Here is a 72089-nt window from a genome sequence, read left to right as displayed (position 1 = left end):
TGAGAGGTGGAAGCTCGTGAGAAAAGTATGAAACTAGCATTTGTAATAAAAGGAAATGATTGTTTGTGTACAGAGTGACCAGTAAGCCACTTGGCTTGCATTAGCACCTTCTTAACATTTGAAAATGCATTAAGAAATTCTAGAGATGAGATTATGGAGCTGAACATAGGTGAAGATATTGTCAACAGAGTGTGTGGGTGGGATGTAAACATATGGACTGTGCATAAATATAGGCCTTTGTTAGAACAGTCCTGGTTCTCTTTTTTCTTTACATATCAGGGATTTGAAATTCCTAGGTTTTTCTCCTTCCAGCTGGAGAAGGGAAGGAAGTTGTACAAAGCACATTGCACCTTGCAGATGGTTAAACCAAAGCACAAGCTGGCTGACAGAACCACAAAATGCCAGCACAAAGGGGACAGGTGTCACCATGATATTTTATGAAAAATCCTTTGCTAGCATTTTTCCCTCCTGAGGAGCTGAGGGCCCCAGGGAAGAAATGTAACCAATTCCTGTCTGCTGCTGTGGAATTCAACAGGTGCATCTGTGATTGGGGCATGTTGGTTGTTTCTAATTAAGAGCCAATCACAGATGCAGCTGGCTCGGACTCTGAGAGTCACAAGATTTTGTTATTCATTCTATTCTTGTTCTTTCAAGCCTTCTGATGATCTTTTCCTCTCTGTTCTTTTAGTATAGTTTTAATGTAGTATTTTAATATAATATATATCATAAAATAATAAATCAGCCTTCTGAAATGGAGTCAAGCCTCGTGTCTTCACACATGGGGAGTCCTCAACAGACAGGGACTTCCCAAGTGCCACAGAAAGCTGCCCAAAGGACCTCATGCAGTTTTGCCTTGAAAAGCAAAAAATTCTAGTGAGCTTTTGGGCAACAATATCAACCTAGGCAGTCAAAGCCAGCTCTCTGCCACCCTTGGCTGTGCTCATATAAGCATCAGTGCACAGTGGACTGGGTGGAGGAGCTGCAGTGCCAGAAAACAACTTTTGTCCCCTGTTTCCCTCTGTGTTTGCCTACTTAAAGCTGCTGAACAGCAAACCACCCATGGCCTCAGCATGGAAAAACTTCCTTAGGGCTTATGTGACCTGGGGAAAGTCATTCCGTGGCATGTGGCAGAGGGGACCTGAGGTAGGAGGGGAGGTCTCAGGATCTCCTCTGGTCTGGTCTGGTTGGTGTGATTGGGAAGATCCCGAGGTGTGTCTCTGTTAAAAGTCTCTTTTCTCCAACCCAGCAGCTGAAGAAGGAGTCGAAAAGTCTTCGGTTCCAGTTCTCAAGGTTGTTTATTATTTCTTTATCTCAACCATTTTCTGTCTGGCCTGCCAAGGTCTGTTCTGCAGGTCGGTCTGAGGCACACTCTCTGCCTCTCAGGCTGGTGCTATCTTTTATACTAAAAACTGCATATACTATGTTTACAATTATGTTCCAATCCCTATCACCTATGTTAGACAGTGACTTTCTACTCTAAACCAGTCTGTGAACGCCAGCATCATCCTGAACATGGATGCCAGGGAGAAGAAAGAAGAAGGACAGGACACACCCAAATCTCTCCATCTTAGAACCCCTGACCCCCATGTACAGAATCCCAAAATTTGACGAAATTACTGAAAGCTACCCTTGTGTTTGAAGGTGTTGGACAACCCACCACTGCCCATTGTGGCCCATTACACCAAATTCATTCTGTAGCCTCCAGACTTCCAAAAAATTATGAGGAAATGAAGAGACATTTTAGGAAGCCTGCCTTTTCCCTAAAAGTCTCCAAAGTTCCTGTTTGTGGAGCTGGAAGTTTGGAGCAGCTATTCCAGAATACAGCTTGAGGAGAGTGGCTAAAGTCATTAGAGCTGGCTACAGTTTCACCACTGTGTGCGAGGAGTTGTCCTAAGTGACTTTTCTCAGCCTGGACCTGTTTTAATAATTAAATTATAGCACAAGAAGGAGGATTTGGGGAAGGCTTTTTGTCCTGTAGCTCTGCTTTAAGAGGAATAGAGACCTTTTTCTCTTTCTTTGTAGAGGAAGGACGTATTCAAGTCCAGTGAGGAAGACGTAAGCTGTGCATCTCTCATTGGGTAAAGAAAACATCTGTTCTCCTCAGGCTCCTGTGAATTATGTTAGGCAGCCATCTGTGCAAGGCTCTGGCTGCTGTGAATCCCATTTTGAAGAATTCACCATTCTTCCCAAATGTTGCACAGGAAATTTAGACACAGCATTAACACTAGTTAAACTTTATGCCAAGGGATCAAATGTTTCAAGAGAGCTGATGAAATAGTAAAGGCAACAATATCCAACTCCTTTGGTTGGTCTAACTTACACCAAGATTGACTGGTTTCATTTTCATGTAGAAATGATCCCATTATTTAGTAAGCAAGTGATCAGTACAGCAGAAACCAAGAACCTGCTCAACTCCCCACATAACCAGGAATCCTGACAAGTTTAAGGAGGATATGAGGGCTCTGCAGAGGGATCTGGACAGGCTGGATCCATGGGCCCAGGCCAGTGGTCTGAGATTCCACAAGGCCAAGGGCCTGGTCCTGCCTTGGGTCACACCAGCCCCCTGCAGCTCCAGGCTGGGGCAGAAGGGCTGGAAAGCTGGGAAAGGCCCTGGGGGTGCTGGGGACAGCACTCAACAGGAGCCCAGGACAGGACAGGAAACACATTGAGGGGCTGGAGCGTGTCCAGAGAAGGGAATGGAGCTGGGGAAGGGTCTGGAGCACCAGGAGGGGCTGAGGGGGGCTCAGCCTGGAGAAAAGGAGGCTCGGGGGGACCTTCTGGCTCTGCACAACTCCCTGACAGGAGGGGACAGCTGGGGGGGGGTAGGGCTCTGCTCCCAGGGAACAAGGAACGGGGTGAGAGGAAATTGTCTCAAGCTGTGCTGGGGGGGGTGGTCAGGTTGGACATCAGGAGGAATTTTGTCATGGAAAGGGTGCTCAGGCACTGGAATGGGCTGCCCAGGGAGGTGGTTGAGTCCCCATCCAAGGAAAGACTGGATGTGCCTCTCAGTGCTCTGGGCTGGGTGACAAGGTGGGAATTGGTCACAGTCTCTATCTACTGGTATTAGCATTTAAAAATAACTTCCAGGTCCAGATCTTCAACTGCTGCAAATCATTGTATTCGCTTTTCAAATGTGCTGGTGAATTGGTTTTTGAAACCAGTGAATTGTTCTGCTTGAATAATACTTTTATTTGGAGGGGTTCCCTTTTACTTCAGCGATGTTTTCCAGTGAGAAAAACAGTACAAAATTCATACCAGAAATTGTACAGGAGTTCGACATCTTTCCCAGCTCTGCTCTGCTGGAAGATGAAGGACTTTTCACTTCCTGTTAGTTTGTGTTTCATCCCTTTTGTCCGTTGTCCTGCTCTCGATTGCTCTGCTCCTTCCTCCTCTGCTTCCATGTTTGTATGCTCCCTGTCTTCCCTTCCTTCTCCTGCCACTTCTCTGATTTTAGGCTTAGCCAACACTATTAGCTAACTTCAGAAAGACAGAAGTGAACAGTTAGCTGGGCTAGAAAGCTGAATTGGAGAGGGTAAGCAGGTACCAGAGGGAGGCTCTGCCTCCTTGGCATGAGCCAGCTGGTGGCCTTACAGCAAGGTCAGTGCAGGCTGAGACACATTTCCAAACATTTTGTGGCTTGTGGGCAGCCCCTGCTTCCCTCTCCTGGGTGTGCAAGGGAAAGGCCACAGCAGTGTGCCAGCTAAAGCTGGTTAGTGGGTCAGAGAGCTGGCTCTGGCATGGGGAGGGACTGACCTTCACCTCTGCCCTCTGCCAGAGCCTTTTGCAGTTTCTATCTGTGCTGTGACAAGAGTGACCAAGGCGTGGGGGCTTTTTGGCCTGTCCATTCTCATCCACCCAGTGAGCCCTCTGTATATCCCAGGCAGATGTCCCTGATGTGCTCCTGATGTCAGTACATGTGCCTTCTAATAAATGCTGCTGAGGACCATTCTGGTTACATTTTTAACTGTTTTAAATTGTGTACAAAACAGTAATTCTCATCTTCTCAGGCCTCAAGTTCTTGTCCACACACTGGAAAGGCACAAAATAATTTTGTCTCCTTCCCTAGCCCATTCTAATTTAGGAATCTAGGCCACCATGTCACACCACTTCCCTTTACTCCCCATTCCCCCCACTTCTTTCCCAGCTGCTGAATGTTGGCTTGCTGTAGGGAATTTGGCTGTGGCATGATGTCAGTTATGTTGTGAAACAGCCAGACTCTGATCTTAATTCCTAGCTGGTAAAGGCAGTGAAACTCATAACTTCAACTTTACCCTCAGTGATAGATCTGTTCTGACTTGTCCTGTGGAATGAATAATACTCCAAAAATAGGCGTAAATACAATGTCCTTTCCCTAACTAAATACTGACTTTGGTCAACCAAAGAAACAAGGTTGATTTCCTTCAGTCCACTTCAAAAGCAAAGCATGACGTTTGATCTCACTGAACAAGTTCTGTTTTTCAAGTTCTGAAAAAGAAAACTCACTAATTTGATTCACCCCTTTTCCAGAGAACACTGTCACTGCTGCCGACTGATTTCCACTGAGCCCTCCTAAATGTGCACACACCCAGACAAAGGGCAGTCCCTGTTAATTTAACTGAACTGTGCTTCTGCTTTCAGCAAAAGATCATGTTCTGACTGCCAGCAGATCAACCCCTCCTTTGCCACCTCAAAAAGGATAATTTGTATCCTGCTGCACAAAAGACCAGGCTAATACTGATTATTCCTAGGATTCACAGCAACATCAGAGGAAGCTCATGCAGACTGCAATATGTGCAGGCAGAGAATTCACTCTGCTGTAGCAAGTTCTTAGCTTTTATTCTCCAAACCCAAGAAACAGGCATTTTCCTAGCACAGCTGAAGTGTTTCATCATCTCTGGATGCTCTGTGGAAAGAAAGAGGTAATTTACACTGGTTCAGAAGAAACAAAACTGCTTTACTGTCCTGCCCCCTCAATGCTAGGCATGCAAATTATAAGTGAAGATTAAATGGGAGTCTAGGAGAAAGAAAGAATACAGGTACTTGAGATAAGCAATCTTTAGATGGCCTCTTTTAATCTTATTCGTTGCCAAGATCAGCATAAGCCCAAATTCTGCATACTCAGAAAACAAAAAGGCAACATACCTAGTAGTGTTAATTATGCATTATTTTGCATTAAATTTGCCAAGCAGAACTAGAAGCTTGGCTTGGTTTCCTGAGAGTATTTTTAAATACTCTAAGCTAAATAATCATGCCTTATAAACAGGAACTTTCAGTGTATCATCAGATAAACTGTTTCTCTAGCATAATTAAAGGAACATATTTTGATATTTCTCTACTGACAGATGTCCATGTGGCTTTGTCTACCTCCATTATACCAGAAAAAATAATACACAGATATCTATCTATCTATCTACACATATTGATACTCAGGAAATTGCTGAAAAATATAAGCAGACATCAAGGTTAGAAAAGTGTAATGCATAATGTAAAGCATTAATGTGTCTATGCAGTTAAATTATTGATGCTAAGTTTGTGACAAAATAAAACCTCAGTTTATAAACACCTATGATGCAATGACAGACTAAAAACTGTATTTTGGTGCTTGTGTTGTTAGTTTTTTTTGTATATATATATATGCTCATGGTTGCATTTCACAGTTCATGCTTACTGAAGCTCAGGTATGTTTAGTAACATAATGGAGATTACAATAAGGAACAAACTAACTAAAGCTTCCCCTTTCTATTTGCTAACCAGCCATGAGGAGGGGCTATTTCTTGAGGAGGTCCTTGACAGCTGTGTGCTGTGAAGTCCTTGAATGTCCCCCTTCTTCTTGCCTTTCCGTGCAGGCATTGCCCTTTTCCTTTGCACTTAGCCTCTGTAGGCAGCAGACTCCTTGCCCTGTTGCTTCAACACCAGGCAGCTCTCCAGCCCTCAGCCAGCACATATTGCAGCCGCGATCCCATTAATCTGGCCAAAAGGCTTTCAAAGTGGCAACATTGATAATCATGGGACTTTCTCCTGTTGTCACGGGCAAGCAATCTGTTAGCAATGGGTAAGTAGTGAAAGTAACAATATGCCAAGGGCTGTCTGATCCATGGAAAATTAAAAAACCAGAAAAATGCTTTGCATAGATGCCTTCTCAAAGAGGCTTTAAGAGGTTTATTTGGTTTACAGCTAAGAGTATTTTCATGTAGGTAACCACTGATGGGTCAAAAACATTAGTTACAATTCTATAATTCTTTTAAGGATTATGTAAAGGCAAATCACTCCTCCTGGATTAGTTTCTAAATTGGTGGGATAGGATTGTAATTAGTTAGAAAGAGTCTTCAGACAAGTCTGAAGTTAGCAGTCACTTTATAAAATATGATTTCATATAATCTACATTCAAATCTAATGTCCCACAGAAAGAGCATGTGGGAATTTTCCCCCATAGTTTTATGGAAAGGCCCAACTGTTAATCACTCGTCGATGAACCCTAGAAGTATAAGAGGTCTGATGTCAGATGTTGGCCTATCGTACAAACCCTTCCCACCACACATCCCAGACAGCTCACAAACATTTTATTCATCCTGAATTTTAGAGACCTCAATTCCCTCTCACAGCCCAAGACCTCAAAAAGCCTTTCAAAATGCAACTAAAACTTATAAAACATTCTTTCAACTCCCAGTCCTATGAATTCACTGTGATGTCCCCTGCTGAGGGGATGAATCCATTCCCTTGCTTGCTATCTATTGTATTGATGGCTTTAGTGAATCCAGAGCTTCAGTCTCAGTCCCTGCTTAAATCCACAACATAATTCCTTTTTCCTTCCTGAGAAATCAAACTAGACCAAAGCTGTCTTTAAAATTTACCTGATCTCTTGACTGAATCCACAACAGGCTGCTTCCTAATGAACCTTGGGATTTTGTGCAGTATTCTCATCCTGGTCACCATGTACTGCTAATTAAGTATTAGATTATAAAATTGTTTTACTTTCCCTGAATAGAATGGAGATGAAATTGTCTCCAAGAAAACCAGAGTTCTGTGGGTTTCCCTGTGCTGTGGCCACCAGTAGTGCACACAGTCTAGGTTAAAGAAACAGTGCCCTGCAGTTCTAACAGGGACCAGTTCTATGAGAGAATGTTCCTAATACAGATATTTTTCTGCTTTTCTTAAACCTTGGTCTGTATAAATTCTATATTACAGCCACTGATATTCTGCCTATCAGAAGCCTGACTCCCTAACAGAAAATCATTCTCATCTGAGCCCTTGCTTTCAACACCCTTTGTTTCCTCCTCCCAATAAAAGCTCTGAGCTGACAGGAGACTGCAGCTTATCCTCTGTCATCATGGTCTGTTTTGTGACATGGATGTGGAACCACAGAAGCAGCCAAAACAACACAGCTGAGAAGGCACAGAAACAACTTAGCAAGAATGAATTGAGGGTAGGGCAAAGAAGGAGATGGGGAGATAACTGACCAAGAGAAAGTATGGTGGAACAGCCATCTGCAACTGTTCTGCAGCTTTTTGTGGGATCTGGGATATGTGCTGTCACTGCTTCAGAACAGAAATGGTTAAAAGTTATTGTACGCAAAATGTCTGCTTTAATTGAGATTGAGAGTCCTAATTCTGTTCAATTTTTTTTTTTCAAAAAGCATTCCTGATGTCAAGTAAGTTTGATTAATTTCTAGTTTCCTGGAATGACAAAGTAAGCTACATCGTCAAAGGAATGCTGCAAAGCAGCAACCAGTGCAACTAAGCCTATCAAATGTGCATTTCACAATCAGAAAAGGGTACAATATTAAGAAAGACTGTATAAAATGACCTTCAAATTTTGAAACAGCTCTTAAAAATACCTGAAAACAAGCTATAGAGCAGAACATTGCATTAAATAATGCAATTTTCAGGAGTTCTTTGAGGTATGTATCTCAAGCATATTTGAATCTGCAAGTACAATCTACATACTAATTAAATAATCCTTGCTGCAGCTCATAAGATCTAGTTAAAATCTCAGAACATTTTTTGACTCATAGTCCATTTTCTGCATTTCAATATTTTGATTTTTCTATGTAACAGCAGATTCAAAGGACCACAGAATGTTGTCTCTGTATTCATTATTATTAGTGCAACATCGAAATATAGCTTCTATTTTTCTTATTCTCTTTTGCCTTCCTTTACCGAGGAGGAGCAAAAAGCAGACTAAGACCTGACTGCTCCTCCAGTTTATGCAAACCACAAGAAATTACACAAATAGATCTTTTTTGTTTGAGGCTTTGCACTTAAGTTTTGTCATGATCTAATGGGCAATCTGTCACTAGGCATTTACAGGAGGAAAAGCATGCTGCTCAAGTATTTAGCTGACATGAATTGTCATAGAGAAAAAAGTGTAGGGTGTTACAGTATTTACAATTAAAATGTGACAAGTACTCCAGTAAATATTGGTTTGCTTTTCCCCAGTTTTTTCCTTTGTGATGCCAACAGCAGCAGCAATCTGGAAAGCAGGTTTAGCACAGATTAATGCAGTCCTATTCCCAACAGAGAATTTATATTCTTAGTAGCTGGAAGGCACATACACAGGTAATGTGGGTACTGGTTTCTCAATTCAAAAGCCAGACCTATAAAACCAAATTGCACTAGCTTATTAATCTTTTTCCAGCTTCATTTACGTGTAACAGCATGGAATGTAGTGCTGGTATAAATTAAGTGAAATTAATGCCAGGTGTAAGAGAATTAGGAATGGACTTAGTTTGTTGGGCAAGAAGGAACACTCCCTTTCAGGTCAAATTTTCAAAATCTGGCAGGCTGAATTTCTTGCTAAATTCCCACAGTCCCATTTGACATGTGCCTGGCTTTTGTAAATGCAACAGTCTGATTAATAGATGGTTTAAGCAAGAGTTACAAAGGTGGGATCATGCAGCACCTAGAACACTGCCTTCTGGCTTACTTCATGTTGATTTCTCAAAGGTATTCAAAGAAATCTCCGTTGCTACCCATCTCAAACTATTGGCAAAGATTCAGTGAGAGCTGAATTTTTCATGATTTCTATCTATTTGATATTTTGCTTAATAGAACATCTTCAATTATGTGTAGCAGACCTTCATTTACAGCCCGAGCTGTATTTGTTATGAGTACTCAGTGCAATTCAAGAGACTTTGAGTAACTCTCTACCGTGGCTTTTTAAAAGAACAAGTAGGAGAGTGAAAACCACAAATTTAATTAAAAAAGCATTACCTGCAGGGCCCTAGAGCTGGATACCAAATACGGGGCTGATCACAACCATACCACTAAGCCAGCCAATGACCCCAGCACTCTGTGCAGCACCAGGGGGAAGAAGCCAAAGACTCCTGAGCTGCACTTCTGAATTTTCCTTACTCCAGGCCCCCAAATTTTCCAGCACAGAGGTTCCACAGGAAGCATGGGGCGGTCTTCATTCTCATCCAAGCCCACCCACTAAACCATGTCCATAAGCACATCTACATGGTTTTTAAAAAGACTCCAAGACACTAAGACTACTATTCACTATATTTCATAAGTACAGAAAGAGAAGGTTTAAGAACTTGAGTGGAAACATTGAATAAATTAGAGCAAAACTGGGATTAGAAACTAAGACTTCTGTTTTCCATTGCCATGCTTAAACTTCAGAACAATACTCCCTCTCCTGGAGTACCTCTGCTATGTGTTGGCCTTCTTTTTAGAGATTAACCTTCCATCCCTAATTCCCCTGATCAATCCCATGGAAATGAATGAGAAAAGGCTCAGGACTGAGCATTTAAATTGCAGTCTTAATGTTTTGTAGCCCTTTTTTTGGTTAACCCAGCACCTGTGCTCTCTTATCACCCAGTACTTAAACTGTGATTATAAAAGTAATTAGAAATAATTACAGGTACCTATATTCCAAAGGCTCCAAATTATATTTGGCAAACTGAAGTTATAATCTATGGTGTAAGAAAAACACACATAATTTGTCAGCCTAATTAATGAGTCTGGGTAAGGTATGTCATATTACACCTGAACATATGACATACTCTTGAAAGCCTGTAACCTCTCTCCTTATTATGGGCCCACCCACAGGAGATTACTGCAGCCTTTAGCAGAAGACACCTTATATCTGAACTATTTTTAGGTGCTTTCAGCTGATGATGTATCCAGAATAATCATGATACTACCACATGCCAGCAGATACTGTACCACAGTCCTTGTGACTGATTGTCTGAAGAACTATATTCCTAGCTATAAGTATTAGGATCAGGGTGGGGCTGGAGATGGTCTGGAACCAAGAATCTCTTAACTTTGCAACTGTCAGCTTCTGGATTTGGCAGCTGAAAGACGAACTGCCTAAATTCCAAACACAGCAAGTGCAAGTTAAAAAGCCTTCTCTTCCACTTGTGCATCACTTCAGAACTTGCAGGGCACAGTGGGCTTGAAGCCTGGCATGCAGAAATGTGAAGTAGAATGTGGTTTGTTAACCTCTTACAGATGCCTGGGCACAGTGAGGACACAGTGAAGTAACACTGCTCTCACAGAACCAGTTGTGGTGCCTTACACACAGGGAAGGTTCAGTGAGGTTCTTTTAGTGGCCACTCCTGGGTGACTGTTGTTCCCTCCATGCCTTCTGCAATCCTTAAGCAGGTGATGCTGTAGGCATTGCTCGCATCTCTTCCTGCTCCCTACTGAACAGACTTATTGTGATGATGTCATGGTTTGACCCCAGCCAGACCCAAGCCCCTGGCAGCTGCTCAGTCGCTCCCCTACCAGTGGGATTGTGGAGAGAATCAGAAGGGTAAAAGCTGGAAAATCCATGGGTTGACATAAAGACATCTTAATAGGCGAAACAAAGGCTGCACACACAAGCAAAGCAAAACAAGGAGTTAATCCCCTGCTTCCCATGGGCAGGCAGGTGTTCAGCACCTCCAGGAAAGCAGGGCCCTGTCCCGTGGAATAGTGACTTGGGAAGACAAACATCATCACTGCAAATGTCCCCGCCCTTCCTCCCTCTTCCTCCCCCTATACATACTAGGCATGATGTCACGGGGTCTGGAGCATCCCTTGGGTCAGTCAGGGTCACCTGTCCTGGTTGTGCCTCCTCCCAAACTCTCAGGCACTCCCAGCCCCTCCCCAGCGTGGCCTTTGTGTGGCAGGAAAGGCCTTGGCCCTGTGCAATTCCTGCTCAGCAATAACAACACCTCTTTGTTATCAGCCCTGTGTGCAGCACAGATCCAATCCACAGCCCCATTCCAACCCCTGGGAAGGAAACTAAAAATTAAAATTAAAGATTTGCCTGTTTTCTGAATAAAAGTTGCTCTTAAAAATAGCCACACCTCAGGAGTATGAAATGGAGACAGAAAAGTGCAGGTAGCTAAACCCCACTGGGGAAAATATTTATAGCTATGCTATATTAAGCTATGCAAGGTATCCCACACCATCTTGTCTAGTGGAATTGCCATTGCACATTTTGTGCTGGAGGTCTACAAAAACAGCAGTTTTGAACTTTCAGGAAAGCAGAGCAGAGCTGACATATTTGCTGCTCCTCTTGCCCTCATGTGATCTTTGTTTTGAGGCACTGAAAATATCGATGCATTCCCAGTGTTTTTCCCTTGAAGAAATCAACTTGCTGTGTATTTTCATTACTCATCTCTTTGTGTTCCTGCCCTCATTTCTTGCACAATGTACATAATGCAAAGGGATCACATGATTTTTTAATTCTGTTGAAGCTGGTGATACAGCAAGCTCATCTTGTCTGGATGTTTCTACCTGGCCTGTTGGGAAGGGTGGTATTAAGGGTAAAAATGATTCGTGATGTCTACATGTAGTCATGATCCAAGTCTGCTGAGTGTGAAATGATCTAGGATATAACTTTAGGAATGCTGTAAATTTGTGAAAGATATCCTCTGGTAAGGACCTGTCTCAGAGCTGGCACAGTGAGTGATTTGCATTGCTCCTGAATGTAACACTGTCTCCTACAGGCTGAGGCACTCAGTAGCTGGTTCTGTCAAGTCCCAGCTAAGAAAATTTCAGGGACAAATCCAAACCTTTGCATCCCAGTCACACTGATCAGGATCACATCAAAGAAATCATGATTGGCATCAATCTTGTCTCCTAGAAAGACCACATATCTTTTGATTAGGTAACGGGAGGCAAGAGATATATCTTCAAACAGCCTCCTGAGGTGGATTACAAACCTTGCACCATTTTGACAGTTGGAAAATAAAGCAAAGGGAGACTGAGTTAAGGTTACACAGAAATCAGAAAGAGAGCAGAAAAGAAATCATATTCCTTAACATCCTGGCTATAAGGCCAGAGCATTCATTCCTGGTTACAGGTACAAGAAACAGAAAAAAGATGGTGAGTGCTGACTAACAGCTTGATCTTCAGCCTCACAGGCAGCAGAATTAAATGCTGTGTTAGGATCATGTGCTCAAACCGCCCATGGTTGTAGCTCACATTTGCTGTGAGTCAGTGAGAAACATTTCTGAAAGTTTATGTGTCCTCAGTGAACAAATGCCAGTGGCCAGCAGGCAGCAGCATTTTGCAAACACCAAGCTGGTGCATTAATACATCATCATATGCTGTTATTAGGGTAACACTGCATCAGTGTAGTGTAATACCTACAGAAGCTTTCATGAAATGTCATGTCTAAAGATTAATTGCAGTTAGCTTTTATCTTCCTGTGCAGTTTATATTTCTGTGAACATGCCCCTCCAGCCCTGATGCAAGTTTCTATCACTGTGTTTTAATACAAAGATAAGGCAAAATATTGCCACGTTTAGCTTTGTTCATCAGATGCATTTCAAAAGCTGAAACTCCATTTTTGTATGAGGTGTGTGTGCACACACCTCAAGACAGAGATATTCTTTACAGTATCTTCAGCATTAGATAGGCACATCTGGCAGCAGCAGCAGCAAGGAGACACCTCCTGACTTTTCAGGAGTACGAAGCTGTCGGAGTGCTCTGTGCAGTGACAGAAATACAGACATAGCAAAGCTGCAGAGGAACAGACAGACTTTTTTTGCCAGGGTTAAATTCTGCTTTTACAAGTCTGACAACATTTTCCCAAGGCTGGTGTCTCATTCTTCTTCTAAGATCTACTCCTTAGTTTCCTCTTAGCCAAGTTTTATACAGAGATGGGTCTACTGAAGTTCGTCCCAGTTTACATCACTGTGAGAGAATCTCAAGTTTTTTCACCTCCATCACTTTGTAAGCTACATATACTGATTCACTCCACAAGTCCTGTTTAGCTTGAGGGTAAGTGAAACACTCCAGGATGGTTAATCTGCTACAGCATATTTGATTTTTATTTAGGTTTAATACTAGATCATCCTCAGGTCATTTGCATAAACTCTTGGGTACCTGAATGAGAGTCTGCCAGCCTCACCCCGTTTGTGAATGATGAATGTACTGACTGCAGCCTGTTTTAACAGGGAGTTCCTAAACACTTTCCATGCATTTTGTGGTGGTCTTGAAATACCCAGGAGATCTGATGTGACTCAGGTATGTCAGATCTGAGTAAGCACCAGGCCAGTGATCTCCACACAGGCATTAAACCCTGATATTTAATATCCACATGCATGCATCAGCTCTGCAATTTGTGCACTACAGGTCCCACATCCTCACTTACTGTACCTGCAACACAGAGACAGTCATCCCAAGTGTAGTTAGTCCAGGGGACTTGGTTTCTCAGCCACATTCCAATTGCTCTTTCGTGAAAAACATATTGCTGGGTTTTGAGGGTGGGTTTTTTTGTGTTGTTGTTGCTGCTGCTGTTGTTATTTTTTTCCTATCACATCCCTGTAAAGCATTTCCAGTCAATGAAATAATATTTTTGAGGTTAGATTTTGACATACTTTTCCTACCTGCCCTAACCATAGCTTTGACATCTCCAGTTTATTTTTAGTATGAACAGACATAAGTAAACTACAGTAAAAGCATTGATTTATGCATGCTGGTGGGTAGATCTACAAAGCCTGACAGCAGTTACTGCTCAGCCATTTGAGCTGCTACTTTTCCTGAGGTTGCTTCTGTAGAAGAGAAAGTTTGACAGAACACACAAACTCCACAGTTTAGAAAACTCAATTGAAATTAGCTGTTATAATTTACTTGCTAGTATTTAGACATGTATTTTCCAAGGAACTGTACCTTCTTCCCTTACCTTGCTTTTTCTTTATATGCTTATTTTATTTCTTTCAAATGTATGAATCTGTTAGAGATGGTTGGAAGCTTTTAAAGAATTTCTGTTGTGTTTTAGCACTATCACAGAAAGATACATAATTTAAAAATAAAGCAGCTGTTATAAGACAAGCAAGAGTAAACTAAACCAAAGTTCTTAACTGATGCTTCTAGAACTAAAGGAAGTCTTAATTCTGTTGAAATACTGCTGCCTTTTCATTCATGCCAGACCAGGCAGCCACACTGGCCTTTCTTTTGGTAGCACAAATATATTTTAAGGGAACTTAGGTGTATTGGGTACCGCTGAGTGCTGACGCCTGAGCCCCACCTGAAAAATGCCCCAGGCTGTAATGAAAGCTGTTACCCCCCTGAATTCACAGAGGTGGCATCCAAGAGATCGGGATGAGGGAGCCAGGATGAAGAGTATCCTGTGCGGAAAGCAGGTTCTGGCTTAAACGAGAGTAGTGCAAGGAGCAAATAATCTGTGTTGTTGAAAAAGCAGGTGCGCTCCCTTTTGTCACTGTCTTACCTGCCCCCGCCATGGATCATGCCTGATCTCGGTGCAAGGGCAGGGATGAGCCCCCGGTTCACTTGGCGGCTGCGGCTCATCCCTCTCCCCTGCACTCCCCAGCCTCCCACCTGCCCTCTCCGAGGCCTTGGCACTGCCACAGCGCCCGCACCGTCGCGTGGAAACGGGGATGGCGGCAGGTCCTTCCTCCACCGCTGCTGCCTCTGCCGCCACCGTGCCCGGAGAAGAGTGGGGAGGAGAGTGGGAAGTTGGGGCCGGCAGGGCATCCATCCATCCATCCATCCATCCATCCATCCATCCATCCATCCATCCATCCATCCATCCATCCCCTGCCGGCCCGGCCGCGGTTGCGGCTGGCCCGCAATGACATCACCGTGCGCGGAGTCTCCTCCCGCCGTGCGCGGTGCTGTGCCGGGGGCCAGGGCTGCCGCGCCCGCCGCTCGCCCGCCCCTTCCCTCCCCTCCTCTTTCCTTCCTCCCTCCCCACTTCCATCCCTCCCTCCCTCCCTGCCGCCGGAGCGCCCGCGGCCCGCGCACGTCGGCCTCCCCCGCGGCTCTCAGGGAGCAGGATGGCGGAAAGCGAGGCCGAGACCCCCAGCACGCCCTGCGAGTTCGAGAGCAAGTACTTCGAGTACAATGGGGTGCGGCTGCCGCCCTTCTGCCGCGGGAAGATGGAGGAGATCGCCAATTTCCCGGTGAGGGACAGCGACGTCTGGATTGTCACCTATCCCAAATCAGGTAGGCGGGCCGGGGCTGCCGCGGCTGGTGGGGCGGCTCCTCCTCCTCCTCCTCCTCTCCCCGCTGGCCGGGCAGCCGCGGCCGGGAGCGGGGGCTGGAGGTGCCCCGGCGGCCTCCGCGGGATGTGGGGTGAGGCCTGAGCCCGTTCTCCACCGCGGGTGTGCCCCGGAGATGGTGCCGCGTGTCCAAGGATGGTACCCTGTATCCGGGGATAGAGCCCTGGGGCTGAGGATGGTGCGGTGTCCTGTGTCCAAGGATGATACCCTGTGTCCGGGGATGGTGTCCTGGATCCAGACACTGTGTCCTGTATCCGGGGATGGTGTCCGGTGTCCGGAGATGGTGCCCTATGGCCAGGTGTGGTGCTCTGCGCACGGCAGCCCCCGCGGCTCTGCAGAGTTGAGAGCCTGTCCCGGACACGGAGCGGGGCCGGGGGCCCTGTGGGGGACCCACGGAGGGTGGGTACACGCGGGTGCCCGGCGCTGCCCCGGTGACCCCACCGGGGTGCTCCCGAACCGCTGGAGTATGACGGTGCTGCTCCGGGCAAGGGAAATCTCGCTCAGCAAAGATGTCGAATGGGGAAGGGCTATGGCATCACTGCTAATATCTGCGGTGGTGCACAGGTTCGGGGTCTGCTCCACAGCCTTCCCTCCGTGCTGCACTCCCGAGGCGGCTGCCCTGATCCTTCTGGGAGAACATGTGCTCCAAGTACGTTCTTGCTGCACTGTCTGAATCACCAGAAAGGCCTCCTGTTCACAGTACAAGTGAATGTTTTGTCCAGTAAATGCATCCTTTGACTGTTGCACACCATTTTGGTGTCTTCTTGTAATGTTGTATTTCTTGATTGTTTTTATCTTCTCTGTTTCCAAACAAAAATATTTAAAGAGAATTACCGTGGATGTAGTGCTGCCTGCAAAGAAACAGACAATATTGGAGCTTTGTACCCCACCTGACAAAATCAGATAAACTCTTTTGTGAGTGCATTCTGGAGTGACTTTTTTCCTGACAATGAGATGGCCTTTTTCTAGGAAATCCAAAGTCCACTGGAGATAACAGATGTCAGCTCTGTAAATGCCCTTGTAAAATGATGTTTCAGTATTGTAGGCTTCTGACTTACTTCATTGTTTGTTGTGTGAATGGCTAATACTTTTCAATTTCCTGGTATGCTGCTTCAAGCACATTTCTACAATGTAGCATCTATTATGTTTTTATTATTTCTCAAGCAGTTTCAAACATTTGTCTTTACATTTTTTTTTGTATTTTGTTACTAACTATGCTCTTAAAGACTGGCAAGAGCTTTATAGATAATCCATTAGATAAGGGAAATAGGTAGATGGATGGCTCTCAAAATACTGGGATTAGGAGTAGACAGCTACATTTAAATTTTTCTTTTAAATTGTCTTTTTCAAGATTTATATGGTGCATGCAGCACCAACACTGTTAAATTCTTTGTAGTTTAAGATTTCAGTTTTGAGAATCTGAGGCTACAATGTTCCTGTGTTAGAACTGCACTCCAATTTCATAGTGGCATCTTGTTAAATATCTTCAGCCAGTCTCAGCCAGCCACAATATCGTTAATAGCTGGCAGTAGCTTAGTTTTGATGGCTAGATAGTTGGCTGTGGAAAGCCAGCTTGCATAATCATATTTAATTTGCTGGTTTGGGCATATAGCAACATAATATTTGATCTTTTGGGGCCCCAGTAACAGGAGCTGCTCACTTAGAAAATGGACATGCTGCAAGAGGATTTACTGCCAGTCACTAGGAGAAGGAGAAGCTGGGTGAGAAATAGGGCATCGAAATTGAAAGTGCAGTATGTTGTGGATGAGCTGGAGGAGCAGCCTTGAGATCAAAATGGAATTTTATTTGCCAGGAAAGAGAATGCTTGGGTGGTGAGTAATCCGATGTCCTTGTTGAGGGAATAGGCTCTGGACAATAATAGCATATTCAAGCTCCACCTTCTTGTAGCCCAAAGTCTACTAAGACTTGTTTTGTCAACTGCTCCTTTGTGGATTACAGCTTATTTAGGGCTTCACAGGGGCTGCTGTCTAGGGACAGGCACGGCAGCAGAAACTGGGCTTCCCTAAGATGGTTCTCACTGATTTAGCCAAGGTCATGCAGAAAGTCTACAGCAAAGCCAGGAATTAAATCCAGAAGCCCATTACCCAAACTACAACTTCATTTTGCTGCCTCTCAGTAGTGTTGACAAAGATTTTTCTGTTTACTGGACCTAATCAGAATTTTCATGATGTTGCTCTAATGAAAAATGTAGGTTCACAAAACAGATTTTGTGCACAAAATGTCATTATTTGGGGTGAAATGGTTGGGCTTGTTTTGGTAACATTTAGAGGTAGAACATGGCTGGGACCATTTATCTAGTTTCTGTGAATAAATTGTGTTTGAACAATAGTTCAAGAAAGAGAAATGCACCAATGTCAAATAGGTCCAACAGAAAACTTTTTTCTTGTTCCTAAGGAAATCAGCTTTGTTCAGTGTAGCAGCAGCTCTCCATCTGCTCAAACTGTGTAAAATACCAAAAAAAGTCTGTTTACTGGATGTGTGAGAGGCCAGAGCCTGTGGCTGCAAGCAGAAGGCTCCAGCAGTAGCTGTTGACCATATGGTGGCTTATTTGGCAAAGAAAATCCACAAGTGGCCAGGACTGCTTCAGCTATCCCAGGGACTGGTGACGTGGTCTGGAAGCCATTTGGAAGATGCTGTACACTGCAGGAATAGACAACACAGCTTCAAACATGTGAAATGGAGGCGGTGCTTGGAAATAGTTACAGTTATTGGTAAATTGGGAGTGACCCAGGAATAAGCTGTTCCAATAATGGTAGAAAATCAAATGTACCAGTGCCCTTACTGGCAGTAAAGTAATAAGCGTAATGGAAAGTGACTCTGCTTTAATGTGATTTCCACTGAGGGATGGCTGAATAATGATATCTCTTATATCTTTAATTATTCTTAACACCTGTGCCCAATCAATGGTAACAGCTTTTGAGAGCTTCTGCACTATGAGAAACTTTATGCCTAAAACCCAGAGACTCAGATATATGAATGTGTGTCTGTATTTGTGCATATGGGAGTACTGTAATTATAGAAAACCTTTTCTATTGTCATGCATAATTTAAAATCAGGTGTGCTACTGAAGAAATTAAGTCAAAAGTTTCATCTTCCACATAACTTTGTTGTGTAGCGTGGGCAGGCTGAGTGGGACACAAGATTTGCAGGAGAAAATGTAAACAAGAATGCTGTTCTTTATAGTGTGAAATAACTGGAGCTCACACCACAGATAAGATACATAGGCACTGTTTATAGGGAGCACTGTGCCTCCACCACAACTTGAGTTGAACCCTCTCATCCTGTGGATTTCCTGTGCCCTACTTGAAAATTAAAATTCTCATCTGTGAATTTAAGCTGCAGAATTTATGGAGAAGCAAACTTTTTAATGGTATTCCCTCAGTCACTGTGCTGAGAGCCAGGTTAGCTGTTTGCTAACATCAGTGATTTCATTGGAATTAAATCAGTCCCTAAAGTGTAGTGTTTAGTTCAGGTTCACTCTGTGCTTTATTGTGCCTTACAGTGTCCCCCTGGCTGGACGTGATCTGTCCATGTTCTTGCTCAGAAGTGGTGCACAGTAGCTCCCTTCATACCATCTTGTGTGTGTTCTAAATGGATGTGTACTTGTTATTCTTGGGTCAAAACCCACAAGTTCATGCCTTTTGCAAAACTGGTAATTTGAGAAAGTGAGCTGTTTACATTAATAATGCAACTCTCTCTCCCATCAAAATAATGGTGATTATTTTGACAAATAAGTTTTTGGGGTTCTGTGTGGAAAAATGTCAACTGTTGAGCAAATACCAGCTTCAGGTCCAGCCAGTTCATAAGAACTTGCGTTTGGTGCCAGACAACAGGAAAAGAGCAAATGTTGTCTATGGCCTTACCTGTCTGAGGGTGTCTTTCTATAGACTCTCAATTTCCTTTGTAGCACTGCATTTTTGTAACTACCCTTTGGCTGCTAGGGAATATGATGGCTCTAGACCTTTGCCTTAATGACGTGCCAGCAGTGTTTTTATGGGTCATTCCAAGGACAGCTTTCATGTGTGTGTATTTACTGAGTTCTCCTCTTTGGAATTCTTTCACACTCACCTCTGTTATGTGAAATGAACTAGGGAAAGTCAGTTTGAGTTGTCCATTGTGTAATTTGTTTGAGAGGTTCTGTGTGTACAGGTCATGCCTCTGGCAGTGCATCGTGTGCACAGGGAGGTTCTCTGTTCTCCTCCTGTTCTGTGTACCTCTCCCACTGTGTGCACACCTCTTTCATCCTTCTATTTCTAGCACTCCTGAATCCAACACTCCCTCTTGCTGGGTCACCAGGATATGCCAGTCCCTTCCTTGGCTGATGGAGGAGCTCTGTCCTTCCTCTCCTTTACAGTCTCTCTGCATTCTTCCATGGCCCATTTCCGTCATCCCATAATCCCTGTTATGTTCTTCCCATGAGGGGACTCTGTGTGCCCTGGGGTTTTCTTCTGTTATGGGGAAAGAGTTGTTTGATGCATTGACCATTACAGCTATGACAGGGACAACTGTTAAACTGGGGGATACAGAGGATACAATATAACCATCAGTTTTCCTCTTTGTCTGATTCCCCAGTAAAAGTAATAGACTTCAGCTCATCAATATCTAAAATATTTTTTTATTAGGCTCAGCACTCAAAAGTTGCTGCACTTAAGGCAAAGAGAGGCTTGAATCATTGGAGATGTAGACATATGTGCTTTTTCTTTGGATATGGAGTTGTTTTAAGAATTTCTTATATTTGGCTTCTTGTTTCTTCCCCTTCCAATGAACCTTAGCTGTCTGTGGGACCATGTTATAAAACAGATTGGCAAAATATTGAATAAAGAAATACATTACAAAGACAATGTACCAAGTAAGTATGCCAAAATCTTGCTTTGTTTATCTTGTTCAATCCTAATTTTCACGTTTTCCACAAACTGTAAAAATCTCCTGGCAAGGAGGTTATATTTCCAGGTGAGATTGGTATTACTGTACTTCACAGTAACAGTGTTATTCAGTATACAGAGTATTATTGCTTGACTAAGATCCTGTGGCTGCAGATACCCAGATGGGCACAGGTCAAACACTGCTGACAGTCAGTCCTGATCTACACAGTCATAACTGAGAGGAGAATCAGGCTGAAGGGTTGCCCAAGGATGTTCCTGAGCTGTGGGAGGCTCGGCTCAGAGCTGTCAGAGGGACGTGTGGCAGCTATGGTGGATTGCAGAGGTTTCCCTCCTAATGGCAGGTCTGAGTGGCCTTTGTAGCAAAGACTCCTTAGGGGGCACAAGCATGCACATGTGTTAAATTAATTGACTTGCCTTAATTTCCAGTGTTCTCATATGGAACTTCTCCCAGCAGTTTTGTTGGCATTATTTTAAACAACAGCTTTGCAGTTGCAAAAGAACCAGATTCTGCAGTGCTGGATTTATAGTGCTATAATCTCTGCAGAATTTTGTTCCCTTGGGCTTAAACCATTTTCATTTAGAGAATTGATGCAAATGTTACTGGCCCAGAGGCATGCCTTGAGAAATCATGAGGCTTGCTTAAAAATCAATTTTTTACACAAAATAAATCTGGGATTCTTTTTCTTTCACCTCTGGTTTTTGAAGCAATATTATGCTCTGTGACATGGAATGATGAGAAGCCTCTGTTAGTTTCATGAATCTGGATGAACGAGTTGATACCTTTAAAATTAGAATAGAGCATGTAACTTTTTCTCTCTGACAGTAACATCACAGTTACTTGGTTTGTTTAAGCAGTGTATAAAGCTCAGATATTGTTCTGTTTTAATGACAGATGAATGTGCATCAATTCCCATACCAGCTGGCCAGAATGAATGGAATTCTTTTTCAAACAGGAAGGAAAGAGCAAGCTGCATTCTGTGATAGAGATATGCTTTGTGAGCTGTCTCTTTAGGAACTGATGGCCAGGGTCTATATTTGAATCTGATTTCATGCTCTTGGTGACTGAAATCATGTGCCTTCCACCACTGAGAAGAGTAAATACTCCACAGCCTAAACTCACTCCATTCAGGTGCAGAAAGTGACTCTGGTAGATTAATATTTCTGGGGGTTAGAGCCACTGGGTTTCTGTGCTTTGAAAGTCCTTCTGAAATGGGTATATCTTTTTATTTATATATAGCTCAAAATACCTTCAGGTATTGACTCACTCTTAAATCCTGCTAGGCAGAGAAATTATAAATAAAACTATCAAAAAATAAGTAATTGAAGGCAATGTTTAGTTTGCCACTGATGCATTTGACTTGATTTCAATGTGAGTAGAATTGAATAGGTTCTTGTATGTCTCAAACTTGAAATAAAAGCAGAGAAAAAATATCTGTGGTTAAGAGAAACTCCTTTTATTACCCAGGTAGCAGTGTTTCTCTCATAACCCTTTTATCAAACCAGTGAAGAGATGTTTCTAGAGGCAGACAAATGATTCAGAAGATGAAGTTATCTAATAGGTTTTGCTGGGTCTTATGCAAATGCTGCATAATTGCTTCCCTGCTGTTGAGTAGTGCAAAACTCAACTTGCTTTTTTTTTTTTTTTTTTTTTTTTTTTTTTTTTTTTTTTTTTTGTAAAGAGGCATAGGGGGAAGAAAAAAAAAGAAAAAATGTTTTACCCTGGCTAAAAATGTATTCACATGTATTCTGAACATGTGAAATCACTATTGATTGTATTAAATGATAATGACCTCAAAGACTAAATAATTAGAAAATCATGTAGATCAGCCAGACCCACCAGACAGTCATTCTCATTTCATGTTAATGTTCATTTGTCACAGTAAAGATATTAATGAAAGGAAGCAAAATGCTTAATTTTAAAATTCTTATTATGCAGCCTTACTTCTCTCATTGGGTACAGTAGGGACTCATACACCCCATACTGAGGGGAAGGAACTACCTCCTGTTTTGTCTCAAAAATGCTGCTTTACAAGTGATACAAGCACTGGGACACTGGGCATCCAAAGTGACTTTGTGGCTGTAGATTCTGTGACCTGGGATAAATCATATAATCTTTCTGTCTGTGTTTTCCACTGAGTGTGTTTCTTCTCATTTTTCATATATAATGGTAAGCAGTTCTCATGGGCAAACAGATGTCACCTACCATATATATTTTTTCCTGTCAGGCAGTTGTGCAGAGCCAGAAGGTCCCCCCTGAGCCTCCTTTTCTCCAGGCTGAGCCCCCCCAGCTCCCTCAGCCCCTCCTGGTGCTCCAGACCCTTCCCCAGCTCCGTTCCCTTCTCTGGATATGCTCCAGCCCCTCAATATGTTTCCTGTCCTGAGGTTCCCAGAAGTGCCCCAGGATCTGAGGCGTGGCCCCAGCAGTGCCAGCCCAGGGGACAGTCACTGCCCTGGCCCTGCTGCCACACCAGGGCTGGCACAGCCCAGGTGTCACTGGCCCCTTGGCCACCTGTTGATGAAAGGCCATGAGAAGTACAGCTTAACCATGCAGCCTTTTTTCTGCTGGTCAGGATTGTCAAAGTAGCACAGAACAGCTGCAGGCATTGCTGAAGCTGGATTGCTCTCTGCATGCAGAGCTGAAATGTACATTAGTAATGATCAATGTCAGTGCATATATGGGGTCACCAGTGCTTTCTGTCAGAAAAGGTGTCTTCTCAGCCATTTTGCTGCAGCACTGTAAATCTGTTAGCTGAAAGGGAAAAACCTTGTAACAGTATTAAAGTCGTAAAATAAAGAAGCAGGTCTTTATTGGAAGCTTACTGGTTTCCCCATGGTTACGGGCACACCCAGCATCAAATTTCCACAATTTTTATAAGTTTCACAAATGATATCTAACTAATACTGTCCAATTAGAAGAGCAACTGGTTAGGTAGTTTTACCCCAGGTTCTGCCTCGTCAAGAGTTCGTTCAGGGGCTTCTTTGCCCCATTTCTTGTTGTGTCTTCTCGGATTCTAGTTGGAAAACAAAATGTCCTTGGAGGTTCCCTTATTGAAAACCAGTCTTTCAGGAATGTGTTAGAAGATTACCTTATTACTCTAAAATCTAAGAGAAGGGGTAGGAAAAACAGCAGGAGCTATATAACCATGTATTATCAGTCTACAAAGCTATGAATGTATGAAAAATGTGTAAGAAGCTAAAATCTTTAGGCATCAAATCTATGGTGGTATCAGTTGGCTGATCCACTTTTATACTCCCAAACAGATCTCTTTCCACTTCTGATTCTGAAGAATAGCAATGGAAAGGGCTGTAACTGGCTTAAAACTGCAGTCCAGCTCAATGAGGGGGGACATAGGTACCTTGAGAAAAATGGTTTTGCTTAGTGCAGCTATAACTTGAATGGGATTTTGTGTGGGACAAATTGCTTTACTTCCTGACCTTAGACAAGCAATAGCTGACTGGACAGGTTGTGGTTTTTTTTAATGTATAATCTGTACCTGCAGTCATTACATTATATTATTGCTGTGCTACACTCTTGAAACTTGACCACCTAATATGTGCAAATGCACATTATATGTAGGCAGGTTTTGCCTAACAATTTTCCTGATGGGGGTTGAAGCTGAGGCAGAGAATTGCCTTTTGAGTAGTGACAGACATCTTCTGACATTATTTTGTGGGGAGAGGAGTATGTTCACAGCCGAGGGTATGAGATATACCTCAACACAAGTGCCTAATAGAGGTGCCCGGTTTCTCTCTGATTGCTGATCCTATCTCAGTCAGCAGAGCTCACTGTGAAGCTCTGCATTTACCCACAGATCATATTATGACTGTAGAAGAGAACACAGAGTGATAGAGTTGTCCTAGACATCAGTGGAGCTCAGGGTAACGATGCAGTTCTTTTCAATGCAATGAAGTCCTTGAGTGTGATTTTAAAACCCAATGACTTGTCATCACAGCAAAGTTCTTTCCTGCATTGTTGTCCTTGGTACAGTGTATGAAAACAAAGGGAAATTAGGCACAGTGGGAAGACTTTCAGCTGGAGATTGTGAGCTTCTGCTGGGGTAATGTATTAATGCAATTTAGGCATGTTTTTTGATATGGGTCCTAAAAAGATGGGAGAATGGAACTGCCAGAGGATGCACGAGGGCAGGCTACAACTGAGGCAACAACTTACTAGGCTGTTGGCTTTAGACCTGGTCAGCCTTGAAGAGATGTGGAAAGGGGGGAAAGAAATGCCATTCTGTCAGAGCAAGCAGGCTTATCTGTTGTTTCTATGTTCCTGCATGTTGTATGTTATGTATTTTTGGTTTAGCCTGATGGATGTTGTGCTCTCTTTTACTGTGGGAGCATGTTTGTTTGGTGAGTAGAAACTGGAGAAAAATTAACCCAAGGATATGGGCAGATGCCTGCTTTTAAAGGTGCCTGTGCTAGTGCCGGGTTGTTAGTGCCCTTAGCCTGCTGTCCATCATTCCTGGTAGAAAAACAATGTGCAGAGTATTTTTGGTGGATGCACTCTGATTTGTCCCACACAAATTTTGCTATGTGAGTTGATGCCAAAAGTAGAAACTCCTTGAGCTAATTTGGCAGATCTGATTTTAAGTGGATTGGAGCAGTTTGTGTGAAGTTGCTGCATTAGTGTTGACACCTGGTGCAAGACAGGATGAGCATCCACAGATATGGACAGTCCAGCTAAAGCTTCAAGAGAAGAGTAAAACCATCTTCCCTTTGAATATCTGATATGCAGAGATGTCTGTAACGAGCCACTAGCAGTTGTCTGTGAAGGACCTGTGACAAAATCCAAGGCACCTGGATACGATGAAGTCATGGATGTAGGGACAAGCTTGAAGACACAAATCAGGATTCTTCAATGAGAAGGCAAATGAAGGCAAACTTTTGGTCTGTTGATGTTTTTAACAGTAGATATGTAGACCTGATTCGTAGAGCTGTTAGGATGCTACTTACTCAGCCCTTGCTGCAGAGCATGTGAGGATGTTGTGGATTATTAACAAGGATAGAAAGAAAGGCTTTTTGCCCCAGCTCTCCTTAGCAAAAGACCTCTGCCAGTGAGAGCCAGATGAATCTCTCTTCCTCAGGGAGTTGATTTCTGTAGGTGTGGGTTTGTCTGTGTCACGGATCTCCCAGAGAACAGGTCCTGGTGTGTTTTATTTACTAGTGTTGCTCCAGTTTTAGGACCCAGCATGCTCCAAACGAGGTGTTTTGCTTCAGGCTGGTGTTTGGTGTGGGCAATAGGTGGCCGCCTGCCTGGCTCTGTGAGACTGAGGCTGCCCCAGCTGTCAGTGCCAGGTCCCAGATGCTCTGTGGTGGATGTGCACTTCTCATCCTGTCCTCTGTTGAGTAGTTAGTGTGCTAATTTAAGGGAGAATCATTACTCAGGCCACTTTTAAAAAAAAATAGTACTAATGCATTAGCCAAAAATAGCTTTGCTTTGTAACCAGTTCATTAAAGCAGTGCTTTAGGATGCTGTATTGGACATAATAGCAATAATTCTGTGGATAATATGTGTGTGTAAACAGTTTAGTGACAGCATTTTTTAGCAAACAGAAAGTAGGTTTTCCTCCTAAATAGAATAGGGTTTTCATAGTGTGCTGTTTATAGCCTCTGGCAAAACATACTCAAAACACAACTCAGAATTAATGGACCCATGTCTGCAGAATTTGGCCCGTTGGTTTTGGTTTAAAAACTGGTAGCTGCAAGCAGAAAAATAAATGGATTACAAAGTCTAAAAATCCAATACTGTGCTTATTGAATATTGTTGGAAATTGTGTATTTAACATGTCTTTTAAATCCAGTCTTACCTAAATTGTCCCCTTTACTTTTAGAAGGTCTGAATTCAGGTTCCTTGTGTCCCACAGACTCCCTTGACAGGTAACTATTGACTATGTGGCATTTAGGCTATATAAGAGGGGCATTAGTCTTAAAGGATGAGTATTCAGTCCTTTCTGAAAATTGGGCCCTCTGACAAATATTTAATTGGTGAGTCAAAATAAATAGTTTGGCAATATCACATCACCATTTCAGTCTTTATTCTGAATCCCCAGTCTCATTTAGGAAAATAGAAGAATTTGAAAATATGGTATCAAGGTATATACATTATTTTTATTTTTAAAACACTAGTTGTTAATGAAAACCTCTATTCGTAAGCCAGGTGGAATTTGAATGTGTGGGAGAACTTCAGCATACACACCTCAAGAGGAGATACTTTAATGTTCTGGAAATGTTTTTTTTCTTCTAATGGAAAATCTAATTTTCCCTCCAGTATCATAGGGTGAGGCTGAATCTGTCATACTGACCTGAAGATTTACACTGCCATTGGCCAAGGGGGGAATGAGCTTGCAGGCAATTAGAACAATGGTGTGAGGCTTTGCTGTACAGCACTTGCGGACCAGTCTGGCAGCTTTGGCAGCTCTCTCTTTTAATGAGCACCTCCATCTACCAATGCTATAAAAAAGTTATGAGTAATAATGGATTGCTGCACTGGATTATCCAAAATTTGGTCAAGCACTGGCAGATCAAACAAAGTACAGATAATTGGAATTGTTAGATTACTAGCATTAGTATTTCTTTATTTTAATTTTCCATGTGGTTCCATACAAGGAACGAATAAAGGGAATATACCAAGGCCTTTTAATCCTTGGGCCGCAGGTTTGTCCTGTCCTAGCTGATAAGAGAGGAGAAACTGAAAGAAATTACCTTAAAAACCGCCTAGACAAGTGAAATTTCACCGGAAATCCTATGGTTTTATATCTGCCGCTTCACTTTGATGATATCTGGTGACTTCATAGGAGTGCCAGTGGCCAGAAAGAGTTGAGAGAAGCCAGAGAACATCTGCACTAGAGAACATTTCTCCCTTCTACAGTGACTAAATTTGACATTGGAAAACGTCTAACACACAGAAGGCAGAAGGAGTAGCTGTGGCGTTTCCAAGTCATGTCTGTCTTGCTGTGCTGCCTGGTTGCTGCTGCAGCAGCTCCTGAGGAGCAGAGGATGAGTGGCCCTGATCTGACTTTGCTCTTGCTGCTGAGGCATTGGCCATGGAAAGGGCACAAAGGAAGAGTTCTCGGTCACGGGGACTGCTGAGGCGTGGTGGGATTTGTAATGAGTCCTGGTTCCTGTGCATCATTAGGTAGCCCAGGAAAGCACGGTGCATCCTCAGTAGCATACTCCTGTTATGCAGGGTAGAAATACAGGCTCACAAATAATTTAAAAAGGTCACCTAAAGACATCTGCAGATTCTGGCAGGCAGTAGCTTCTCGCAGCTGTTTCCCACCCCCTCTCTTTCCAGATATTGTGTGATAGCCTGGAACACTCTGTTCTCCTGAGGTGTTTTATTGACATAGCTGAGGAGCTTGTCAGGAAGAGCATTTCTCAGGTACTTTGCGCTGAAGTTCCTCAAATGCTGTCTGCCTCAATTTTAGCTGGAATTGGATAAGTGTTCATGAATTCCATGTCTGTTTTGGCAATGTGACCTTAGAGATAGCAGGGTGAGCAATCTTCCTCTGGAATGAAATGCTGCAGATGGAAGAAGAAAGGGTAGCATTGCTGGGAACTTATTAATGTGGCATTCGGTGCCTCATATCCAAAGGCTGGCAGTTAATCCTGTTTTTCAGTGATTATACTATTGTGTTTATACTTCTGCACCATCCCAAGTGAGGTGTGCATGTACTTGTACAGGTGTTCAGTAGCACAGGGAGGAAGCAGTGAAGATGGACAACATCCATTGCCTTGGCAGGGCCAGAAATCTAGCTTTTATTTTCTTTCTTTTTTTTTTTATTTTATTTAGCTTGCCTCACCTTTTTCTTCTGTCCAATAGGTATCATAATTTTCCTTTCTCTTAGAAAGTCTCCGTGGCATTTACATCTGGCCAGGTTTTGTGATAGACTGGGATTGCTGGCATTATTTACATAATCTCCTTTGATAATCTCAGTTTCAGAAATTTACTCTACTTTCCATCCATAAAATGATGGTTCTTGAAAATCTCCACAGAGATCACTAAGTCAGCTGGGTCAAATGGCAAATTTCTGTATATCTTACACACAGATGGGGATGCAGCAGAGGACTCACATCCTATCATATTATTTTAATAAATTCTGCTATCCCAGGTCTGGGCATCGGCTCTTTATCTTGTGGATAGGTACAGAATCCCACCTTCTTTGGCTTTTCAGCCAGTTGTGTTCCCAGGGTTGAAGATGTTGCTCTAGCAGCCCGGTCTGGAATTCGGGCTGCCTGTTGCTAGGTTAAGTCATCCTTCCTAAACCAAAAGAACGTTTAGTCTGATACATTTAATTTGAGTGGGTTTTAGTCCTAGTGGAGATGTGAGGAGGTCATAGCTATCTAATTATACATATAAAAGCTTTTAAATTTTTTTTTCTTTTTAAAAAATTAAGCATGTGATGCTTTAATTTGTTCTTTTAAACAGGAAACCAGGTCAATGATAAATTTTTTACCTAGAGCTTTTGGAATGTGTGTGTGTTGCAGAGGTAAATAATAATTGATTAACGGTGACAAGTTTAAAAAAAAAATCACTGTTCCCTCAAAAGTTAATTCCCTAGTTTTCATTTGCATTAAGACCCTGAAATTCTGAAGCACAGTAACTTGAGTTCTAATGTGGGAAAAAAATCAGGCTAAAAAAAAAAAATAAGGGCAAAGATACAGTGACTGACAAAAGAGAAAGCTAGCACAGAGATCATGGCTGAGGGAAATTGAGATGAGTGATCCTGCTGCTGGTGTAGGGAGGAGAAATTCCAGCCTACTGGATAGTCCCAGCATTTCTCTTTCAGCGTGTCACCAGTTTTGTAGGAAATACTTAGATGGAGACTTTTGAGTTCCAAAACCCCCACTTTGCATGGGAAATATGTCATTTCCCACCTCTGCTGTTCTCGGTGGATTTGACAGCAATCAAGCCAAGTCTAGTGCACAGCCACAGGTCTGGGCATAACCAGGTAAGGGGGTGGTCCCCATGGGGGCTGTGCTCCCTGTCCTCACTTTTAACTTTTCTGGTGGACTTTGTGGAGAGCTGGTGCTGCTCTCCCGAAGGTTCAATGTGGTTCTGCCTCAACCCTCTGTATTGAGGCACACTGCCTGTTGCTAGGTTAAGTCATCCTTCCTAAACCAAAAGAACGTTTAGCTCTGACACATTTAATTTGAGTGGGTTTTAGTCCTAGTGGAGATGTGAGGAGGTCATAGCTATCTAATTATACATATAAAAGCTTTTAAATTTTTTTTTCTTTTTAAAAAATTAAGCATGTGATGCTTTAATTTGTTCTTTTAAACAGGAAACCAGGTCAATGATAAATTTTTTACCTAGAGCTTTTGGAATGTGTGTGTGTTGCAGAGGTAAATAATAATTGATTAACGGTGACAAGTTTAAAAAAAAAATCACTGTTCCCTCAAAAGTTAATTCCCTAGTTTTCATTTGCATTAAGACCCTGAAATTCTGAAGCACAGTAACTTGAGTTCTAATGTGGGAAAAAATCAGGCTAAAAAAAAAAAATAAGGGCAAAGATACAGTGACTGACAAAAGAGAAAGCTAGCACAGAGATCATGGCTGAGGGAAATTGAGATGAGTGATCCTGCTGCTGGTGTAGGGAGGAGAAATTCCAGCCTACTGGATAGTCCCAGCATTTCTCTTTCAGCGTGTCACCAGTTTTGTAGGAAATACTTAGATGGAGACTTTTGAGTTCCAAAACCCCCACTTTGCATGGGAAATATGTCATTTCCCACCTCTGCTGTTCTCGGTGGATTTGACAGCAATCAAGCCAAGTCTAGTGCACAGCCACAGGTCTGGGCATAACCAGGTAAGGGGGTGGTCCCCATGGGGGCTGTGCTCCCTGTCCTCACTTTTAACTTTTCTGGTGGACTTTGTGGAGAGCTGGTGCTGCTCTCCCAAAGGTTCAGTGTGGTTCTGCCTCAACCCTGCAGCCCCTCTGTATTGAGGCACTATAGAGATGGCAGCTTTCTGCCTAGAGAGCAGCTGAGCAATGAAAAAAATAGTTTATTGTGTATCCCCACAGAGTTATTTCTTTTCATTTCATGGAAACAGGGCTGCTGTGATAGCATTTCTCTTTGCAGGTGGAATTGGAAATACTGAAATAAATCATGGAGAGCCAGGGTGTTTCCGGTCAGAATAAATATTTAATGAGAACAAGGGTTGTGCTCATTCAGAGTCACAAGGCTGATACTAAAGTAGTGTACGAATGTTAATTTTAATGCATAAAACATATGCTTGAACTTAAAAATGCGGAGTGAACAGCCTTGGGGGCAAGTGTGTATTAAATGTGTGACAGCTGTCTCTGTGGGTGATGATAATATAAAAGTGTCTTTTTCTTTTTTTTTTTTTTTTTTTTTTCTGTCCCAAACCTTTTAAATTTACCCATCAATCAGTAAGGGAACAGTGGAATCTCGAAGTGCTTGCTATCCAAGACAATTATAGGAGGAGTGTGTTCTTTCACATTGTATCCAGGCTGTGTTCACTCCAACCATCAGCTTCACTTAACTGTTTCTGTCTCAGATTAAAAAATAACCAGAATAATGATGTAGTGGTATTTGGTTTTTTGTTTGGTTTTTTTTTTTTTTGTGTGTGTGTGTTTGTTTTGGTTTTTTTTTGCTTTTTTTTTTTTTTGTGTGTGTGTGTTTGTTTTGGTTTTTTTTTGCTTTTTTTTTTTTTTGTGTGTGTGTGTTTGTTTTGGTTTTTTTTTGCTTTTTTTTTTTTTTGTGTTGAAACAACATACAGGATTGGTACAAAGGTGCCTATTTGTGTGTACTCTCTTGTTCGTTAAAATGAATTAACTAGTGACTGATACAAGTGACTTGCAACTCTCTAATTATTTTCAAATGGTCATTGATCTCAGAGTTCATCATTCCAAGGGCTGGGATGCAGGAGCAGGCTTGCGCTTTGTAACCAGTCTGGAACCATTACTTGTTCCTTTAGGCAACACGAGAGAGTGGATAAATCCTGGTCTCATTTCCCTTACTGTGCACAGTAAATAATTAATAATGGGTTAAATAATGGGTCTGTCTTTTGCAGTTTCCAGGGTGTCCCACACCCTTGGGATCTTTTCGTCTGAACTGTGGGGTCCTCCCCTGGCTCATCATGATCTCTCCACATTCTGTTCCTCCATCTCACCAAGAGCCTTTCTCTTCATAACCCTCTGTCAAATATCTCTGTATTGAGGGTCCCCTACCTGCCTGAAGGTAAAGTCACTTTGAAATAGTTTCCCTGTCCGAAGTACCTAAATTAATTTTCCAAAGTGGAATCACTTGCCATGATATCTAATGGTTGCTTTGTAAATGTCCTCAGAGTGGGGAGAGATGCATAATTGAGGCTTCTAAAGCTTGTGACTGATGCATGGATGTGTTTGGGGCTTTATCCACTTCATAACCTGGAGGCATAAATAGACTCTCAAATCATTGCATAACAGGGGCCTTGCCTGCAATTTAGAATAAAGGTCTCTCAGCACAGCCACTAATGCATTTTGTGAACTTGGATGACCTCTGTTTGTCTTATTTTTTAATTCCTAAAATGGAAATAGTAGTGTTTTGCCAAGGTAACATTTACAGAGGTAAAACCTTTTGTTAAATGCTTTGCAGTTCACAGGTTAAGTGATTTGGAAACAGAAGTGTATTTAAATTGTTACTGAAATAAAAAAAACTCAGGTCTTTTGCATGGAAGATCTACATGTGTTTAAAATAAAACCAAGAGAGCTGACATACTACATTAAAACAGTAGTAATAGACTTAGCTCACAACAGACTGTTGAGGGCAAAAGTTGCCATTATTTCTCTGTTTAGGTCTCCCTTCATATGGCTGTGTTTAGACAAGAACTGTAATACAATCTGTTCTCTCTCATTGTTTGGTTTGTGCAGGCACAGGATTGCTGCAGGAAGTGGTGTATCTAGTGAGTCAGGGAGCTGATCCAGATGAGATTGGACTAATGAATATAGATGAGCAACTTCCAGTCCTAGAGTACCCTCAGCCTGGTCTGGACATCATCAAGGTACAATTTATTGCAAAGAAAGTCTTCCAGCATTTGGGTGTCTTTTTCCTCCGTTTCATGTTTATCACTTCATTTTATCCTGTGTCCTTCTCATCACTGGACTTGTTTAGAATGTTGCAATGATTCAAATTGTTAATAGGTTATTTTAAATTGTTTTTATTAAGCTTCATTTTGTTCTGTTCAATACTTTAAATATGTCTCCATGTCATAAATATCTTGGCAGTGGAAATCAAAGTTCCAGGCCTCTCTTGCTTATGTAAATGGGAGCTGGCCAAATGAGGTAAATTTGCTTTGATTCCTTCCTTGAATTTGTGAAAGAGTAACTAAAAAGGTAGCTGTCCATGCATTTGTATTCCCACTGCTCTGAATTTACACATTTCAATCTTTAGATCCACAGATCCTGGCTCTCTACAGACACTGTAGGGTGCAGTTTGAGGGATCTGGAATATCCTGCATGAAATTCCACAATATTAAGAATCCCTTGAAGTCCAGCTGCGTGGCACATAAATGTAATCTAATCCTTGCTGCAGCCACTTCTGACAGAGGCATGTCTTGTAATTATTAGGAAAAGTATACAGGGCCATCTTGTAACAGTTGCAGCACTGCTTGGACTGAGCAAGGTGAGGCTGGCAGGGACAGATTTAAGCTGCTTGTGGTCAATGACAACTGCAGCTTCAGCCTACTTTAGGCTGAGAGTATTTAGAGGTCAGAAATTGCTCTTCTTTTTCATCTGTGATGCCTAATCCAGTAAGCCCTCAGTGCTACCCTGCTGCAAAAAAGTGGTGGCAATAGTAAGAGGTTTAGTTTGAGATTACACGTTCTTATCTATGCCATGTGCTAGCAGCTTGATTCAATATGGATTTATTCCATATTTAATAGCAGAGCATGATTTCTGTCATGAGACAATTTTGTATCAAATTACAGAAAAAATATTGTTTGAAAGATGTTCACATACTCAGATAAACCTTTGGGCCTAATTCTGAGGATAAAATAAAATGCAAGGGTAAAATTTGGAAGAAGTTAGGGGTCATGTTTTCAGAGCTTCTAGTATTTTTCAAGGATTTTTAGTGGAGGCATCACTGGAAATAAAGTGAGTTTGATATTAAGAATCTTCAATGGTTAGATTCTCTTTCTCAGAAGGTCCTGCAAATGGACGTATTTTGAAAACAAAAGTGATAAACCCCAATATGACAAAACCCCCAACATATTATCCAACCTTTTGATATTTAAAAACCAGATGTAACTCCCTGACCTGATTTGGAGTCCCAAACTCCTGTTAATTTAAGTGAATTTGTGAATGGAAGTCAGTGTAGTAGAGGGTCTCAAGTGTGGCAGTTCAGGCCAGCTCAGGATGTTCCCTGAAGCAGTGCTCAATGGGAAACAATTCTCTCTGCTTTATTTTAGGAGCTGACATCCCCTCGCCTCATCAAAAGCCACCTGCCCTATCGGTTTTTGCCTTCAGACCTCCACAATGGCAACTCAAAGGTGAAAATGAACTCATGTTTGTTTTAACTCTGCTGGCAGCAGTTGTATGTGTGCTTTGGGATGAGGAAAAAGCTTTCAACAAGATGATTTTCCCCCCATCACAGGTAATATACATGGCTCGAAACCCCAAAGACCTGGTGGTGTCTTATTACCAGTTCCACCGCTCCCTAAGGACCATGAGCTACAGAGGAACGTTTCAGGAGTTCTGCAGAAGGTTTATGAATGACAAGTGTAAGGAGCTGTTCTCTCTGCGCACATTTATTTTCATCTCTGCGTTCCTTCTGCAAGTACAGAAGTGAACTGTATAAAGGTGCATTTGTGTTGCATATACAGCGAGGAGGTTGCTACGGATAGCGCTGCAGGGATTGAGATTTGTCCATGCAAACTATGAGCTGTGCTTTTTGTAAATATTTGCCTTACAGTACTTGACACCCTGGGTTCACCATTTTGCCATCTGAACAGGAGCAAAACTCTGGTCTGCTCTTCTGAAATTCAGTTTGCAGGCTGCCAAGTACCTCCTAAAAAGGGGTGAATACTCCCAGCATCATTTGATTTCAGTTATGCCTCACTATCAGCTACTTCTCAGGAGTGTCTCTGGTCCTCAGGTTTGGGGTTATTTTCCTGGTAATTCCTTTAATATTTAAATTTCAGCCAAAAACTCAAGGTTCATGTATTGGAAGTTAACACAAATTCTCTAGTTTGCATGGGCCTTATCTAGGCCTGCACCAGTGAGCTCGAATGAGACCCCATGAGAAGGCAGCTGCAGGCTGCTGCTGCCTGAAAAATGCAGCTCTGTGAGGAGAATGTAATAACCAAGGGATTGTCACACTCTAGCTAAGGAAGAGAAAAAAATCCTGCTGCCTTCCATTTCTCTGCAATATCTCCTCTGATACCTTAATGTGACACTAACAATTCACCAGATACCTTGACCTCTGAGAGCAGGATCTCCTCTAGATCCAGAGCAGCAAACCTGGAATTTAGGGGAGCTGATGCTGAAGGAGCTCTGTAATACCAAAGGGAAGAAAAAAGTAAAGCCTACCAATGGAGGTTATTTAACAGGCTTTAAAAACCCTTTCCTGCTCCTTATCCTGCAAAATTGAGCAGGATTAATGTTCTCCTCTCACTCCAGTCCACCTTCAATTTTCCATATGCATTCCCTGGAAATGGAATGTTTGCCGTAGCCCCTGATCAGGAACTTCAAGACCAGAGACATAAGACATGTTAGAAGGTCTTCTAACATAGAAGGGTTGGGTGCTCTTTGCCATGTAAGTATCTCAAGAGTCATTTGTCTCCTTATCTTGTAGCAGCCACCTGACTTTATCTCAGCCTCCCAGAGCCAGTAAAACATCACAGCATGTTCCGTGGCTATAACTGTACAAATGGGAGGTTTATAATGCACAGGAAATTTAGCATTCAGCTCCATGTTTACATCTCAGCAGAATCCTGTCAACTCGAATGCATCCAATGGACAAAGAGATCCGTTTCACAGGAAAACAATTTTATTCAGTTGACCAGTTTTCAATTTTCATAAAGGCACTGAGATTCCATTTTTTTGTTATTCCTATTCCATAAGAAATGGATGCATGAAGGTAATACATCAGTGTTCCAGTTACCAGAATGAAACAATTCTTTTTCAAAGAGAAAAGGTGGCTTCAAAATACAAACCTAAGAAGTTGCTTTTATAATTTTTCTATAGCTGCTTTGCTGAAAAGATAAAATAGACAAAACAACAAACTTCACTTATGTTAAGTACTTTGTGAGAATTAGTCACTGGTAACAGAGAAAAATGTAGAATGCATTTCTCATGGAGTTGTCTTAATACTGGCAACAAAAGAGATTCTTAAGGTTGTAAATACCAAGTACCAGTGGCTGAACCTCTGGTAGAGACACATAAATTGACTGAAATCAGTGCAAATGTGGACTTAATCAGAGAACTGAAAAACAAATAAGTAAAGTTTTGTGGGGAGGGTTAGGTTTCCCATTACATGGGTCGAAATGAGACACTGCTCTCCTGGGGCTGTGAACCCCTCCTGTTATATCTTTTTTTTTCCTTTTTGAAAACAACTTAATAACCAAAGTGTTTATTTTCCTCATGCCAATCATAATGTTTTTGCAGTAGGATATGGTTCCTGGTTTGAACATGTGCAAGAGTTTTGGGAACACCACATGGATGCCAATGTACTTTTTCTCAAGTATGAAGATATGCATAAGGTAGGTTAGATGTAGCAAAATGATGTTTTTATCACATTTAGCACCCTAGTTTTTAAACTAAATAAAGCACAAAATTACATTCTTATGTCCATATTTGGGCTCCCTAATGCCTGATACTATTTATAAAGCTCTGGCTTTAAAAATTCAGGAGCTTCTATGGACTTTAGGCATTTTCTTATCCATATTAATTTACTGAGGAGTCTGCCTGCATGTATAGGCACTGAACTACTTGCGGAGAAGGCAATGATGTGAAACTGTTCAGTACTTGCTACACTCAGCCCTGGGCATTAATTTAAAATAAATGTCTTGATCTATGTGCTGTATCAATGAGGGAAAAATATATAATCACTATTTTGTCCTCTGTATGCGGCATTTATTGGAATTATTTGGTTGTTCTTACTGCTTTCTGTGAAACAAATCTGAAAACAATGAGGGTATGATCATGTAGCATAAGGTAGATATAATTATTAAGTCCTTACAGTATGCTGGCTAATAAATCCACTTAAATCAGAAATCTAGTGGAAATACTATGTATTTCTTATTGCAGTAATATCTTTTTGACAGCTAATGAAAATACTTCAGAATGTTTGTTTGACTGGAAAACTAATGCAAGCATAGGAAAAACCCAGCTCCTGTTTCTAAACCTGTAAGAAGAAATCAGGACAAGACTCAGTAAAGCTGGGTAAATTATAATTCCAGCTTTACTGAGTCTTCTGATGGAGTAGGATTCTAAAAGAAGGTGTAATACAATCAGAGTAAATAAGGTTAAGTCAAAATAATTTCAATTCCACAATTTTGAATGACTTATGTATTCCTAGCTGTGCTCACCAGCTGGTGGCATCACAGCATCCTTCTGCTTCCGGATAAATATTACTATTTTGTCCTTGCAACTCATACTGAGGAACCCCAGAATTCTGGAGATGTAAATTAATGGTAATTCTCAGAGGGCACCTCCCCAGATCCTTCATATCTACGTAAATGCAGTCCCAGAAGCTGACAAAAGAAGAAGGGCTTTCCTAATATTTTTAGTAATTTATTTGACTAGGGTCAAAATCAAAGTAACTTTTAAATCCTCTGAAATGCACTGGTATTCCAAAGGGATCAGTTAAAGGTGGAGTGTTCCCTGAAGTGGGAAACATCACAATTACTTTTCAGTTCCAACATCTGAAGGTTACATGGCCATGCTTTCCGCCAGCCTGTCTTACTCTAATTGCTCAGAAAGTGTTTCTTTTCAGCAAATTGGAAGGTGGCAAAACTTCAATGCAGTGGTGTTTCTACAACTTCTGCACTTGTATTTTTCACACTCACCTGGATATAACTTACTTGCAATATTTAAACTCATTAAAAATGTGATTTTAATTATTGTGAAATAACCCAGGTTTTAAATGGTCTCTTGCAGGACCTAGCAACAATGGTTGAGCAGCTGGTGAGGTTCTTAGGAGTTTCTTATGACAAAGCACAGTTGGAATCCATGGTGGAACACTGCCATCAACTCATTGATCAGTGCTGTAATGCAGAGGCTCTTCCTGTTGGCAGGGGTATGTTTAAAACCCACAACAAAACTCTTCTTGGAGAAGTTGCAAGTAACCTCCAGGGTGTGTTAAATGTTGGCAAAATATTGCCATGTAAAGGATGGGAGGGAGCTGACTGTTGGTGCAATTTGAGGGCTCGGTTGTTTTGAAATCAGGTTAGGTAGAAGTGACTGAAAAGGATGGAAGAACCCAAGTTGAACAGTGTAATGTCAAACCACTCCATCAGAGAGTCTTTTTCTCGCTTCCAGGTTAGGTAGAAGTGACTGAAAAGGATGGAAGAACCCAAGTTGTAATGTCAAACCACTCCATCAAAGAGTCTTTTTCTCGCTTTGATGGATTCAGCTCCTTGTGCTGAGAACTCTGCTGTGCTCCTTCTGACCTCTGGCATGCCAAAGCCCACACCATCTTACACAGTTTATCCTGGCCTGAGCCCTGGGGTTTAATTAGATCAGGTTTTCTAGAATAGCAGATATTTCTCATTTGGAAGGCATAAAATTACAAGGAACCACAGCTTCCCTTATAAGCTTTTTACTTTCATTTCCTACCTCAGTTGTTTAAAATGTGCTTATCTTCCATATGTTTATTCTGGTGAGATTCTTTCTCTAAGAACCATGTGATCTGTTGATACATCTGTCCTTTGATAAGAAATCAAGTCCTTTCAGTTGCCTTTAAGAAGCATGAGTGGACTTAGGCTCCCTCAAATTATTTTGTGTGGGCTGCTCTACATCTCTTTTAAAAATGAGGGAACTAGGTCAAGATGGTAATTTCCCATGTTATATGAGGCATATGTTACATATGCCTTACCCAAACATAAAATCACTTCATACTCTAATTTAATCCAGTTCTCTTTGGACCTTTCCCTTGTTTTCCACCCATAGCAGTGGTAGCACTTTATGATACAGCATCATACACTTTATGATACACGTTTATTGTGACCACAAAGTTTCTTAGAGGAATCGATTTGCAGGTTATTGTCCCTTACTCAGGGGTTATGACAGGACTACTTTGGTCTTCTTCTGTGTATAGGAGCCCTTTCCACACTATCACTTTCAGCCAGCCTTCATCTCTTGTGAAAATGCCAAATATTAACAGTCCCTCTTAGACTACTAGTTAGTAGTCTAATTAGACTACTAATTCTGTGTTAGCTGGTTATTTATTCAATTATCACACATTTGGTTGGGACATCCCCAAGTCCTTGGATAAGGTGCTCATGTGGATGCAAGGATTTGCAAACAGCAGGGTTGTGTTATCCTTGTTGGCCCACATGTAGCCTCTTATTTCTGCTGTCTACAAATGTTTCAGAGAGAGGCCTTCATGTTGTAATACAGAAGGAAGGGAGCTACAGCACTTAATGTGATACTTCGTTATTTGTTCACTGTGTGCTTTTTAGTATAAATATCCTTATTTTGAATTTCTTTTCTTTGCTGTCTTTGGCTTTTACAATATTTTGTTATTCCAGAATGTAGCTTCATTAGCAGTGCTTTGTTCCTTCTCTGTTCGTTTCTGTGATAAAGAATGGTGGCAATGACATGACAGCTGATTGTAATTTTTTTCAAGTATTTTAATTTGTCATTAGTTACATTTACTTTATTATTTTGCTTTATTTTAGTTCTTCGTATTTTTTTTTTCTTTTAGCACATTGATCTTTACTCTGAAGATAACCCTGAACTGCTGTGAAAGCAGAACAATGATTAGATATGTTACTTGTATTTGACTCTTATAATAATTTACGCAGTTGCATGATTCAAATCATAAACCAGGTGGGTGACTTTTTGACAAGCTATGAATTGATATGGTAAAAAAAAAGAAAAGAATTATTACAAATAATCCACTGTGTATGTATGTCATTTGTAAAACTTGTCATTTGTCCATATGTGTTTTTAGGGAGACTCAGAAATAAAAGGATTTTTTAACCAAGCAGAGGAAGAAAATACTTTATTATCATCATTGAATGGGAAATACAGGGTTTTGTGTTTCATGCTGTACTTTTTGCCATTATAGTTGCCAGAGCAAGATTTAAGTTAGTATCAGATGTTTATGATTGTAAGCATTTTCTTAATTTTTTTTTTTTCAAATAAGTGAGAAATTTGGTGAAAACAATAAATGGCATTTTCAGTGTCAGGTTATTCTGGTCTTTGGATCCTGAAAAGAAATCAGGACCCTTTCATACCTTCAGGAGTTGTACAAAAGCCCTGATTTCATAAAATGGCTCTTGCCACACATGCTATACCATCAGATTAATAAGTAATACGTAGATGTTTCAGACAGTTTTGTCATTGGTCTCAATTATAAAGTTTCTGCATTAAAGCAATGGTAATTGAATTAAATGGGTATTCTTCTTATGCATCAAATGCATAATTAAGCTCCCTGCATGTAGCTTTGTTCTTGCTGTTATGATTAAACTCTGGTAGCACAGTCCCAATTCTCCTTTCATTTATTCCAGTTGAACAAGTCTGGATTTTGTCTTTATCTCCAGCAGAAATGAGAAGTGAATTGGGCCTCTCAGTCCAGTTATTCCATAGGGCTTATTCAGCCACAAGTAACCCTGGCTGACTTTGAGTTAAATATATTTTGGGCTGCATTGAAACACTTGTTAAGGGGGCTTCTGCCTTTGGCTGGTAGGTTCAGCAGGGTCATCAGGTTATGTTATGTCATTGGTTGGGTTCCATAGGTTAATTCATATGAGGAAGGTGCTCAGTGTCCATATTGCATCCCCCAAAAGCTTCCTATTCCTCATGTTCAAAATTAAAATGTCAGTGGTGCAGCTTGAGTACATGGCACTTGTTCTCTTTCATAGATGGAAACTTGTATTTAACAATCAAATCTCTCCATTTTGAGAAATGGAAATTCATCTGTTGGACTTATCTCTAGACACAAAATAATGGAAATTAGCAATGAAAATATTATACTCCAATCGTCAATTTTATACCCCCCATTCTCTGTACCTTTTGGATAGTTCTCTAAGCAGTGGGTGCTGGAGGCATGGTGATTTTGGAATGTGTCTTAGCTGTTGGAATTATTAAACAGCCATAGCTTGCACTGAAAGAAGAAATCCACATTTAAGTGAGCACCCAACCCATAATCTGTGTTCAGTTCTGATTAAGGCCAGAGTAAAGTCTCAGACAAATCTGAATTCTTCCTGTGTGACACTGGGCTGGTGCAGCTGAAGATGTATTTTGTTTGAAAGCTTTGCAGGGGTAGTGCCAGAGTAACTGGGTGAGACAATGAACAGCTTTAGGTCTTATTAGCTTTCAGAGAAAGCCCACACTGATCAGAATCTCACAGCTGATACTTGGTGCCCCGCACAATTAGACTGTAGGTATTTGGTGTCCTGTTACATCCACTCTTTGACTTGTGTTCTTTCTCTGTGTTTCAGGACGAGTTGGGCTATGGAAAGACATCTTCACTGTTTCAATGAATGAGAAATTTGATTTAGTTTATAAACAGAAGATGGGAAAATGTGATCTCACATTTGATTTTTATTTATAAAAAATGCATGCATATGATATCCAGATATAGCTAGAAGTGCTTTATGCATTCATTTATTACCTGCTGGACAACCTACTGTAGCTATTATGTGTAATAAGATTTAAAGAAAGTAAAGCAATCTAAGTAAACCATATCAGATGCAATTATCTTTGATCCTGAACAGCTGTTTATCTTCTAGTATTTAAGTGCTTTGTCCACATGCAAGAACTTCTCAGACAATACTAGAACATTCGGCTGTTATGGAATGTATTATATACGTATAAGGTATGTATCATATATGCAACTAGAATGTACACCTTTTCAGCCCCACATTGATTATTTAATGTGTTTTATAAAAGCTTGTCACTAGAACCTAAATAAACATCCGTAAACCAAATAAAAATTTATTTCTGAGGGAAACAAGTAACAGGCCAAAACAGTATGCTAGAATGATCTCAGGGGTTAATCATCACATTTATTTTTATAGCAGGTATAACCAAGTATAAATAAATCCCATTCCAAAATAAGAACTGATCCAAGTGGGGCTCACATTAGCTTCTGCACACCCTTATCTGTGTGATTTGAGCAGGTTCTGTGCACTGGCACACTCTGGGAGACAGGGCTTGTTCTGATTTACAGCTGTGATTGTCAGCCTGATCCCAAATCCCACCCTTGCCTTTAGGGACACAGCTCAGAGCTGGCTTCCTGATGGAGGTAGTTCAGCTCCCTGCCCAAGGACAGCAGATAGAAGATTCTTAAGCCCTCAGCTCTAGGTCACTCCCTCAAAATGGGACTTAAAAGCCAGGAATCTGGTGCAGGGACTTTCCTGAAGAATGAGTCTCCAACCCATGTCACTTTGCTGTGTGAATTCCTCCTTTTAAGGGCAGCCCCAGAAGTTAAGGTGCTGGAAAAGCTGCAGTTCTCTGAAAGTTGAGGGCACTTAGCACTGCTTATGGGTTGTTGTTCTCCTGGACTCCACCAGACCTAAGGGGAAGATCTGTGCCAGTGTAAAGCAGGCAAAGGGAACTGCAGTATCCGAGGAAGAGAGTTGATGGATATGCCAGCAGATGGGAGTATTGCACAAATATCCATGCACAATAAGTTCCAGGAATTGTTAGCCATGACTGATCTGGATTATAATCAGGATTCAAGTTTATTTCTCTTATCTTTTTTTGGTCTCTACACAAACAGCCTGAAGAAGGCTACTATCACTACAGAACTCTCCCAAGTTATTTTATTGTTCCATTAGGTAATGACATCTATGCTTTTTAGGTTCTCAGCTGCAGGAGGCCCATTTTTTGCTAGTCAAATGTTCAGACTCACCAAAAACTGTGAGAAAGGACTAGTTTTTAGTGTTTCAGTTCTGTTGGAAAACTGTCAGTTCAGCACTGGCAAGTGGTGTAGCATGATGTGGCTTGACAGCACTTTTCCTTGTATATTTGTGAGTGAAAATGCTTTCAGTGAAATTTTATTTCTATTTTTATATTTTTAGTACTGTATGAATATTAAGCACTACACATTATACTTCTGTGCTTGCTTGCTTACTGAATAAAAGATGTGTTCTGTGCATTGTGGCTGTTCATTTTCTAGACCTCCCACTCAGGCCAGGTGGTCTTTGCAGACAAACTACAACAAACTGCAGGAACATGGAAGAAGGAATTTCCTCTTGCTACAGAGGAAGACAAAATTCCCCCACAGTTTTTGCAGATTAGAGTCAGAAGAAAATTTCATTAGCATAAAAAATCTACTTAAATCACTTAATCCCAAGGATGTACAAGCAATACAACAATATTTCTGAAGGCACCAGGGAATCCTGCTCTGGTTCCCAGAACTGCTTTCCGTTGCTGCATCTGATGCCCAAAAGCCAGGAATGTCACACAACCACATTTCTAACAGCCAGGTCCATCCATATGCCATTGCCTGTGCAGAGGGCCACCAGCTGCCAGGCCACGTAACCTGTGCTGAAATTCTACCTTTGGATCTCTGGCACTTGAAAGCATTTGAGTTTTTCTATAAAAATCCAGAGGTAGTAAGCTCTTTCCTTAAACTTTCAGGACTCCGCCCAATGTCACCAAGACTGCACAAACACAGACATCCCTTGGCCCCCATTGTCTGTGGAGAGAATGCAAATGAAGAACAAAAATGCCAGAAAACCATTTTTCTCCCCTCAACATTCCAGTTTGGGGAGCTGCTTCTGCTGCGGGAACTGCTGCAAAGTTTGTGCGCTGTCCAGATTTGTCAGAGTCCTGAAGATTCAGGTGTTTATTGCATTGAAGTTGTGCAGGACAGAGGAAAGACAAGAAAGCTGAGGAATAACCAGTAAAGGTTCTCAGCACTTTTGTATAAGCCTCACAACACAACATGGCACAAATAGTCCTGGCAAATAATTATAAAGAGCCTGGGCTATAAATAACACCACTTAGTAGCTACTAGCAAAGGTTTAAAGAAAGGATTAAGGAACCACTTCTGCTGCTTCAGTCAAAAAAAAAGAAAAAAAAAAAAAAAAGGTTAAACAGAAAATCAACTGAATCAAATAATATTAAAAAAATCCAAACCCAGTGAGCACACCTGTGGGATGGGCACAGTACAGAAATGATGTGTAATCTCACTACATAATCCATTTGATTTCTTTACTGCAGGATCTGCAGACTGGTGTCCTCCAGTTTTTGAATCGTAAAACATGTGCAGATGAGTATTTTCTGCTACCTCTCATAGTGTGTGTCACACAGAACAGAAATACAACTAATAATCAGCTTCATTCTGGCAATGGAGCGAGAATCAGCAAAAATGAGCATTTTTTAAAAATAGAACATACCTGGATTTCAGCTTAATGAGGTTTAGACCCTGAGAGCCAAGTCATACTCTAGTACAAACTGCTGGTTTAGCTTCAGAAAATGGCAAGGAAATCAAGAAAACTGATGCCACTGAACTCTGGTCTATCAGCTTAAAAATCTCTTAAAGATGGGAGAGTGATGGCTAATTCTACAAGCAGACTGGAACATCTCCCCCTTACAACTCTCAGGTTTGAATCACACATGGGTGGATGTAACATCCAATACCCGTCTGACAGCATCTGAGCTGTGTGGTCTTTAAAAATGAATGTGAGAAAAGTTTACAAAAATGAAGGGAAAGTCATTGTGCTTTAGAGCCCTGACATGTCAGAATAACTATTAGCAGCTCAGGACTCCTTAGCACAAGTTGGTTTTAAAAAGGATGAAGAGCTAATGCAGGTACATTAGGTTCTTTTGGTGAGCTGTACCATGCCAGCACAATTTTTCTGGATTTTGCTGCTTCATCCACGGGCAAAATTGTAAAGCCACGCAACAATTTTGCTGGAGTTCTCCTGGTGCACAGGTGATAAGCCCTGGCAGTGCAAGCTAAAGTAGTTTGAGAAGCTGCCACCTCCACCTGTCCACACTGCCTCTCTGAGAGGAATGGCCACCACGGAGAAGAGACAGTGGAAGCAAATGTGTGCTGGTTCCTCAGCTGCTGGGATTTACAGGCTGATGGTAACTAGAACCAGCGTGGATGGTGGTGGCAGATAACGGGCAGTGCCAAGAGCCAAAGCATGTCCTCAGGTGCTGCCCTGGCTTGGAGGTGTCCTCCCAGGTCCTTGTCTGAGCTCCTCTGCACCAGTCCTGCCACTGGCCTGAGGTCTCTGCCTGGGAGCAGTCTGCTTCACATACAGGCTGAGTCTCACCTGCAAAATGTTGTCTGTGAAGCTAGCACTGTGTCCTTGAGCAAGAAGGAGAGACAGATCCCCTCTGCCACATGGCGTGTGGAACTAAAACCTGCTTTTGAGAGGCATGCTGTTTTGTAGGAGGGAGTGCTGCAATGTGTGACAGCACACAAGATGAAGGAAGAAAGGCAACGTAATGACTGCTCAGACTGATCCCAGTCACAGGCACTAATGTGCCGACTGGCTTGATGTGTGTGGTACAAGTGATATTCAAAGTAACTGCCACACAGACATTCAATCCACTGTCACCATCTCTGTCACATACTGAGCTTTTGCCAGCACTGAACATAAGATGACAATTAATCCTTGCAGCTGGTGTTACAGTGTATTATGACTGCAGCCCTTGCAGGCCTTACATTTGCTTCCTTTTGACTTTGGAGGAGAGTCACCCATAAAATATGGGAGAGCTCTAAGGACTCAGAAAAAGTGAACCAATTAGAACAAAAAAAGAACTGAGGAAAATGTTTAGATTTCAAGCTCCGCTGGGAAAACTGCTCTTGTATTTCAAAAGAAAAAAAAACATTATTTTTCCCAGGTACCACTTTTGTTTTCCTCTGCACCTTATTCTGCACCCCCCTCCCCCCAAAGGCAGTTCTAACCCTACAGAAACAGATAATCCTGGAAATGCTGCAGGAGACTTACAGTAGCTGGGATTGCTACCACACCATAGCTGGTAGGATTTAAATTCACAAAGAAAGACCCACAGTGGTTCTCCAGTTTCCGGTTTTTAATCATCCTGCTCCAGCCATACAGGCTGAGGGGTTGGTCTCTCTTAGCAGCCAGACCCTTTCAGACACATTCCTTGTTCCCTCCTCAGTAAATACCAGAGAGATTAGAAGCTAAAATAGTTCTGATTTGTTTTTAGTATTAACGATCTGCATAAGCATGTGTACTCTAAACAGGTGAAGAAGGAATGTAAACAAAAATATGGCATGGCTCAATTCAAGTTGTAAACATTTAGGTTTTAACTATGCAAATATGGATCATTTGTTCACTTTTACTGAGTAATCTGCAGAAATTTACATGAAATCTTTGAAATAAAGAATTAATTTCAAAATTATTATTTTAGAAGTAACTATGTTGCTATGTACAGCCATCACATTTCTGTGATCCTACACACTTCTGCTCAAGTTATTGTCTCTAAATGAGAACTGTCACTGAATTCAAAAGGACTACCTTGAAGGTAGGCTACATACATAAATATTTGGGGGAAACAAAGTTTTAATGTGCCCTGTAGGGCATTAATCTGTATCAAGAACTACTGAAATACTGAATTTATTAATGGATGTTGGAAAACAGCATTATCATTTGGTTGCTGATGCATGGCCAGTGTGTCTGGATCCTGCAAGGTGCTGCATTTTTTTTCCAAAATGTGGCTACAGTATAGTTTTCAAGCAATCTCCCTCAACCTCAAAGCTTAGGGACAGACATAGAATAAGGCCTTTTTGGTCTTTTTTCATATTGGACTGCAGTGATTTATGTAGTCCTTTAGAATGTCCAGGAGGTCATCCCTAACTGCCCCCAGTGAAGAAGAATCCGCTTTATGTGTAGTTTAATCCACAGTTCTGCTTGACAGTAGTTCTTTCACCTTTCCACTGAAGTATCTGAAACAGAGATATTTTATAGCTCAGGACTTTTATAGGCCAGTAGTTTGTCCCTGTAGCCCAGCATGTTCTGATAATCAGAATGAGCTGCTGCACAACAAGGAAGAGGTGCCAGAGGCAGCAGGGCAGACCAGGAGGCAGCCTGGGTGCTACTGAACCTCCCTATGTGATGTGTTGCAGGTTGGCTTTCACTTTGCAAGTATTTCTGCCTTTGAGACACAAAATTACTTTGTCACTGCTGACCAGAAATACAACATTTGCAAGATTCATCCATCTTGTAGCTTGGTGAAACATGGCTTGGCTGCGGGACTACACGTACAGACACTTGGTAAACTTCTATCAATTAAATTCTTGAAATGAGAGCCAAATCTCTTAGTGGCTATAAATGCTGTAATTCTTCTTAAGATATAAGCAAGCAGAGCTGTTCTGATTTATGATAACTGAGGATCTTGCTCTCACACTAGTAGGAATGTACTTAAAAATATAAGCAGTGGGTCTGATTTATGACTTTTTATGCACTGTTGTGAATTCCCAGTAACATATAAATCAGGAGCTATTCAGGGCAGGTAAGTTATTCTTGATTCATGCATTGATATTTTGCAGGTATAAAGGCAATGTAAGTGAGAGAGGACCAGGCTCAGTATTTGATGAAACTTGAAATCTGTTTGCGCTGTATCAGTAACTTCAACTTCTTATGGATCACATGCTGTTTCTGAAGGGTCTTTCAGAAAGACAAGCTTAGACCTGATGCACATATACTCCAACCACAAAATGTTTTAGAGTCCAGAAAAATGCCAGCTGACTTCACAGTAGTGTTTCAGAGCTTCAACCTGATTTTCTGGAGTCAAAGAAATCTTTGCTAATGACTTCAGCAGCATTAGGATGTGCTACTACCTACCATATTCTTGTTGTAGTCTACTTAGTGAGCCACAGAGCTGCTGCATCTGCTTTTTGGGCAGTCCTTTTGCTAACAAATTTATTAAAATATGATGCAGTAAAAGGAACTGAGTGGTATTGAAAGGTCTCTGACTTTCCCTGGGTTGGTACAAGTATCTGAGGAGGCAACAGCAGAATCATCATTTGTGTGTTTGTCTGAAACATTTTTGTTGTCTGAAACATGAGTTACTGCCCATATTTATGTTGGGGTAGCTTTTGCAGGCAGAACTGGTTAATTTGTGTTCTTGGTCTCAGAAATGGACCCTACCTGTTCGTGGATTCTAAGGAGCCAAACCTGCACAGGTCCCAGTGCCAGTGTATCAGCCACTGTAGTGGGTTTGTTTGTTCATTCATTTTGGGTGATTTTTTTCAGGGTGGGAGGCAGAAGTGCTTTTCTACCTGTACAAAATGCTGCACAGTGCTGCACTTTCACTGGCTGACCAGTAAGTCTTGCTCTTGTCCTGCTGTTTTTCACTTGGCTGTGCAATATGTGGGGTTTTTTTCCATATCTCCCTTTACTGAGTTGTAATTGACAGAGTGGTGAGTTGACCTTGACTGGATGCCACCAACCCCTTCTATCACTCCCCCTTCTCAACTGGACAGGGGAGACAGAGGATGGAAAACAACTCAAAGGCTGCAGAGCTCACAGAATTCCCTATGCTAACATTTGCTTTCTATACTGTGATAATTGAATGCCAGGAGCACAGTGCACTTGATTGGCATATATCAGAGAGAGGAGGAAATATGTTGTACTCTCTGACTGTCACTCAGCTTGGAGAGAAACCAAATTTCTGATTTTGAATTACATTTGTAATAGAGAAAACAAGGTCTTGAAATATTTCTTTTGAAGTCTGATTGGGTTAACCTTGTAAGTATCACTAGAACTACACTGTGATTCAGTGCATAAGAATGTCAATATTCAAAAGTGTTTTGTGGCTAATGACTATAAAACAGTATGGAAAAGATTGGATGATGGCACCATCACCTGGTTTTGTCAGCACTTAAAACCCTTTGCATGGGGGAAAAAATGAGTGCCTCATCCTACCTGAATAAGGTTTGGAGCAGCCTGTTGCCTAAAATCAGAAGGAAAATTTTAGGCACCAGGCCTCTGCCAAAGTTTTGGTCCCTAGATTGTCCTGGGCTCTTGGATTCTTCCCTGGCACTGGGAGCATTGCTTGCAGGAGCAGTTGGAGCTGGATGGTTGCCCAGACCAGATGCAGATCCCTCAGCTTTGCCCTTGTGGACCCACACTGACACCACTCTGGAAATGCCATGTCTGATTGCTGTTTCCCCACATCACTCTTCTGTTTGTACTTGCAGTGTACTTTGCTGCAGATCTCCTGGAAAATTAATACTATCTTTTCATGAAACAGAGTAATTAGTGTAATGAGCTTGTGTCTAGTACATACATTTTTTCCCCCCCAAACCCTGGAACTCAACATTCAAAGCAGCTGTGCTGCTTAATAAGATAGCGGGCTTTCTTGACTAAAAGGTGGTGGGTTTAAATATATTTAGAGTACTTTAATGTGCACAGACTTCAAGATAATGGCAGAAAACATTTCCAGGTGTAATTCTGTGGCAAAGGAGTTAGTCTAAAACTCCAGCCTCCTACCCTAAACTGCATATCTGAAAGTGCTGACATAGGAGACTGCATCCAGCACAAGCACAGATATTGTGAGGTCCTCTCATTTGGTCACTATTGTCAGCAAGATGTATCTCAGTCTATTCTTTTATTAGCAAATTAGATCCAATGACAAGAATTCACTTTTGTCTCTCTTGTTACTGTGCCAGCTACACTGCTTCTTTTGGTGTCCTGTACTCCGTTGTAGTCTCATAACCCAAGGGAGACCATGGCCAGGGTGCAGACTGCAGAAGAACTCAGTGCCTGGCACGCCCCGGCCAAAACATCACACTTGGACCTCATTTTACTCACAACACAAAATAGTTGTGTGGCAGTGTGTGACATTCAATTAAATCAACTGCAGGTTGTGTCCACAGTCTTGGAACTTAAAGTCAAATTTCCTGTTTAGGGTGTGGGACACACTTTCTCCACTGCTTGGGGAGAAGTCATCTGTCAGGCATGGGTTTGCTGGATCTTGTGAAATGAACAAAACCCATCTAGTTCTGCAGATGGGAAGATCATGGAAGAGGGAGCTGTGGCCCTACTCACACAGCTCTTGTTCCTCCTGCTTGTGTGTGAGGAAACAGGGTTTTTATCTCCTTCCCTGCTCTGGAGTCCACTGAAACTTGAGAGAGGTGTGTCCTTTGGATTAATTTCTGTTCTGAAGTCACTACAGGACCACCGGTTCTGACTATAATGGATTCGGTACATATCTTATCCTTTGACAACTCCTTTGGAATGACAATACACTTACCAAAGAAACCTCATCTTCTGGACAAGTAAGATTTATAGTTTGTTCCAATCAAGTATGAATTTGCTGGTAATCGCAACCTAGACATTTCTCTTGCAAGTCATTTTTAATTATTATCATGTGAGGCTTCCTCCATCACAGTTTGTGTCACTTTTCCTCCTCTCCTTGCCATGCAGTTTAGATTTAGGGTCAGATTCATTGTAGGAGTAAGCTATGACAGCTCTTTGATTTGACTGGATCTTTATCCAGCTGTTAATTTGAATGCTTTCTTTTGTCAAAATGCCTTGAAGTTGAAATGAAATGTGCAAGGTGTCTGTTATTGTGTACCTTCATTGTAAGGAAGGGATGAGCATAAGAAAAAAATTGGCTCTCATAAAACTGTAGCAAAGCTGTAAATAACAAAAAGCTGCATTTTGCCATCTTGCTTTTTGTAAAAAAAGCTTCTTCTGAAGGCAGTTATATTTTGTTTAAGAGCAGTTCCTAAGCTTGGAAAAAACATACATAGCCATGAACTAGCCCTAGAGTTAAAATTTGTGTTCAAAACTTCCTTTGATTGAAGTGGAAGGTAAATGCTCATTGCTATGGCTGAATTTGGCTCATCATTAGTCCAAAAGAAACATCAGGCCAAATCCCATGAGAGCCAGAGTTGTCTTAAGTAAAATAAATCATCCCTGTACCCTCTATTGCACTGCCAGGTACATCACTCTCCATTGTTAGTTGTGCTTTTAGTGGGAAAGGAGCTGAGGTACATACCAGGCACAGACCCCTCATGCAGACAATGAATTTTGACCCCACTGCTACATGGCATCCCTACCCAAAACTCAATAACTGAATAAATTCTATAAATTTTACAGGGCAATGATCTTCTCTCTGTTGTTTGAAGTGTGGGTGCTGCTGTCATGGAACCCAGTTGGGCACTCAAAATTATTTTACCTTTTAAAACTTAAGTGTGTATTCCAACTTACTGTTTAGTCTGTAGTATCACAAAGAGAAACCCTGGAATCTTTAAATTACTTATAGTTGTGTTTGGCTAACTATTGCTTTCAAAGATGTGGACCTATCAATAACTGATTTGCATATACATTTATAGGAAATTACATTACACATTAATAAATTTATAGATTTATATAAATGAACTGATTTATATTGTTCTCAAAAAAAAAAAAAAAAAAAAAGAAAAAGAAGTAATTTTTGCCAAGCTTAGGAGTACCTGGATGACTGCCTAATACATTTTACAGTTACATCTGTGACCTCTGTCCCAGATCCCAAATTTTTCTCCTGGGACATTGGACAGATCTTACTTCAAAATATAGTTGACAAAGAAGATGAACTGGAAAAAGAAGGCATTTCAGCTGCTTGATTGTCTCCGTCTCTCTGCATGCCTCCCAGTGAACCCCGGCCAGCCCCGGGTCGGCAAACAGCGGGGGGGCAGCCCCGAAGTGACCGACAGCGGGGGGACACTCTCTGGTGCCCCGAGGGTACTGAGGGCAGCTGGGCTTGTCCCCTTTGCAGCAGAAGAGACGCTGGAGACATCAGTGGAGGGTAAAAGGCCGACTCTGAACAGGGGGCCAATCCAAGGTTTATTCAGAGCTCCCCAGAGAGCCCCTCTCCTCAGGGTGCGCCGTGCTCAGAGTGAGACAAAGGAATCTCAAGGTTACATTTAAAGGGGGGGAGGAAACCGAGGGGAGATACATTTGCTGACCAATAAAGCCCCTCCAGGGATGCAGCCTTAGGGGATGGACATTTGGGATAGAGTATAACATCATCCTTGGGGGGCTGACCCCTGGCTTCGGGCTAATCACTCGACGGCTTTGACCCGAAAGTTCTAGATAGAAGGGATGGGATGCTGAGTGACTGACAGAGAGCCAGGGTAGGGATTTGGGGGATGATCTCAACACAGGAGAATGGTTACACAGGTAGAGGAAGGGGGGACAAAAAGGGGTACATCATCTGGGGAGAATAAGGGGGTACAAAATCAGAACTATTACAAAGTATAAAAGCACACTGCAACACTTGATGTTGGTCAGACTTTGACAGTCTCAAAGGGTGAGTTTAGGAGGTGTTGAAACCTTTCTCTTCTGTATAGCAGAAGCAAAATATGATGCTGTGCTGGCAGGGCCACACCGTGTCATTGCTGTTGATAATTGTTTAGAGGCTGTCCCTACTTATGTCAAGAGCAAAACTTCAAGTGGGAGCAGGTTTCCAGACCAATAACATCAAAAAGTGCAAGACATGGTTAAAACCTATTCAAGTGAAAGGTTTGGAAAACTTGCAAAAGTAATGTGACCTAAATTTGACAACTGGAATGTTTGCATGAGATTTGGTTTGTGTAATGTGTCTCTCTATGTGAAAGATCTGCAGTTTGCCAGCTGATTTTTTTGATTTAAGAGAATATCTCACAGCTTAAATTCATATACATGTGGTGTTATGAATATGCATAGATTAGGTTGTGAACTCTGAGTCAGAGACCAGCTGGTTTTTGTCTGCACGGTGAGCTTCTCTGCTCACATTTGGAATTTGTCACCTTATAAAGCACCATCAGATTGCACTTGAAGGAGCACTGGGTGTTTATATGATATCATAACTGAGGCCTATCAAAAACAGAGGGGGATTCTGATGCACAGTCTGCACCATCATTATAGTATGCTTCAATTTCTGTTCTGAATGTGGAAGTGAAAAGGTTTTATATTTTTTTTTTTCTTGAAGTACTTGACTGTCCTTTGTTTGTTTGTTTAATTTGGATGAACTGTTCTGTTATATTTGCATTTTAAACTAAACAATCTGTAATGGGTTAATGGTGTTGATTTCTTTGCTAATACTAAATTATCATTAGGAGGACACCTATCCACCTGAAACACTTCAAGAGTGTTTTGGTAGAAGAGAGGGATGTATCAGTGAGATTGATGAAATTAAACATGTTTTCATATAAACATAGGAAAGTTCATAGAACTAAAGCTTTGAAAAAATTCATCTTACATGATGGAAAGGATTGTAGGTTGTCAGTTTTTTGAGAGGGATTTACCAATATTAAATTAATGCCCTGCCTAATTCAGGACAAATCATTGAGAAGTAGCAATGTGTAATGTGCAAAATAAAACCAAAACTATAAGAGAAATTTATTTTTCTCAGTTTGAGGAACTAGTAGTTCAAATGAAGTATTTAAAAAATTTTACATCAATTTAGGCCTTATCCATGTATACTAAAATGCAGACCCCAAATATTTTCAAAGTTACTGTGCCATATATTGATTTCCTCTCAAACTTCCCTACAATTGCCAGAAGTACCAGCATGTTCAAAAGGTAGGTAAGAGTTCCGTAGTTTGCAGTCAAATTTCTCCTAAGCTGTAACTGTGAATCATTTGTGGGTTGTGCAGCTCTCAGTTCATAATGTAGCTGCTGATGTGAGCTTCTAGTGATACAGGGATATGCTACACTTTTTCCTAAAATTGCTTTTTCTGTATGTGCAAGCAGCATAGTTGCCATAGGAATGTTACCAGGTTGATGAAGGGAATGGTCTGCTAAACCACTGATCTGCTCATGGAAAAATATGAGCCTTTGAGACTAATCAGTCTGTTCTCAAAAGTAACAGCGGAAAGTTGTTGTGTGTGGAAGAAACTGTAACTGATTGATTTTAATCGTGATTTAAAAACATGCCACTTAGCTTGGCATGTCTTTAAGTGAAACAGGGAGGTTAAGCCGAGGGACACACTGATGGAAAAGTTATAATGTTTCAGGATTCAATACTTTGTAATACATAATTCTCATTAATCTTCATTTTGTGTTAAGTAATTTTTCATTAATAAAGTTGTGAAGACACCAGCTGTGTGTGAACAGGTATTACATTTGGATTCTTCCCTCAATGAAGTAAAATAGAAAGTAAAGTTGTACTCTGCATGAAAATAAAAACCCCGAGCAAATCTGTACTGCCACAGTAGCTTTCTCAGTGGAGCACTAAATAGTTTTTGCTCCTCCAGTGAAATATAAAGGATGAAATTCTGCAAGAGGATCTGCAGGGAAATTCCCTTTCCTTAATTTTGTCTTCTGGGTTTATATGATCTGGCCTTCAGTATGGGGTCACCTCAAAAAATATTCTGTAAATTCTGGTCCAACATTGTTCCCAGCAAGTGCAAAGCTAAGAAAACTCTCAGACAAAGAGAGAATGAGGGAGTCTAATACTGAGGATACAAAAATGGGATTACGACTTTTAAAGGAAGCAGGAGGAAGAAGAGGAGCAGCAAAAGAAAAGAAGAAAAAGGGAGGCACCTAAGCCACTTTCTCCCAGAGAGACAGGGGAGCTTAAAAATTCTAATTAATTAGTGAAAACTAATTAAATAACAAGTGACAGAACTTTCCTGGAAAAAAAAGGCTAATCTTTTCTTTATTGCATGTAATATAATAAAATGTAAAGCTTTTTGTATGCTTGGGGTTGGATTTTCTTCCAGTGTTCAAGGAGAATATATGTTACTCTTGACTTCCTCTTAAACTCATTAAATCATGGAGGGTATTGCTTAGGCAATCTTGTCCTTTGGCCCTCTGGTTTGTTAGGGAACTTCTCTGGGGCTGTCTGCTCTGTACAGAAGCTGAAATGCCAGCACAGGGGTTTGCTCGAGCTACCAGGCACAGATTGGTGAGATTTCCACAGGAGGGCAGTGCAGGTGCTGTTTTCCAGGAGTGGAGGCGAGAGGAATTTGCAGGGATGCTCTCTGTTTAAAGCTCAGAATTCAGAGGCTGAGTTGACAGCAGTCCTTGGCTTCTAGGACTTGACCCCCCAAAAAAGAGATCCGACTCAAATTGCACAAGGCTTTTCAGAAGCGGTTAGTTGAGACTGAGAGCAAAGGAGGATGTGCAGAGGGTGCAATTTGGCACCACTAGAAGCTACTTGCAAAAGTAAACCTGGCTGGTAGTTGACTCTGAAGATGACCTGTGGTGGTGCTTGATGCAAATCAGTAGGATGAGGAAGCAAAAAGCAAAAGCAAGGTGATGTATTTTCGTATTTTAAAAAGCTTTAAAACTTACTGGTGACAAATGGATTGGAGGTGTGTGCTGGGGAGAAGAGGAGGAGAAAAACAATTGAGTAGAGCAGAGGGGAGAACTTGTGCTATAATTTCTTGACCTTGGAACTCATGAGTACGCTGTCATTCCAAAGGTCAGATCAAGCTTCAAATGGTTCTTTGTGCTCTGTATGGCAGCCAAAACAAAATCCTTCAAGAGAAGTTATTTTACACTAACAGTGATCACATCTGCGGTTAAGGAGCCACATTTCTCAGGGATTCAGATTTGTGGTGATTTTCTCCAAGAGCAGAGCAGAGCTGTGAAGAGCAGCCACAAAAAAAAAAAGGCAGGATCAAGCCACTTTCTTCTATTTGTAGTTGTTCACATGCTAAAACAAAATTCTGCCACTGATGTTCTTACAGTGGTCAATGGTGCTGTGGAGCACTTGTGGTTTTTGTCTGTCGATGACTTGTGGTTTATGTTCACCTAGTCCTTTTTATTGTATTTATTTTCAGGTTGAGCAGCCACAGCTGCCAAACAATGACATTAAGTCAGCTGGAAGCTCTGCTCAAGGAGAAAGTATGTTGACCAGGGTAATAACAGAAACCACATGCAGGGGTAGCATTCATTTCAGATAAGTAGATGTTGTTCTTGATGTACTGATATCAATTTAGTTACAAGTTTTAAAGGATGTTGCCCTGTTGTTGTATCATGAAGATCTATTCATACTTGTATGATTAAGGGGTTTGTTGTTGTTTGGGCATTTTTTATTCAGCTCAAGGAATATTTTAAAAGCCTCTTTTATCCCTACTGTGAATCCCTTTTTAGCATCAAAACCCTAAGAACTCTCCTCTTTCAAGCAGTCTTGCTACAAATCTCTGGTGTAGCAGTGACATAGTCCCACAATTATATTTCATTATGTGCTTCTGTCTTGAGCAAAGACATTTGACTTTTTAAAGAGACTAGATTCTCCATGGCACCACAACTTCTGTAATTGCCCAGCCCTTTCCAAGGCTTGTGTAAAACATACTGTCACACCACAAGAATAGTATTTTAGGCATTTTTCTCTCTTTTACACTGATGTATCCAGATACTTAAATTTCAACACAAATTTGAACAGCACAAACCCTCTCTTACCCAAGGACCAAGTGGTCGTGTGACTGTGGGAAATCTGTATTTTTATAATTTTATCTTTGCACAAATGGAGCCATGAAAATTTGTTTATAAACATCATGGTATTTTAGTATGTTTGGGCATTTGCAAGTTTACCTAATGTCATATATCACTACCATTAGCAACTAAATAGTAGTTGTTATTATCTACCAGGACACAGAAGAGTATTCCATGCCTTTCATGGCACTGTGTGACAGTCTTTTGGCTTCACCCTAAAACTGCTCATAGAAGAAGAAATACAGTAAAATAACCTGATGTAAATTCCTATGAAAATCCAATCTCCTGGTGTGTTTGGCATGGACTTGGCCTGTAATTTGGGAGAAGGAAATAAAATCTTTCTGATTTCACAGCTGTTATTGCACCTCAGGGCTGCAGTTGTATTTGCAACCCATTTGCTTCTCTTCCACTGAGTAGGAAATCTGAATATATCCTCACTCTAGCCTGAATAAAATATTAACATATCACAAGGCTGTTAGGACAGATTGTATCCAAGACAATCTTTTCTCGCTCTAGAAAAGCCTATCAATCATAACTTGGTATAGTTGGTATTAACGCCATGGCTTTTATTCATTTGGCTATATGCACCTAACTGAAGAGCAAAGTGTACATTTTCTTGTTAAGCATTTCCTATCACAAAAGATACTGCTGAAATGTTTTTTTTTTCTTACAGAATTTATGAATTTAAAATATCCTCCAAAGTTCTAATTAGAGCTATATTTATTTTACAAGAGCCTGTGGTATTTTTTTCAACAGCATTGTGAAGTAGAGCTGTTACATGCATTTTAGTATATTAACAGAAATAGTTATTATCTTAAGGCAAGGTACTGCTGCCCCTGTATCCCAAGAACAATTCAGTTAAAGAAGTAAATATATGCAAGATGTATAGATGCATGATGGACACAGTCATTCAAATACACTAAAGAGTTAATTTACTCTGAAATATTTATTTGTGACCCATCACAGTGGTTAGTCTCAAGACAAACCTTATTCTGCTTCTGTTTGGATGCATGTAATCTATCAATGATACATTTATATTCATAACTCTGAGGTTTTAATTTGCACTTGTGTGATAAACAAGCAAACAAACCAACCTCCCAAAACACAACCCTTTCCTGCCAGGGCTGCCCCAGCCTGGGCTTCCCACGGGGCTGCGGCATCCTTTGGACATTCCCCTGCTCCAGTGTTGGAGAGTGTCCAGAGAAGAGAAACAGAACTGGTGAAGGCTCTGGAACAGGAGGAGTCCAGTGAGGAGCAGCTGAGGGAGCTGGAGCTGTTCTTCCTGAAGCAAAAGAGGCTCAGGGGTCACCTCCTCACTCTCTCCAGCTCCCTGACACGAGGGCGCAGCCAGGTGGGGATCAGCCTTTTCTCCCAGACAACCAGCAACAGGACAAGGGGAAATGACCTCAAGCTGCACCAGAAAGCTCAGTTGGATATTAGGAACAATTTCTGCCCTGAAGATGTGGTTAAGCATTGGAACAGGCTGCCCAGGGGAGTGGTGGAGTCACTATCCCTGGGAGGTTTCAGAAAATGAGTGGATGTGGTGCTTTGCAGCATGGTTTGTGCTCAGTTGAAGGCTGGACTTGAGGATCTTGGAAGTCTTTTTCAACCTCCAAGACTCCAAAAGTAGGGATAGGATTTGTTTCCCACTTGCAAAAGGACGCAGTGGCATAGAAGGGAGCCTCTATTTTCATGACATGGTGTTCCTGAATATTAAAAATCTCCCAACTTTCTTCAAGAGCTTGCAACTTGCAAGAGTTTGTGGTTTTGTTTTTTTTTTTTTTTTCTTTTGTTTGTTTTTTTTTGTTGTTGTTTTTTTTTTGTTGTTGTTGTTTTTTTTTTGTTTGTTTTTGTTTTTGTTTTTTTTTTTTTGTTGTTGTTGGTTGTGTTGTTTTTTGTTGTTGTTTTTTTTTTTTTTTAATGGCAGGAATAAGACTCTCCTGGTGAGCCAGTCCCTACAAATTATCTTAAGTCTCCTTAAGAAAAGAATCCAACCACTGTGAAAGTTTGTCAGAATGCAAAGATGGCTCTGTACTGTACATGCACATCCATTTTCTGTGGAAGTCCACTCAGCGCTGTCTGGTGGGACTGACAATATTATATTAGCCAGATTCAGACCCCAACTGTTTCTATTTAAAGATTACAAAAGTACTGTGATTGATTCACATTTACAATCAGGCTGTTCATGTAAAGAAGAAAGTAAAGAGGAGTGAAAATTGATTTATTTGGTGTGCTCATTGCACAAATTTCAAGGTCTCTAAAAATTGTTAATGGATTGTAGAGGACTATCAATATGAAACAAGCATCAGACCCATATATTCTACTCCCTCCCTCTACTTTTATCTCCCCTCCCCCATTAATTTTTGATTTTATGTTTATGAGGATCTGAAAATAGTCTAATTCTTTTCTATCTGGTTTGGGCCTATCTTTACCAGCTGGTAAATAGGAAATGTTCACTGTAGGAAGCCAATACTCTGCAGAGTGTAAACAGATGGAATCAATATAAAGTGACAAGTTAGACTATGCTACTGAGAATACAGAGCCAAAACTAAGAGCATAACAGTCATGATACTTATTTTGTTCCAATTCATTTGGTACTGAATAGCACTTCATATATGCACAGCTGTGTCCTTCCATTTTTTACTTTCTTTCTTCTGGTTTGATGATGACAATTTCAAAGAAAAACTTTAATTAAAGATTTTACACAAAATGGCCCAAAGTAGAATATAGAGAAAATGAGCACTGATGTGTTTATAGCACAGAGAAGAATATTTTTCAGGCATTTATTTCCTTTCTTTCTTGTTAACAAAACAAACAAAATTGAATGGCTGTATCTCCCTGCATGTAATATGCTGGATTGATAGATTTTTGCAGATTGAAATCTCACATTTGGCAACAAGGACCTGTAAAATCTTCCCCATCATCCCCTTTCTTCCTGCAGTACCTGGTACAGCAGGCTGCCATCAAGGGCAGGAAATCCAAGTGTTCATCCCTGTGTGGATGTGGAGGCTAAAGGGAGGGGGACACTCAGACACAGAGGCTGCTGCAAATGCTCTGGACTGATCTGAGACAGTCTGGAAGCAGGATGACTGAGGGTCCTCCTTCTCCTATACTCTCAACAAGGGTGTTTTGGAGACCCCTCAAGGACATTTTGTGGGCCAGTGAGCTTCCAAGCTATGCTGTGTCATAGGGTTTGCCTTGAAGGCACATCTGAGCTCCAGTCCTTTTGCTAGAGAGAGTACCAGGTGTTACAGTACAGGCTTTTCTTTACTTGTTTATGCATTTTTGATACATTCTCACAAAAAGGGAAGAACACAGCATGTTTTATCGCTCTATCCCCAGCTTATTCTTTGCAGCATATTTCTTGATGCTGCCATTAAATTTTTTGCTATTTTTGCTTTCTTGGCAGATAAGAACCCCAGATTTCCCATATGTTGTTTATTAGGGTGGCTGTATGGTTCTAATGAGGGGCAGCAGCCACAAGTTAGAACACAGATTTTGCTTCTGATCCTCGTGTCAAGGGTGAGCAGCTTTTGTTACCTTCAGAAGAACAACTGGGTCTATCCCAGCCTCCTCTGTGCACCTTCCAAGGCCAGATCCATGGGGCAGACTCAGTTGCTGAGGAAAATGCCAGGCGAAACAGTGGTTGGCAATACCTGTGTGGGTGACAAAATGAATTCCAGTGATTTGTGGCAGGGAAGCATCTCACAGTCAGCCACAGTGTGCAGAAGGGAGTGCCTGGAAGCTCCCCCCTTGTAATGCTTGCAGGGGATCTGTTTTCAATGGATATCCTACATGCTCCTGAAGAAAAAGAAAATATTTAAAATATTAATTATCTTCCCTTTTCCCAAGGGAAGCCTGAGTGTTTTACATGCATAAATGCTGCTGAGATGCAGTCACTGCTGGGGTGGGGAGCAGCAGCCAGCTGGCATGTGTTGGTGACAACAGAACATGCCATGCCAAAGACACTGTGGCAAGGCCTGGTGGTTGCTGGAAGTGCGTGATATCAGCAACACTCCAGAGAACAAACAGGAGCAGTGCTTCCAGTGGCTCTGCTGGAACATTCTGATACCATTAGCTGGTGGGTTTGTGGCCTTTCTAACCTGTAAGAACAATTGGTCACATTAAGCTGGCAGAAAAACATGCCACTGGTGCCAGGCACCACAGCATCCAATCCTGTGCCTCACTCATTAAATAATACATTTTGCTTAAATCTGATTGCAGGGAGAAAGGAGTAGTGATTTCTGTGTTTCTTTCCACATGAACAGCTTGGATTTGTGGTGCAAACATTTTGCCAATCATGGCATGGAAGAGAAATTCATGCTCTGGTGAAGTGTAATCCTAGCTTTGAATTTCAAATTCCTTTCTCGTTTTTATCTATAGGAACTATAGATATAAATTACTATAGAATTATAAGAAAATACTTTTTTAATGAATAAAATCTATTTTTCTGTCTTCATGTCTTTAGCCAGATAAGCTTTGTCTTCTTCCACCCTGCTTTGGCAGGCAGAGTTGGCAAAGAGTAGTCAAATCTGCCTGGATCACAGCTTCTTACTTTGAGCAACCTTTGCTTATCTCAGGGGCTGGTTATAGCCACAAAGAGACCTAAAATGTGCTGCAGTAGGAGGACTGGGCTCAAAATGTTCACTGGACTCAGACTGTTGACTCTTTTGGTGAGAAAAACCCCAAAATATGAAATCTTTGCTCCACTGAAGTCACTTCTCTATGGTCAGGACTTCCTGCAAGGACTCTCCACCTCCTTACTCCTAAAAGTAGCACTGCAGAGCAGGTACAGCTGAGCTGAGTTTAATTGTCTCAGGCAGCCACCCTTGAATGAGTGAGTAAGGAGCAGTGGCAGGATCTTTATTATTGCTGCTGTTATATGAGCCACAGAGAACACAGCCTGACTCAATTCCCCAGTTGCTTCTGCAGAAAAAAAACAGTAAAAAAGAGTGATATTTTTAAATAAGGCTTTGTTCTTGCAAGCTGAACAATTCAACACAGAACAGAGTAAGCATGGAAGACTTCCAACACTACTCTTATTGTCAGTTCTCAGTTTTTAAGTTTACTCTAAGGTCCAGGCTGCCGTGCCAAGATGTTTAACAGACCTGGAGAAGGCACTTACATACAGTTGCTAGAATGTTAACATATTTGTTGTTTTGTCCCATGTATCCATTTTCTTTCAATCTCTTCTTGATTTGGGGAATTTTTGCAAAAACTAAAAAAAAAAAAAAAAAGTTTTTGTTAATTGATACTTTAAAAATGTATACCTGCCTTCTTCATCTTTTGTTTCCAGGATAAAAACCTCCAAGTTTTAGTACTGAAGGAAAAACATCCTCTGCCTACCATTTAAAATATATGAATCTGAAATTCATTTCTTTGCCTAATGCAGTCTTGAAGTTTACTAGCGCCATTTGAAGAGAAATTTGCCTTAGAACACTGAGTAAATGAAAACCACACATTTCTCATGGGGTGTTATTGCAACATTTCCTGCTGTGCCAGGGAAGGTTGTAGTGTATTCCTGTTCATTGGAATCACCTGTAATTTGTAGATTGCAGAGAACATGGAAAACATTATCAGGTGCTGCAGACCTTTTGGCTGCAGTCAGGCAGGATGGACAGAGAGGAACACAGCTCGAGATGACCTGGTTTAGCATGAAGGGCTTGGAATTTGAAAGTAAGTAAAGAAACATCCCTGATTTTTCTGTTAGAGTAAAAATAACAATAAATGATGAGCCTTTGTGATCTTCTGAGTGACAGTGGCTGTGGGCTGCAGCAGCAGGGTAATTTGACAGTTTATCTTCTGTATGCAAGTTGCAGCCTTCAGCCTTTCTCTGACTAATGGATGCAATGGTATGCAAGGATAAATGTGTTGGTAATTCATTCCAAAGGCATGAGTCCCTGCATCTGAATTCATCCCAATGACCTTGAGTTTCAGGATGGAGGTTAAGACACTGGAGAGATGATGTGTGACTGCCCTTCCCTGCAGTCCCTCTGAGTGGCTTTGGGGGTGGATGTTCCTGGCCTCAAATCCAGGACAAGGTTGGGGAGTCTGCATGGCAATGTTTGTGCCCACTCCACTCTGAAAGCTGCATAGAAGAGATAGTGAAAACACCAGAGGCTCTTCCAGAGGAAGAAGTAGTGAAGAATTTGTCTTACTTTGCTTATAAGAAGTGTTAGGACAGCCTTTTGCTTCATCCCTTCAGTTTCTTGATCTGACAGGATATATGATTATTTTTTTAAAAAATAATTTTCAGGAGAATCAATACATCAGGAGGACAGAGTGCAGGACATACCTACAGGAGCCAAGATGCCATCCCTTTTGCAGCTGATTTGAAGCTGGTGGTTTCTGAATGAGAAATTGGCTCTCCCACCTGCTGATGTCAGTGGGTGGAGAGAGCCAAGAGCTACTGCCCCTCACAGGGAAAAAGATCCTGATGACCAGGTGACAAGTGAAACCCTGCCTTTGGAAAAGGAAACATCTCTTATCAGCTGTGTTTCATGTCTTTGCTGAATTCCTGCAAGAGGCTTGAATATGACTGTTTTTTTCCTGTGGGGCGAAGGAATGCTGTTATTTAAGCACTGTGGTACCATTGCACATCTTCACATCCTGTGCAGCTTGAGGCAGTGAACAGGGAAATGTCATATCACAGACACTGGCATGTTCTTCCTCTCACTTTAGCACGGTTCTTATGTGAAAGCAGTCTGGTGAAATGAAAACTCACAGAGTTTTGAATCATTGAAAGGGGTAGTGGAAGGTGTCCCTGCACATGGCAGGGGGTGGGATTAGATGGGCTTCAATGTCCGCTTCCAACCCAAGCCATTCCATGCTTCTTTGATCTCTTGGAGGGAGTCCAGAGGAGGCACCAAGTGGAGCTGGGGCACTTCTGCCATGGAGGCAGGCTGGGAGAATTGCTCAGCCTGGAGAAGAGGTTCTAGGGAAGTCCTTTTTGTAACATTTCAGTACTTAAAGGGGCTTGTAAGAAAGGTGGGAACAGACTCTTTCGCAGGATCAGTTGCAACAGGACAAAAGGTAATGGTTTTCAACTAAAAGAGAGGAGAATCAGACTTGATTTAAGGAAGAAATTTTTCATAATGAGGGTGGTGAAGCACTGGCACAGGTTGCCCAAAGCAGTGGTGGATGCCCATCCTTGGAAACATTCAGTGTCAGATTGGCTGGGGCTCTGGGCAACTTGCTTTAGTCAGAGATGTCCCTGTTCATTACAGGGGTGTTGGATGGAATGAGCTTTAAAAGTCCTGTCCAACCCAAACTATTCTATGACTGCATGATCCTACATGCTCTGTTTCCAAATAATATTTAGTGTCTTATGATTTCAAAAGACTTCCTGTGGATTTTGGAGTCTGTGATATCCATCAGGAAATATCACCTGAGATATTCTTTGGTGGATAGGGACCTAAAAGAAAATGAAGCAAATTAGGATGGTGTTTTATTGTTTGAGGGCTTGTTCAGTTTTGTTTTTTTTTTTTTTAAATTTGTATATTAATTTCATTGTGAGAGACTTCCAAAGTATTTTTTCTCATTTCATATTGCCCGGCTACACTATTTCACTTAGTGTATTTTTTTCTGGTTGGGATACTTTCCATAATTAGTTATCAACAAAACCAGTTAAATAATTAGGTGGAGGCAATTATAGAGCAGAAGCAATACTCTTTGAAAGCCGGCAGTCAAAAACCAAAAATTATGCTTTATTTGGCAATAAACCTTATGTTTGGCATTAAAATCTGAAAGGTAATAAATTAATAAAAATGTTGCAACATGCCATAAGTGCTGAATGATAAAAAAGAAAACAAATTTTCATGCTGGGGACTTAAAGCTCTAAAATGAAGTGTTATCAGAAAAACTTCTGAAGCTTAACAGATTAAAATAATGGTCCTGAGTCACTTTTGTATGAAACAACAGGATACCAGACACAATACAGAGATAAAATATAACCTTTACCCAATTTTCTTACTGATGCAAAATCACACAAGCAACTTTGGAAGAAGTCTATGAAATTTGAGGGTGTTTAAATATACCCTAATTATATTTGAATTCCTTCTAATGGATGAACCATAAAGCAAATTAAAGTATATTTTCTTCTTAAAGTACAAGCTGTGAGACAGTTAATAGTATGTTTGAAGGAGGATATTACTGCCCAAATCAAAGGAATGAAGTGTTTTGGTTTTTTTTTCGAAGTGTCATTAAAATTGTGGATCAAATTCATTTCTCTGCTGAAAATTTTGCTCAGGTCCAGTTAAATCTCAATGACAAGACAAAACAGATGAGTGTGCTCTGCTCCTCTGTCTACACATTTATTAATGCAAAATGCTGAATGCTCTGTAATCATCATGCCCAAGAAGAACTCTGTTGACTTATTTTTTCTGTATAATAGCTGGGGAGACATGGCCAAGTCAAGAACTTTGAATCTAAATAGCCTCTGTCTGATATTTCAAATATATTTATGTGTCCCCCTGAATTCCTGCAATTGCAAGTATATCCATGTCTCCCTCTGAATTCCTGTTGTATTGGGCATGTACTTTTGTGGGGCATATACTTTTTTTGCTTTTTGGGAACTTTAGTGAGTTTCTCGACTGCTCCAAAAATCTGTACTGCTGACAGTAGAAGTAATGGCTGTGAAACTGGGGAAATCCAACGTGAACAGCAAAATCTGAATATTCCCATGGAATATCTGGGTTTTCCACATTTTCATCTTTGGAATTCCTTGATCAGTAGCCCTTAGGCTTCTAAGGAGTTTGTTTAGATCATCCAGAGCAGATAAGCAGGGAGTCCAAGGAAATCCTTTGCTTCCCACTCAGTTCCCATCCTCAAGCAAAAGGTTAGAGTACCATATTTCAAAGCCAGCAGGGCAAAAATCTGGATTCCACTGCTTTTTAGGCTGCTGTTGAGGTTTCTGTGAATGTAAGGAGCCTCTGCTTCAATGCTGTGTGTCCAGGACTTTCCAGGGTACTGCATGCTCGACACTCCTCAGGACAATGCACATCTCACAGCATGGACCTGTGGCTGTGACTTTTAGAGAAAATGCATCTTATTTGATAGGGCCTGTGCTCCTGCTTATCTCCAGGTTTCTAGTTTTGAGTTATAGTATAATAGAATCCATTTAAAATTATTATTTATAACAGATCAATCCATTTACTGCATTGATCTGTTATAAAAAACCCCAAAAAGAAAAAACCAAGTCTTGTTCTTTGGCCCAAGTTCTGCCAGCAGCTTTCTTCCTGCTATCCCTTCACAGTGCGGTCTTCTGAATTGATTTCTACTTTTTGGACTCTGCAGCTTTTTCTGATTCAAGCCAGAGTCTGCCAAATATTTGCCTTGGATGGATTAACAAATGTTTTTTCCCATAATCCTTTTATGGTTGCTCTGGGCCATGGTGTTGAGTCTCTCAATTAACTGTAATAGACTTTGGACCAGTCCTATAATTATTAAGAGGGTTTTTCTGTCAGGATCCTGACCTGAGGCACAGCTCATATATATCTTTTGGGCTGAGGAAATATACTATGTAGTATAGGAGAAATACTAATTTTTAGAGATGTGTTTTGGATTCACAAACTCAGCTAAAGATCCCTGTTTGCACTCATAGCATCTTTTTCAGATCAGTCAGACCAATACCAGAGAGATGGAGGTATTGCTGTACCTTGCCAAAAGGTTATGAAAAATTTTCTGGAAAACCCCAGAAGTCTGACAGTTCTGAAACTCAGATTTGTCTAGGAAGCAGTGAACCCTTTTTGAATGGACCTCCCATCTAAAAATTTACTTGATTATGTGGAAAAGTTAACTCTCCCTAAGACCAAATCAACTTTGAGGGCTTCAGAGTTGGGCTTGATCAATTAGTCTTAATGGTCAGGAAAGTTATTCAGGTTTCACATCAGGGCCTAGACTCATTCTCCAGTTTTTTTGGGGAAAAGCCACTATGAAATACCCATATCTATCTATATATATATACACGTACCTATTTCCTTAACATTCCAGTGATATCCTGAATTTATGGCAATGAGGCAATACATACCTTCACTATTAGATAAATGGCCAGAACCATAGAAAAAAGAAAACATCTAAATTCTTCCTATATGTGATAACTGGGTTCAATTTAAAGATCAGACGAAGAAAAAGGATACAGGAGCAATTTTTAAATATTGAACTTAAAAGCTTTTTCTTAAAAGTCACATGCTCAAGATGAAATTGTCCCTAGGCATCTTTAATGTTCTCATGTGGCAGTTATGCAGCAAATAACTCAAGGTTATTTTCTTTGGCAGCAATTTCAGAGCAAATCTTTTTACAAAGAATGATTTCTTTTCCTTGAACAATGGGCTGGATTCATAAAAAGTATAATGGGTGCATTTGTTTGTTTTTCAGTTTTATCAATTAGGAGTATCCGTATGGGTGTAAAATAGGAAGGAGGAAAATAATGAATAGTAGTACTTATAATTAGCATATTTTGATACTTAGGAAACCAGAAGCCATTTCTATGTTCATGAAATGTGCATTGTCAGCTTCAATGTTTTTGAAAATTACTACCTAAAAAAATAATTTCAGATGAAGTGTTTCTTAAGGAATATACATTGAAGTTAAAAGTAAACCCAGACTTTAAAATGTGTTCAGCAATACTTGCTTAAGTCTTACCAGCACTTAGGTAGCTTTTAGGGAAAACTTGTGCAAAGATGAGGAAACAGTGTCGAAATTCAAGCAGGTATAGAACACAAACAGGTAGAGGAATGGGGTTTTTTCAGATTATAACCTGTGAAATGGTTTAGGTTATATAAATATAGAAGACATAGAAATAAACAGGGAAATTTTTTAATGACAGGAAGAGCAAGGCCATCCAAAAGCTAATTTGAAGTATCCATGTCTTGTTGCCCTTCCTAGTAAGTGAAATGTTAATAGTATATCCAGAGAGCAAGCAGATGAAAACAATAATTTAGAGTTTCTTGTTTTCTTCCTTCTCACTGTGGAGAAGGGTGGAAGAGATTGCTATGTCCAAAGCTAGTCTTTGGGAATACTTTTCTTGGTCAATAAATCTGTGAAAGCAAACCAATTATTGTCATGATTAGAAGCAAGAATTTGGAGGTTTAATTATGGTCTCTTCATACTCCCAGGTAAAGGCAATAAAAATTGTATTGATTTTTATCATGAACAGAGGCTCTGGCCCAGTTTTAATGGCTGCTGCCAAAACGACCTCAATCTTCATTCATTACAGGTCCAAATTGTACCGTGCCCTTCTGCAGGGATTTGTTTCATGGTGTGCAAAGCATGGTGGTGATTCTGGCCTAGCCATGGCAGCCTGTGTAAGAAACAGGAGCATGAAGAACAGAGGGCAAAAATACCATTTTAAACCAGTCATTCCTTCTGTATTTCTATTTATTAATCAAATGGGATTCTCTTTCCAGCCAAGATATTTATGGGTGTATAATAAGCTATTTGGTTCAAAGCAGCAGGAATTGAAGGAATGATCGAGTGGGAAGTTCCTGGGGGAAGGAATGGTACTGTTTTCATGGGGCAATCCCATGGGAAGGGTCACAAATGGAGGATCTTGACTGAAGACCATTCCTGTTTTGTAGTAAGGCCATGATAATTTGCGGATGTATCTCTTTGTGTTATAGCTTGGCGTTATTTCAATAGATCAAAAAAAAAAAAAAAATTATGATCAGGAGAGAGGTTCAGACACCCCAAAAATGTGCCAGAGTATCATTCCTGATGTTGAGATTTACTGTTTACCTGATCTTTCTCATGGCATTCTCAAGGTAAAATCAAAGTGTGCATCCCTAAATAATCCAGTCACAAATGTTTTTGAAGTATGCCTTTAATTTTAACTGTAGGCATAAAAAGTTTGTTCAAAGTGGAACTGAACCTCTCCATTTTATTTTATGTTTCTATCACTTTTCACATATGTCAGAGTACTGCCTCTATGTTCATTCTGTATTTCCATATGTACAACTCCCTGCTAACACAATCTGAACGCCTTTAAAATTTCCTTGAAAATTAATTCTCAGATAATTCTCACCCTCTAGCATGACATGAAGAGAAGTCATGAGGGGAAATAGGATGTGGGGGGAATTTCAGGGGAAAAGCATTGAAGTCTTCTATGAATTATGCAAAGACCCATATTTTACCTGCATCAGAAACAGGTGTGTATTCTGTCACAAACAGAAGGGCCCTGTGGGTTGGCCAGGATTATATTTTTATTAAATGAATTAATTTCAATTAGTCATTACAAATTTTAATTGTTTACAGTTGATTGTTACAAATGGGAAACTGAAGCAAGAGGCGAGTAAATAACTTTAAGTAAATTAACTTAATAACTTAAGTTTATTAAGTAAATTTAAGGTTGTAATGGTGAATTCCTGTCTTTTAGTACTCCACAAAAGCAATGGAATTATGATGATCTTAGCAGCTAAACATACCTTTGTGCTTTAGCAAACAACCCAAAGAATAGAGAGTGAAACAGGGTATGTCAGTGCAGCTCCCTTTTCCTCTCCCACATGGAATTTGACAATTAGTTAACCAGGTTCTCATTATCACTTAAATAGTCCCAAAAACTGCAAGTAGAATTCCCCTGACTCTTCCTGTCCCCCATATTGATGTAATTAGAGGGTTATATATGGGTGGTATTTGGATTTTTTCCCCTGAGACCTTGGCCTCTGCTCTGAGGGACTTCTAAAGGGACTTGTCCCAAAGATGTCCAGAAAAAGTCTGAAAGAAATAAAACTTTTGTTTTCATCTATTGTTGAAAGTCAAAACCAGAACACAGCTTCGCATCAGCTGCTCTCATTCCCAGGAAGTTGGAAAATTGTGCAAAAACCACCCCCCAAAAGCACCATAATTGTGATTCAAGGGGTAGTGTGAATCCTTCAGAGCTTAAAGTTAGCAGACAATCTGTTTAACCTTTGAGAAAGGAGTTTAAGAGGTGTCTGCATCATATGGTGTTGCATCTTCAGTAGATAAATTAAAATTAAAAAGTAAGGCAATCAATTCTTCTCAGAACAAATTCATCAGGACTAACTAGACACATTTTTGTAAGACATGTTTAATCAAATGCAAGATTTATTGTATTTAGAGACTAATTATGGGGCTAAATGCAAAAAATCAAGAGAAAGTTAGTTGCCTGTGATACACAAGGTGTGCTAATGGTGCCATTTTAGCTATAGACTTTATGGATCCTCTTTATGACAGAATTCTAATTTTCATTTTTAAAACTACATCTTTGTAGGTTCCTTGCTTAGTAACATAAATAATGAGCTTGAATCACAGCAGTGTTTTCTGAACAATCTTCCATTCTAAAAGCTGTGTGCAGCAACTTCACTGTCAATCAAGGGAAATATCTAAAAAGTAAATACTGCACTCAAGCTGTAAAAGTTAATATCATGTGGAAATGAGTTCTAGCTGCAATGTGAGGTTTCCATTTAATCCAGATGAAGCTGCTGCAAATTTTTCAGCCTGCTATGAGATCCAGACAATTTGCTACAGAATATAGGTATGACCTGCCATAAGTTACACTGGAATTTAGATATCATAATATTCTAACATTATTGGAAGAGAAATGTGCAGATCTATTAAAATTCATCTTCATGTAGATGGCCAAGAAAGTGGCACCTTATGTAGAATTTGAATGTTCTCGGGTCCCTATTTGTCCCCTTGCCCTCAGGACACACTGCTGGCTTGGGGACAGCTTGTTTTCCACTAGGATCCCTGGGATTGTCCTTCCCCAGGTGCAGAACCCTGAATTTCCTTTTCTGGATTTCAGACAGCTCCTCTGCCCACCTCTCCACCCTGCTGAGGTCCTTGGGAAGGGCTGTGCAGCCCCAGCGGGATTGGCTGCTCCTCCCAGCTCTGTGTCACCACTGACCCCTTCACACCAGGCCCTTATTAGTATATTAAACAATTAATCCTAGGGGACACCACTGGTGACAGGCCTCCAGACAGACCCTGTGCCAGTGTTTATGATCCTCTGGGATTTAATGTTCAGCCAATTCTCAGTCCACCTCACTGTCCACTCATCCAGTCCACACTTCCTGAGTTTGCCTAGGAGGATATTGTGAGAGACAGTCTCAAAAGCCCTGCTGAAATCAAGGCAGACACCACTGTTCCTCCCTTCATCTAGCCAGGTAGTTTCATCACAGAAGGCAATCAGGTTGGTCAAACATGACTTCTCTTCAGTGAATCCTTGCTGACTACTCCTGATCATCTTCAAGTCCTCCCTGTGCACACAGATGGCCTCTAGAATAAGGCACTCCCTCACTTGGAAGGGATTTGAGGGAGGCTGACTTGCCAGCAGTTCCCTGGGTCCTTTTTCTTGCCCTTTTGAAGACCGGGGTGACATCTGCTCTCTTCCAGTCCTCAGACACGTCTCTTGACAGCCAGGATTGTGAGTGGCCTTGCTGTGGTGTCCAGCAGCTCCCTCAGCATTTGTGGATGCATCCCATCAGGGCCCGTGGACTTGTAGCTGTCAAATTTGCCTGGATGTTCCCTAAACCAACCAAGAGACCAAGGGAAAGTCAACAGGCACATTTATTATCAAAGGCCATTCAGGATTCTGTCTTCCATTTTCTGAAAATATACTTTTAGTGATGGATCATTCTGGAAACATACAGATAAGGTGAGGGAGTTATTTTCTAGTGGTACCTTCTGATATTAAATCTAATAAAGTTGCCTCTTAAGATTGTAAGGTAACTGTATTAAGTTTTAAAACAAAACAAGTGCTCAGATTAATTAGAATAATTTTGAACTACTGATCAAGTTTGAGGTACAAGAAAGTTATGTTTCAGGTTTGGTTTAGCCTGTTTGTAAATAAAGATACATCCAGTTAACAAAAGCTGTCTTGAAGAGTTTTAGATGGTTTTATTTCTTTGAAGCTGACAACACTCTGGAATTTGCTAAGACAGTTGCCTTAACAGCACCAATCTTCCAGAAAATAAAAGGCAAGGAGCAGAAGCAGAAAAGGATTTCTTAGTTCTCACCAGCAAAACCTCTCCCCCAGTCCCCACCAGCTGAGTGTTGCATGCCAGAGCACAGTCTGGTTACACTGAGAGGGCACCCACAGAAAAGGTAAGGGAATGCCGTTAATACTTTGCAATATTTTGACAGACAGCAAAGCTGAGCCAGGCATCACAAGAAAAGCAAATTGCCAAGCTTTGAGGCCTGGTAATTATACCCACTTCCTTTGTGAACCAATTCCATGCAGAGGGTTCACTATTTGAGTTTACAGCTGGTTAGCAAAAGTTCCATTTCATTTGGTGTGTTTCAGTCTTGCTCTGATTCACAGCATTGAAACATAAGTATTGGAACTCCAGATTCCTTGGGCTAACACAAAATGGGAGGGCATCAAAACTGTGTTTCAAGATGTCAATTGCTAGATCACTCTGTCAGATTAATGACTTTGAGTAACAACTAGTGTCAGTCTGACAATTATTTTCTGAAATAAATTATTAGCAGATAGGTGCTGTTGTAGAAACACATTATTAAAATGTAGTGGCAAGCTTATAATAGAGAGGGTGGTGCTGGAATACATAGGGCAAATAAGCTCTTCACATGCCCTTAGATCTGAATTTAACAGTACGTGGTTGTGGAGTGTGATGGTGGAACATAACTGTGTTCTACCTCCTTCATGGGAAGGTGAATAGAAAGAGTTTTCCAATATGCAATACTTCGCCTTTATGTCATGAAAATCCTAACTCTCTAAGAGAAGAGAGGATGAATCAGGAATATTCTGCTACAGGCTCAGTTATACAGCACTGTAAATGGGTTTTCTCAACCTTGAAAATCCAGGAGAGTAGGGAAAAACAAGGCTACAGGGACTTTCAGCATCTTGACCCTCCTTATTCTCATCCATCTCTGTTGGAGCAGGATACTAATGATGCCAAGGTGAGGGTTTGATCCCTGTATGGGCCTGTGTTCATGTAAGAGTTGGGCTTAATGATCCTTGTGGGGCCCTTCTAGCTCAGAATATTCTGTGAGATCTTTGATAGGGAAGTCAAGGCCTGGACTGGAAGCACAGTGCACTTCACCTTACAAGCCCACCCAGTGCTGGATGTTTATTTTGGGCTTTCTCAGGTCCTGTATGTTCACCCTGCAATTTCAGCAGTTTGGAATGAACAATAATCAGCTTAGAAGCAGGTGAGGTACTTTTCAAAAAATGGTGGGAGGAGAAAAGCCTAAGGGATGCTCTCAGTATTCAACAGTGCAATGTGAACTAACATCTCAGAAAAACAGA

At 41.1% G+C, this 72089-nt stretch overlaps 1 protein-coding gene across 1 annotated transcript; it reads left to right on the top strand.

The window, feature by feature from the left end:
* The first annotated feature begins 15194 nt into the window (after positions 1-15194).
* On the top strand, positions 15195-42619 carry SULT4A1 (sulfotransferase family 4A member 1). The gene is made up of 7 exons (XM_041426815.1): positions 15195-15386; positions 32226-32356; positions 33761-33841; positions 33946-34072; positions 35958-36052; positions 37452-37590; positions 40961-42619. The coding sequence occupies exons 1-7, from the start codon at positions 15218-15220 to the stop codon at positions 41071-41073; spliced, it is 855 nt and encodes a 284-aa protein (XP_041282749.1). The 5' UTR covers positions 15195-15217; the 3' UTR covers positions 41074-42619.
* Positions 42620-72089: the final 29470 nt, after the last annotated feature.

Source organism: Onychostruthus taczanowskii, unplaced genomic scaffold (assembly GCF_017590055.1).
Source record: "Onychostruthus taczanowskii isolate IOZ18803 unplaced genomic scaffold, ASM1759005v1 scaffold95, whole genome shotgun sequence".
Taxonomy (NCBI): Eukaryota; Metazoa; Chordata; class Aves; order Passeriformes; family Passeridae; genus Onychostruthus; species Onychostruthus taczanowskii.
This window is presented reverse-complemented; position numbering and strand designations above follow the sequence as displayed.

Excerpts from the sequence above, each read along its gene's own strand:
- SULT4A1 (XM_041426815.1), top strand. The coding sequence starts at position 15,218 with ATGGCGGAAAGCGAGGCCGAGACCCCCAGCACGCCCTGCGAGTTCGAG. Across the intron at positions 33,842-33,945 it reads TCCACAATGGCAACTCAAAG|GTAATATACATGGCTCGAAA; the intron begins GTGAAAATGAAC and ends CCCCCATCACAG. Across the intron at positions 34,073-35,957 it reads AAGGTTTATGAATGACAAGT|TAGGATATGGTTCCTGGTTT; the intron begins GTAAGGAGCTGT and ends ATGTTTTTGCAG.